Raw genomic sequence first — 54,452 nt, forward strand, 5'->3', positions numbered from 1 at the left:
TTTCGGTAGGTGAATGGTCGAAAATGGTGGTCAGACCAAGCAATGGCAGTGGTGGCCGGCAATGGTGCGGGTGAGAGGAGAAAGGGAAATGGGATGTGAATGGGGCATTCCAATGTCAGTTTCGGCCGACCAAGGGCTGAGTCAGGTTCGTCTCTGCCCGATGAACTCGTTGGTGGTGGTGGTTCGCCGGATCAGAGCTTTTTCTTCACGATGGCCGCGAGCTTCCAAGGACGATTCTGGAGGCTATGGGCGACGGTTTGAGGCAAGGTTGGTTGGGTTATGCTCGTGAGGGTCGAGAGAAGCTTTTCGGTAGGTCAGTGGTAGGAATAATCAGTGGCAGTGGTGGCCGGCGATGGTGCGCGTGAGAGGAGAGAGGGAAATGGGGTATGAATGAGTTTATTATGGACGTGTTTGGTGATTTTGAAAAATAGGGTGTCAATGGAAATCTGGGGAGTGCAAATAATCTCCACCTTAAAATATTATAATATTAGATTTTATTATTTTTATATTAAATTTTGTTATTAAATTTAATCCAATAAATATTATTTTTTATTAAAATTAATCTTAAGTATAAAAATATCTTAAAATTTAATAATAATATATTTAATAATGAAATTATTAATTATTAAAATAAACATGTGGGGCTAGTGTGGGCCTCACGTTAAATTTTTTTAAAAAATATATATATGATAGCGTTAACATCAAATAAGCTCTGCTAGCGGTTCCACTGTCACCGCTCTGCAGTTTGGCATGGCAGAGCATCGGACGTCAGCGTTCCGCTAAGCGGAAACGTTGTTTCCAATGCTCTGCCAAACATGCAGTAGGAGTTTTCACAAGGTGCTAATCAATTTTTATGATCACATAAATCATCACATAACTCCATATCAAAGGTTGGAAATCAATTTCAATTTATAACCAAATCCTAACACACTGAACTGATCTAATTCTATTCCCATGCTCATGGAAATGTAGATTATTTTTAATTAATTTAACACAATTTAATTTCATATATATTATTAGTGTGTTAATGTGTTAACACACTAATATTAATATTGTTGTTTATGATTAATAATTTTTTTACGTTTTAACCATCGAGAATAATGGATTTATTGATGAAGGCATGAGAGGCCGAACTAACATTAAGTGCACTATAATAATTTCAAACTTTGGTTACACGTTTGTTTGCCAAAGATAACAATAATATCGGGAATGTGAATGATTATTACAATGAATATGTTCGTTTGCATCATTAATTGAGAGTAATGATGGATTAAACCATTGATATGCAAAATATTTCGGGTCGACGAGGTTAAAAACTTCAAATATTTGACTAGGGAAACAATAAAAGGGTAGTCTTGTAATAAAGAAAAATATTCGTATAGCATGCTGGGGTTTTCATTCCACGCTTTTCCTTTCTTTATCGAAGAGAATAAATTAGTTTTGGTATAATTAATGCTTATTCCAATTCTTCAAGTAACCTTGACAACCCAAATACATTTTGTTTATATATATAGATAGATAGATAGATAGATAGATAGAGGATAAACATATAGAAGAGGTTGGCAACCAATAAGTTATTGTATGAAAGAAACAATGGAGAAGAGAGAGGAGGCTGAGTTGAGATTGTTTGATAGTGGTGAAGAACGCTCATCAGCCCTAGCTGACTATATTCTACAAATCTCTGAAATTTCGGTGATGGCGAGAGGTTCTTTCTCTCTTGTTCTCTCCGGCGACATACCAAAACGCTTGAGGTTCTAAGCTTTTTACATTTCTACTTGTATATCTCGTTATTTAGGACCCTATTCTATTCATTTCTTTGAACTTCTATTGAATCGAAAAATAGATCCGATTGCCCATTCTTGATAGAATAGATCCTCCTCATAATTCAAAGTACCAGACACATCAGTCCAGTTGAATAGGAATGTAATATAATACATATCTATATATATATTTGTAATTTTGGTGTAGGAAACTTACAACTCCTGCATACATGAAAATGTTGGAGCACAACTGGTCGAAATGGCATGTGTTTTGGGCAGAGGAGAATGTGGTTGCTAATAACAGACACCCAGATAGCCTCTATAGGCAAGCCAATGAAGCTTTCATTTCCAAGGTCTGAATTAATTTCATCATATTCTCCCCTCTTCAGTCATGAGTCATGAATAGTAGTGTTTTATTACGTAAAGAGTTTGACCTTTTTTTTTTTTTTTTTTTATATACATAATTAAACCCATATATATATATATATAATATTATTTTAAGGTTGTTGACACAGGGTATCCGACTTTCCAGAATTGTTTCCTTTTGATACATTTTCCAATAACGAATTTTTTTTTAAAAAAAAACGAATTTAAAAACTTTATCTAAATATTTCTTGCACCAAAAAGATGGGGAATATATTAGAACACGAAATCGGAATTTTAGTTGATTTAGAATTCTCTTCTTTTTGTCATTTTGTGAATATATATATATATATAGATATATTGGTGTTTAAATTTTTTTAAAACAAATCTAGAAAAATAATAAATGATCATTTCTCTATTGTTCTCTTAGTGGAAAAATAAATTCATACAAAATGAACATAAATTACATAATAAATCTAAGGAGGGGATCCCAATCCATATAAAGCAAAGTATTGAGTAATTTCTTATTGAATCGAAAGTCATGACAAGTGTTATTCTCAAAATTATTTTAAATTAATATATTTAAAAGTAATTTAATTTTATTATGACTCTTCCATCCTAATTTGTTTAGATAATTAGATATTAAATATAATTATTACATGAATAAAATCAATGATTAATATTTAATTTAAGTATTTAAAAATTATACATTTACTATAACTTTTTTCTATATAAAAATATCAGTAACTTCGAGACATGTTTATTTTCCACCATTCGAAGTGATTCTAATTTTTCTTTTCTTTTTTTAAATTATATATACTTTTTTTGTTTTTGTTTATGATTTTTTGTACTTTGAATTATCATAATGAATAATTTACATTTTAAAGGTTAGAATTTTTTTTATATTTTTTTTGTTCATTAATTTTCTTGGTTTCAGGTTCCAGTACTCCCAGAGCATGTTGTTCGGGTGCTCCAAGGCACACCCGGTGAGGAAGCAGCCAATAGATACGAGTTCTCCATCAGACAACAAGTTAGAAATCGAACGGTTGCGGCCTCTCCATCAAACGACTGTCCACGATTCGACCTCATCATCTTAACTCCAGAGTCGGCCGGCCACCTGAATCATCCAATGCTAGAGGAGGAGGAGTCATCCTCCCAATGGGTTGCATACGTGAAATCGCCTAACGAGAGAGTGGTTCTGACAATCCCAGTAATAAATTCAGCCGCGAATGTGGTTATAGTGGCCGATTATTCCTCTTTGCAGGCCATGAGAGGGAGAAATCCTCCTGCCCAGATGGTGAAACCAAAAGATGGGAAGCTTGTATGGTTTGTGGATAAAGGTGTTGATTCTTTGTGATATTGTGTTTGAAATCATCAAGTCAAATATGTAATTTAGGGTTATATATATATATGTAAATTTAGATTTGAAAGAATTATAATTTATTCAGAGAATTTGTACAGGACTTATATGCATGTCCATGAACTCTTCTAACTTCTAATTAGTTCTAACCCTAGTTTTATTACCTTACCCTGTAGTATTATTTTGGAACTTGTTATAAGTTTGTTATAGCAACTCAAAGTGGAGTACTAAATGGGGGTGTTATATCATTTTAATTACCAAAAAATAACCGAAAACTCTATATATCCATAACAATTTCTTTCATAACGGGTCATAACAGTATTATGTTATCTAATTATATTGAATTTCATCATTACGTTATCTAATTAAATTGACTTTTGTTATTACGTTGTCTCATTACATGTTATGGTTGATTATGACTGAATTTGTCAAGGATACCTAACGCTCCCGAAAAATAGCATCTGAAGCTCAAAAATCAAGGGGAGTGCAAAGTGCTAAATATAATGCTAAAATAGTACTCTCGATGGTGAGTAGGTCACTAAATTTAACACTTTTTGAAAAAAATGGAAGGCGAAGTATAAATGGAGGAAAAATTCATTAATTCATTAAGACTGAAGATGATGAGAAAAAAAGAAATTAACACGGCATTTTAATTTTAGTCCCTTTATTTCAATAAAATAAAATAACAAGTAGAGGCAAGTACCTTGATTTGGTGTGGGTCGATTGCGGGATCTTGGTCCTTTCCATGACATTTCTAGAGGCCCACTCGGAGACTGCAAGCCCAATTTCAATTGAGGCCCAATTGGTACTTTGATGGAAATGCCTTATACATGTCGAGCAATGCCACATACCTTCAACTTATGACCCTCATTTCACCATCAATTCTATGTGATATGTGTGACAGTTATTGATTAAAAATAAACATATAAAACCCCACAAAATATCCAACACCGCACATACATTGAGTGTAATGTTAGAAGTCCCACATTATAAAAAAATGTGTGGATATTCCACTTAATAAGGGCAAAGCCCATTCTTTACAACTAACATTACAAGGTTTTTTCCTAACTCAAGATTTTATTCATGCGCCAACAAACTTTGGGCCTAAAATACTCCCGCGTGATTTTTTAACAAGGGCACCCGAAACCCTCCCCGTTGACATCCATAATAGTATATATGTTGTTTGAATGGTTAATAGTGTTTGATTCAATTTTTACTGGTAACATATATGATGTGTAATTGTTGTTTGGTTGCCCATATATGCTATATCCCAACATATATTGCAGCGTATATTGATTGCCAAACTGGCCCATAGAGTGTTAGACATTACACACATCGAATTCGATAAGCTAAGTTGGTGTACAAATCAAGCGCGAATTTGTAAGAGGTGCCAAGAAATGTTAAAATCTCGCACAATCCTAGAAGGAATGACAGGTTACTGTGAATCGGATCCACCCCAAAAAAGCAAATATGGTCAAAAAGAGAAGCAAATACTACTGTTTGGGGGGGGGCTACAATCCAGAGTTTGACCTATCCAGTATGGCACGACTCGCGATGACATTATCTATACACACACTTTAATCCAACCCAGTGTTTTGGCATAAAGCATTGCATTGCGTTGCTTCGATTACGATATCACCACACCACACCACACCACATAAGAAAATTAGAAGCTGAAACGGTATGAAATTGCTTTCACTCTTGACACAACAATGTAATTGGCTGGATTTTTCGTCAAAACACATGACTTTTTTTCCAATTCTACCCTCAATCAAATTTACTACTTCATTTATAATTTTACAAAAATTAATTTATCAAAAATAATTAATATCAATGAAAAATATATAATTTTACTCGCCAAACATTTTTTTGTTCTACAACTCACCGCAAAAATTCAACACAGAACAAAAACAAACTTCCAAACTGACCAGGTACCAATTTAGTTGAACACTTGGAATGACTATAGTTCACTTGTTTTGATTCAAAAATAAAATTAATACAAATAGATTTTTTTAATTTTTTTTTTTTTGATTTCCCACAATAAGATTATAGATAGTACAAGGCTAGTAAAAGGACAAGTGAAACAAAGTAAGGTGGTACAGAAACAACAGCGCATCTTTCTCGTGCTTTCTCTTCTTTTCATGGCAAGCTTGGCTCTACCTGGACAACCCCCCTACACCTTTCACTGCAAAAGCAAATCAAGGACCCTCCCCCCCCCATTGCCATACGACACAGAGTGACCATATATATATAACAGAGAGAATGAAAAAGAGAGATCCCATGGGGCCTCTTTTATATATATATATATATATATAGAGAGAGAGAGAGAGAGAGAGAGAGAGAGAGCATATTTTCTTTCTTTGGAAAAAAAATATCACCAAAAAATATTCTGAAACTCTCGTAAACAATCTCCATATTTTCTAGACTGTACACTTCCTTATTCCAGTCACCCACCCACCACTCTGGATCTTCCTTGGGAAAAACGTTTTCCTAGTTCCCCATACCTATCTTTAAATTTTTCACAATTCACATGACCCAGTGCATTTCAAAACACCAAATAAGGATATTCTGATCCCCATATGCTTTCTTGGCTTTCCATGTACAATAATCTGCAACCCCTTCAACACCAGGGTTGGGGCGGAGCGCCGACCCCAAATCCTCAACACCACACCATGGCTGTTTTTCAAAATTCAGCCAGCAACCCACAAATTATTTGCTTCATCCGTTATTCTTGCTCCGCGAAGCTGCAAGCCCTGGTACTAGAACTCTAGAAGGGTGCACCTGAGGTTCTATTGAATTCCCTTCGAACACAATACAGATATGCTCGTCTCCAGTTCTCCTCGTTGCTACCTATCTTCTATAAAGATTCTCCCGATGAAGTCACGGAACCTCTTAGAATAGAGTTTGGGATCAACTGCCGAGATTGAAGCAGGGTCTGCTTGCAAGGATTTGTAAGCACGCTCCAACTTTTTGCTGATATCATAGTCTTGTAAAATGTCAATAATCCCGAAATAAAGAATTACTTCATAAATTTCACCACTGCGCGAAGGGGTCAGATCACTAAATCCACCAGGGGTGTACTGATCAAAGTCACTTCTCCGAGTCATCCGCTCTGCCCTTGCTGGCATGTTTGCTCCTAACCTGATCAAAGGCTTCCTGATAAAGAAATTGTTTCAGTCTCAGTCCATCATAGCAGTATTTCAGATATTTCAATATTTCCACATAATTTCATATGATCTAACTGTGTTTTAAAAACCGTTTTATTTCCTAAAGAAATTGGTAGAATGTTTCCTCAGATGACCTAAATGCTTATGGGCAAGGGAAGCCCTTTGATCTTTGCAAAGAATTGTACAACAATATAAACAGGAAACAGCAAAGAATTCTCTAAGATATGCCAGTTTCTATCTAAAAGAACAGGAAGGTACATGCTTTATATATGCCTCCCAACCAACCATTGGCCATTGAGCCACCCGAAAACCTGTAAATACAACTAGCTGCCAGTTCCAGCTATTCCAATAACTATGACAAAAGTGACTGGCAAAAGCTATGGCTAGTTTTAAATACTAGTAAAATTCAATCATATGCTCTTCACTTGCTCACACAACTAATATTCTGCATAATTAATAGTAAGTCACGCAGAAAATTATAAAACTCAGGTCTAACGATACCACATGGCAACTAGGACGCATCACCTATTGCAACCATCCCCACCGCCCTCCCAAGTATATGGCTGCAACCAAGTTTGCAACAACACAGAGCAATAATGCTGACCAAATGGAAGAAAAAAAAAAGGTAACACAAACTCACCGTCCAGATAAAATTCGATCCATGTCTTGCAGTTCCGCTTCAAGGAAGCGGTAGCCACGCATGAACTTCTCATTCTGAAAAGAATCTTTCTTCCCTGTATCGCACACAATACATGGTCAGCAATAAGGAAATTGTATCTACTTCAAACACAAAATGCAGCAAAACCATGGGGGCACGTTCAATTACCGGTACGCAAAAGGTAAGGCGACAAGCCCATTTTGTCATACTTGTTGTCATCACGAAAATGAAGACCAACTAGAAGACTGTAATCCATGATTTTCTCAGCTTCCAAAAACTCACAATCCCGTTCAATTTGCCTGGAGATTATTTGAATTACATTATGAAAGAAGTTAGAAACCAAGACAACAAAGCCGGTTAAGAAAACACCACAAAGAGCAAATGAATTCCCTGAACTTACTTCATAAGCTCCTGGAACCAATTCAGCTGCAGACGAAACACAAAATTGAGGTCCAAGTCTTTTAGTGTTGTTGTTTCATCAATCTCACCCTCAGGCTTATCAGTTGTGCGTCCATGAGAGGATCCTTTCAAGTCAAATCTCCTATGTATTTGGTACTCGGAGCAGAACAAATTACCCATCACTATAAATCGTGTCTGGTTCCCAATCAAAATATGCAGTTAGATATTGCAGCAAAAACAGAACACACCAGTTGAAGCACAACAATCACAATTCAATTCACAAGTTACAAAAGCATACCTTCTGGCCACCAATAGGTTTAACACAATGTACACCATAAAACTTTGTCACGAGGGAATTCTCATACCGACAAACATGCTGGTAGTAGCTAGAAAGCATCTTTATGAGCACCTGATCACAATTAGCTTAATATAAGAACCAATGCTGTCTCATTATTTGTATGTATCATTTGAATAACGATAGTAGATCTTCAAGCAACAAACACAAATGAAAATCCATACATTGCTAACTAGACCAGCTAAATATGATGATTATACAAATTTCAAAATCATCAATACAGAAGTCAATGCGGTAGTCAACTGACCTTGACTTCTGATTTCTTCACTGTTTTTATCATGATTCTATCATCCTGAGTTAGGTAAAAGAAGCTTCCACTCTTCCCCGGAGAAGAAAGTTCCCTAAGGGCATCATTTCCACATACGGCCAGCATGTAATCGGCAGGATCCACCTGGAAAAGCTCCCTCAATCGCCTATTATTTCCAGAAAAAATCCAGTTAACACCATATAGCTGATAACTACAACAAAATTGCATCAATCAGGAATCAACAATTGCAAACTAACTAATGAACGATAACATCCAATCAACAGAAGACCTTGAGGAAAAAAACAGGCACAAGTCCACCAATACCAAGCCTTAACGTCTTGATATTATGATCAGAAAAAAGACTCACATCTAGTACCTTAAACAATTTCAATTACCTAAACACCACAGGACAATAGTCCTTCCACCAAAACTCCCCTGATTGATGAGGTGGAGTTATCTTTGACCCATCTGAAGGGAACCTCGTCCAAAACTTCTCCTTTGGATCAAAATCACATTGCTTCAGGTCCCGTATGATGGAAGCATGTTTCCCGACAGAATACCTGAAGAATCACCAATGAAACCTCAAAGTGAACAATGGCAGAAAATAAAAGAAGAAATCGACACAATTATATGTTCACAAATATAGACCGACCCACCAATGACTACTCAAATTACCTGATACCCAATTGTAAATTAAGCATCAATACGTAATTCTTGTGCCCCTTCAATATTGTCTGTCCAGGCTTCTTCGCCTCGCCACTAAAGCAACATGGATTCCTCCTGAACTGCCTAATCTCATCGCGATCGAGGCCCAAACTCTCCCTGTAAATCATCGAAGCCTCCACATTATCGATAATATCACAAGTAATGTCACCAGCTTCCCCATCGGACTCCCAAATGCAAATCCTCGGAAAATTCCTCTCCGTCAAGCTACCCCTCGCCCCTTCCACTGAAGACCTCTTCCTTGTGGCCACCATCAAATTACTCACCAGACTGTTCTCGTACTCATTCAAATGCTCCTTCCCGTGCCCCGGAAATAATGTCTTCGTCAGCTGCTGCACCTTCACGTCCTTGTTCCAGGTCCCAACGTAGCAGCTGCCATCGGGCCAAGTGAAGACTCCATCTCCCTTAGGAACTCTGTTTTCCCACTGCCCATCATAGCGATTCCCATTTGACCAAATCAGGACTCCGCGACCTGAAATCACGCCGTTCTTCCATTCACCGACATACTCGTTCCCATTCTTCCACACATACCGGCCCTGCCCTTCTTGAAGATTTCTCTTCCAGGTTCCTTCGTAGAAATCGCCGTTGGCGTAGCGCTTCTGTCCATATCCGTGCTTGCGATCCGAACTCCAGTTCCCACGGTAGGTATCTCCATCAGATCCGATGAAGGTCCCAAATCCCTCCATCCGACCCGACTTAAACTCGCCCTCGTAGGTGGCACCGGACGGCCACGAGAACTTCCCTTTCCCCGAGGCCTTCCCCCTCCGCCAGTGGCCCTCGTACATGCACCCGTCCGTCCATAAATACTTTCCCGATCCGTGCGGGACGTTCCCGGAGAAGCTTCCAGTGTAGACATCGCCGTTCGGAAACGACTTCTCGACCACGGAGCCGGCAATCCCGGAGGCTATTGTGGTGGCAGGTAAAGAGATGGTGGTCGGAGTAACACGGCGAGTGTCCGCCTGAGATCGACTACGGTTAACGACTATTGGTGATGGTGGTGTGAGAACTGCTGGCACCAGTTGTTTTTCCGTCACGATACCCTGCTCTTCCTCCGATTGCTTTTGCTTGGTGTTTGAAACGACGTCGTTAGGCTCCACAAGCAGAACTGCTTCAGGCATTTTTCGCTCATAAACTCTCCCCCCCTCTCTCTTCTCTCGTTTTTCCTTCCTCTTGTTATTGCATTTCTAGGGATAAGTGATGACTGCTTGTGGATTGGATTCTAGGTATTACACAGCCTCAGAGAGATTGCAAACGACGCCGGAGAAAGGAGCATTTCCGGCGATAATTGTTTGTTCTCTCTCTATAAAGTTCTTCATGGGATAGACAGAAAGTTGGAGAGAAGCTCATCAGCTGACAAAAAAATGTAAAAATGTAAAAATTAATAAAAATAAAAAAGAAAGTGAAGAGAGAATGTAATGAGCCGGCTTTTGCCTAGGGAACGTTGCTCTACTATGCAAGATTGTAAATTTGTAATAAAGGGTCATAAATTTGCATAAACATATAGAGTATGTTTATTTGATTTCTTTAATAAAATTTGTTTTTTTAATCTATGTAACATATTTATTTGATTTATCACTTAAATTATATAAGTTTATGAATGAAAAAATTATGAATATATATCATTTTAAAAATTTTAATGACAACTCACGATTTGTCCATAAATTTGGGGTGGCAAAAAAAAAATCAATTTCGAATTTGACAACATCAAGTATTTTACAAAATATTTATTTATCTGAATCATAATATATATTAGATTTTAAACGTATTTAATTGATCAAATATAAATCAACGTAAAGCCGTACGGTTTATATGTGTATTTGTCTCACCATAAAAATTATATATTTTAATGTGATAAAAAACTCGAATCTATAAGTTGTTAAAGGATTTATCCCGGTGAACGCCTACTCGTTAGGTGTTTTTGTTGCCTCTCTACGAGGTAAATATGTTTGTGGCATCTTTTTCGAGGTGGTGCTTTGGCCTTTTACGAAGAGGGATCCGTGGTGGTTAGATTGATGTTTCAACGTTGATCTTCAAGTATGGCATGTATGTGCCATATGGTCCTTTCAAAAATAGTATAGTGTGCTTTTGGTATACCGTCAATATAAGCTAGAGTATACGCTGATTAGGTATTCGGTGAAATTATAAAATAGAGTATTTGATATCAAATTACCTATAACGACATTAGGCATATTTAACAAAATAGTCATAATTGATAAAACAAAATAATTTAATTTGCCAAACATAAAACTTCTAATTTGGCTACTTCCTTTCTTCATGAACTATGAACATATGTTAGAACTATCATATCGGTAGTTTGTGGACTAATAATCCAATATATAAGGGTGGTCAACTCTCTTAACTTACAATAATTGGTTTTTCAAGTATATCTTGGAGATCAGTTGGGTTGGGCCTCCCTGGCCTAACCCAGTGTGGATAAATCTATGAGGGTCCAATTTCAATAGGCCCAGAGCGGACAAACTGTTGTATATAGGTGTGAGCCCCCAATTTATAAGAAGATCCATCAGATAAATGTATAGTAAAGATCAAATAGTCCAATGTATAGTAAAGATCAAATAGCCCATGAGTTCTGAAAGAACAATGGCAACTGGAACCATATACAAAAACGATCATCCATGGTTGCTAACATATGCACATAAAACAGCTCTTTGTAAAACAGATTATCAAAAGTGACTACTTCCACAAGAATTTCATCAATAATGGGAGTAGTGGCCAAGGCAAGCAACCCTATGGATTGTTGAAAATGCCAGCTTTGGAAAGTTCTTCACCATCATCATACTTGGGAGAATCCTCATTAAGATTCGCAGATGAATCTTGCAATTGGGTCGAGCGTTAATTGAAAGAATGGGAGGAATCGACTGATGATGAAATATTCCTTGCACCTGCACTTGGTTGGAGCATCGAATGGATTAGAATGATTGTTGTGCATGTGCTTTGCTTATGACAGGTGAGAATCTTGACAAAAATATATTGAATTAAGGAACATTCTTGTAGAGATAGTTGACATGTAGGAGAGGAATTGACTCAATTTGGCATTTCAACTGTTGACCAAGAAATCAAAATTTTGGCACGTGAAGTGTTAGGCCAATTGAATAAAGAATTGCCCCATGATATTGTTTAAGATTTGGCTGAACGTGATTCCTGGTGTTGTGATGGCCTCGTTGTTGTTGTTGTCTGTTCGATTGTGGTTTGAGTAGTAGTTGGCTGTGTGTTTAGATGAATTGATTGTGATTGAGAGTTGTGGGTGTTCTGAGCGCCATGGCTGCCGATGATTTTTCTAGACCACCATGTGCTACCTTTGATAGTCGTGGATGGTTTTGAGCGCCATGGTATATGATGGTTGTTTTGGACTGTCGTGTGCTACCTTTGATAGTTGTGGATGATTTTGAGTGCCACGGTGTCTTATGGTTGTTCCGGACCGTGGTGTGCTACATTTGATAGTTGTGAATGGTTTTGAGCACTACGGCCTTCTATGGTTATTCCGGACTGTCGTGTGTCGCCTTTGATAAGTGTGGATGGTTTTGAGCGCCACAATCTCTGATGGTTGTTCCGGACAATCGTGTGTTGCCTCTGATAGTTGTGGATAGCTTTGAGCGACACGACCTCCTATGGTGGTTCTAGACTGTCGTGTGCTGTCATTAGAATGGATTATTGTGTCGGATAGATTGTTGTATTGGAAGGGTTGTGATGTGTATGATTGCATAAATATATTTACATGTTCATATACAATGCATTGATGGTATTGATTATGGCATGATCATATGTATTATTGTCAACCATATTTATTGTGGTTGTTTCGATTACTTGCTTTTTGTCCATGTAGATTTAATCTACTCTATATCTTGTTTGATGCTTTGGTATTCATTCGTTTCATTTTTTTTTAATTTTGCCCATTCGGGTACCTACCACATAGGTATTCGAGTTATTGTCAGGTACTTACCCCTATTGGGATTTATAGCTCACCTTTCCTTGTTTCCTTCACTTTCATGTGAGTTCGTTGTGGGCAACCAATTTTTTAGCGGCGTGATCATGGTGACATGAATACTAGGATCTTGCAAGGTTATGGAAGTGTTTGCTAGGTTCTTATCATTTCAGCCTTCGCAAATTTTGATTTTGAATATTTCTAGTTTTTATTTTATTAATAAATGCACTTGAAGGATTTTGAAAAATTTCTTGGGTAGCCGAGGCTAATTTAGTCATTTCACAGACCCCCTCTAGGACGGGTTGTTTCAAATATGGCATGGGTATTGTTTATAACAATAATTAATAGGTATGAATGATTTGGGTAGAACTTACATATTGTTGCTAGATCTACTCATAAGACTTCAAGAGTTTCCCTGAATGAAGATTCGGTACCCAACATCTATACTTGAACGAAAGTAAGAGAGAATAGATCTAAAATTTTTTAAGTTTTAAAGTGTGAAAGAACAGATCTAGAGAGAATAGAAGAAATCACTTCCAAGAACTTGGACAAATTGTTTCCAGATCCAAACATACATAAGATTCAAGAGCTTTCGAATGAAAATCTAACATTCCAAAATCTACATCTAAACAAGAGAACATATTTTGAGAAGAAAGAGAAGAGGAGAAAAAAAAGAAAGAGACGAAGAAACAAGAGAAAAAGAGATGAAGAAGAAGATAGAGATTCGTGGGAGAAAGAAGATAGAGGGTAAAAATATAATTGATCTTTATACGAATACTTAAATGTGAATAAAATTTTTTGGTGGATCTAGATGTCTAGAAATACATACTACATAATGGGAACGACTTGGAATTATACTATTTGGAAACGCACTATATGAAGCTATCATATCATAAAAAAAATATAAATCTTCTTTAGGTGCAATGTTTACAATGATGGAGGCTCGGGGAATTCAAACGGAGGATTCCCGGTGAAGAAAGTGCTGGGGGCCCAGAATGAGACCCCAAGTACCCCACAGAAAAGCCCATATTGAATAGAGTCTTTAGAGGAGCATAGAGCCCAGTTAGATTCTTCAATCACGGACATAAAGAAGTCCGCTTCCATCTCTCTTTGAAGAAGCCCACAATCCATAAATTCAATCACGCCCAACCTCAAAGAGGATAACCAGAGAGAGAATTGTTAGACAAAAGCCCCGTTGAAACGGAGTCAGGCGGGAACGTAAAACTCAAAGAGAAAAGTCGGAGATTCTGCGGAAATCGGAGGGAAATTGGAAGATGAGAGCGGTAGGAGGGCCTTTGCTGTGCATAGGCGATCTGCTGAGCGATCTTGGAGAAGAAGAAGAAGAAGCAGCCAATGATATTGCAGCACATGATCACCGTCAATCCTCGCCAATTCCTAGTTAGGAAGATGTCTGTCAATTCTCCTTGGACCTCACTGAACTGTTTCAGGTTCAATCAATCTTCTCTATTATCGAACTATTTGTTATCGTTAGTTTCTTCAGAATTCAATATGTACACGAATGAATGCATACTGTGTGCTTGACAGATTTCTGATCCAGGTTAACTAAAGGGATATTGATGACCTTCAATTGTGCTGACTTCATGTTCAGAGATAATGAACTCCATCTAGCAGAATTTATTGTTTCTTTTTTCTTAATTATGGTTATTATAATGTAAATAAATGTGAAATCCAGAGAAGGAAGGAGCATGGCCCTATAAATATAATCCATGCACTTCCACTTGCATTTGTAATGGTCATTGGACCCTTTCCTTAGTTCCCTATTTCGTTTGCTCCGATATGCTCACTGAGAGAAGTTTCCATTAGCTCTAAGAAATGTATAAGAATGCACTGGAGTGACTGGAAATGGAGCTAGCACTCTGCCTTAAGCTTTCCAAGGAAGTTTTAATAGTTGTTACTTGTTTGATATTAGTTTAGACTTGATCCCACTTCCCAGAGGATATATTGCATCAACCATATCTTGGTGTTAAATGTAAATGAAAAGTCGGAGTCACACATGTTACAATGATAAACAACTAATAGATATTGTGATGTTTCGGGGAACATATGATCGCTTGGACAAGGCACTTGCTGGTACAGACCACTCATGGACAGCTCTGACTCTAAAGGTTTAATTATCAGTATTGGCATATGATCTGCTTTGCATCTATCTTTTACTTTCAAATAGTTCACAGGGTTGTGTGCCAAGTGGAAAATTGTCCTAGGATTTAGCCTGAAATAGATTGGTATCGACCTCATTGTTCATTGTTTTTGGCTGTTTTAGTTGTGCAGTGCTCTGGAAACTGCAAATAAGTTGGTCCAGTCTACCAATGCAAATGTTAGTTTGCTGTCTGAGAAGTTTGGGGAGCTCGAGGGAATTCTCAAGAGGGGCGATTTAGCTGTATCTGCCGCCAAGGCTGTCCATCTCTCTCTAAACCAAAATGAATGACCGTCCATTGGCAGTCCCAAGTGTTAGATGACCAGATCTGGTATGTGGTTACTTAAGAGATTTTGATTCATCATTCAAAGAGCTGCTCATCATCTTCACAGCACCCATGAGTCAAAAAGTCACTTTTCATGCTTCTAGACCAGTTGTAATGGAAGAGAATATGATCATTGATTCTTCCTTTCGTTTGCAAAGGAAGCAAATATATGCTAGAGTCCAACCTTTATAAAAGGTTTCTAATGTTAGAATCCTTCTCGCGGGTAGCTTCCTGAGTGGAAAAGCAATTTTAGCAACTAGTTTTTGGTTTCGACCTATATACAATAATTACTGCTTCTTAATGAGTATTTAAAATCACTTAGTGCTTTTCTAGGATCTCAATTTGAAAGTCTCAATTAACTGTTACCCTCTGCTGATCATAGCAGAAATACTACTTGAGTACCAACAGATTCAATTGAGTGATAACTGGACTCATATCCACTTAGGATATAAACATACAAGAAATAAGAAAAAAAGTTAACTATAATTAATTTGGTACCTCCACTTAAAACAAAACAGTGCACAGTGAAAGTTAATTCCTCCCTCGACTTACTATAAACATAACATTTACATAGTCATGTTTGGTTTTCATTTTTTAACCACTAGTCAATTATTTAATATCAGGTTATCGTATACTTTCATTTTTGGTGAAATATCAAGCTTATGTGAAACGTGACAATGGTTATCAAGGAGTGTTTGGGGAATTGCATTTGATCTGATGGGTTTTTGAAAGTGCTTTGATCACCTGGAAATTCGAGGGAACTTTTGTTCTCTGATTCAAATGAACAGTTCCTGAAATGTAAATGTTTATCCATTTTTTTGTCGTTTCCTTCTCTTGTCTTTTTTTTAGGGTGATGAATGTGCCTGAGGTTGCTTGCTATTTCTGGCAGACTTGGTCTTAGACATGCACCTGATACTGAGGTTAAGCATGTCAATTAGTAAGAATAAGTAGTTCTCTTTGAGCTTGGTTTTGACAAGTTCTAATCTTGAAAGACCATATCAAGAGCTCTGCTCATCTCATGGTGTTTCTGGGCCTTACTGCTCGAAGCTAAAACCTGTTGTCTCCTCTGTGATAGGCATTAGGATGTTAGGTTACAAAAATATCCAAAACACTATCAACTGGAAAATCCAGAACAGGTCCACTTAATTAACTATTAAATGACAGCTATTTTATTGTACTCTTTTTCTGAATGCATAAGAATTTTTATTCAGGGCCCCAATGAGGTTAAGCCCAAAGGAAAGAGCTACTTTGTTAGTACTTGTGCGGGCTTGGGGAAAAAAACACAAAAGTATGCCATATACTAGAGTTCAAATTTTTCTTTGATCTACACTGTTGAGAATTTTGCATTGTGTATTTTTGTTCATTTTCTTTGTTCTGTAGATTAAATTAAATTTTGGTGACCGTAACTTAATCCAAACAAAGGAGGAATAAATTAATGAGGTGTACCCCAGCAGGTTACGAAGATCAATATCATATGTTGTGGCAGTTCTCTCTTTAATGCAGAACCTTTTTCCTGCATCTGGAGTCTAATCTCAAACGCTCTAAAGTTGCTCATTCTTAAAACAATAGTCACTGTCTTTAGAATTTAATAAACCTTCTGATGATGCTTTCAAGACCCAAAAGAGTTTAAATTAAAGCCTTCTCTTGTAAAAGACAATAGTGTGGTGCTCACAGTTATGATTTGTTTTGTCTGACAATTTTATGTACATATTTAACTTGATGAGGATGTGGTAATGCCTTAACTTATTTTTGCATACATGTATGAATTTTCTAAATTTTCCATTGTCTTATCTGGGTTCTAACAGGGACTGGACACTGGACAGGTTTATTTACTCAACCAGGATTGGATGGCCATCAACTAGTGAAGACAAAAAGACAATTGTGGATGAATTTATTACCGCGGCAATGCAAAAATACAAGTACCCTTGGTAATTGTCTTAACTTAGTTTTCTATTAGTCTTTCCCCCCCCTTGTTCACAAACTGCATCATTTTCAATAATAATTGTGAATAATTTTGGTATAGAATTAGGGATGTTTCAGTGTAATTACAAAGCTTAAGTCAAGTGATTCTGGCCTATATCTGACTAGAATTTCCTAAATGACATAAACATACTTCCAAGTATTACTTTCATTGTCACTGTAGTTTTTGTCTTAACATTCTTTGAGAGGAGGGCACAGGCAGCAAGTCAGGTAAATGCTTTAGCTGTCAAATCACCAGAAATACTATATAATTAGAAAGGAAAATGAAGACAACATATGTAACAAGAACCTTTGAAGATTATGGAAGGAAACATTGAAGGGAAGACATTGAGAAAAACAAAGCAGTAGGGTAGTGGAATGTCGTCTTCAACTTTTTTTTGCTACCACAGGGTACTTGCACTGATTTGCTGGTTGTTCATAAAGGACCCTTGTAATGAGTCATTCCAGCATTTTTTTTAACAAAGTCTGGAATTAGAATAACTTTTGAGCTGTCTCTAATAATCGATTTAATCAGTATTAGGTTGTAGTTATATCATATATAATGGCTAATATCTCTACTAGGTTGTCTAATTTGTATCTTCCGTGATTGAAATTTGGAGGTCGAATTGCTGGATGATCTTTTAAGTGGTCGGAGTTTCAGGTTGGGTCAGATATTGCTAGATCTTATATAAATTGATGGCATGATGAAAATGATGAGTAGTAGTCAGTAAGGAATCTTGTTGTCTTTGGGAAAGACGAAGAATCTCATTTCAAACTAGGTATATACCTATGGATTGAATATATGATATATCTAATGATCCCAGTTTTTTATTGTAGGAGTAGACAAATTAATGGGGTAGCCAAAGATGTTTCTTTAGACATTTCTTTACGTTGACAAAGATGTGCTATGAGTTCTAGTCACTTATGTATATATATATATGTATATATATATCACATAAAAACAATTTTAGAGACTAAAGAAATAGAATAACTGGTAAGCTCTATAGTTCTGACTTCTGATATTAGTTTCTGTTCTAAAATTGCTTTAACTAGCAAGTGGTAGCTAGGGTTTGCATCAGATATCACCTCATCACCTGCTCTAATCTAATAAAATTGAATGGCTTTGATGATCATAACCAGCCGTACACAAAGGACCCTTGTAATGACTCGTTCCTGCATTTTTTTTTATAGTCTGGAATTAGAATAACTTTTGAGCTGTCTCTAATAATCGATTTAATCACTATTAGGTTGTAGTTATATCATATATAAAGGCTAATATTTCTATTAGGTTGTCTAATTTGTATCTTCCTTGACTGAAATTTGGAGATCAAATTGCTGGATGATCTTTAAGTTGTCGGACCGTCGGAGGTTCAGGTTGGGTCAGATATTGCTAGATCACAAATTATTTTTAATGTAGGGAGTTTTGTTGTCTTTGGGACAGACAAAGAATCTCATTTCAAACTAGGTATATACCTATGGATTGAATATATCTATTGACTAGACAAATTAATTGGGTGGCCAAAGATGTTTCTTTAAACATTTCTTTATACAACAGAACCAATTACAGAGTGCTTTGACTAGGATTAAGATTTAAGTTTTAAGAATGTTTGATGCTGTTGCTTTCATCACCATTGATGGACAAAGATGTGCTATGAGTTCTTTAATAATCACATAGAAACAATTTTAGAGACTATGCAAGTCCAACAACAACACTATGAAAAACAAAGCAGTCAGGTAATCCACATTAATTCTGGACTTTCGATTTTACTGACTTGATCGTCGGAACTTCTTTGACCTCTCCTTTTGAGTTTTGTAGGACTGTTTCTGGCCCTCCGATACAAATCTTTGATTGTGGAAACGAGCTATGCAATGGAGCCATTTTGAATCTGAAGTTCGGTATGGTTTTCAATTTGTTTTACTTGTCTGATATTAGTTTATGTTCCAAGTACTCAAATTGGACCTAAAATTAGCAAGCGGTAGCTAGGGTTTGCGTCAGATATCACCTCATCGCCTGCTCTAATCTAATAAAATTCAGTGGCTTGATGATCATAATCAGCAGTACATAAGCCTCAAAAATAATATTATTTCAGCACTACTTTCCCCAGTTCAGACTATTAGTTTTTAATGGAGGGAATCTTGTTCTTTTCATGAGAAACAGAGTATCCCATCTCACAATAAGTATATACCTGTGAATATATCTATTGAGACCAGTTCTTTTTTTATTTTTCCAGGAAAAAATAAATAAATTATAGGGTGCTTAGAGCCTTTGACAAGGATTAACTATTTTTTTGAAGATGTTGCTTTCCTAACCATCCATATGTGATGATGCATATATACAAGTTATATGTATATATATATATAGGTGTTCCAGAATCAAAGTAATAGTTTTATGCTTAATTTTAAAATAATTGAGTTTTATCTTGTGCCTTGTGAATGCATCACCAGTGGTATTAAGAATGGAGATGGTGACTTAATTGATTGAGAATAGGCAATTTGGATAAATTTTTGATTCCTACTTCAATTTTCAAGTAGAGTTGTTTTTGTTTTAATTTTTATTTTATAGTTAGTAAGAGGTTATATTAGTGTGTCAGTTAACAAAACTATTATTGTGCTAGTAAATCTCTCGGGGGCCAAACTGTATGGACTCGGGAGGCTTTGAGTTCGATTATCATTGGAAGGAATACCCTTGTGATTACGTGTTGGGTTTCGATCCAACTTATTTTGTCACCAGGTGGGAATTATGTGCACGTAGATCTTACGGTTCGAGCTTAAACTCATATTATTGTATGTCAAAGTGACAAATTTATACTCTTGTTCTAGGTAAAAAAAGATTATTATCTAAATAATTATCATGCGATCACCTTAATTCACGCTAATGACTGGGCCCAACCTGGACTTGGGCTTGTATTAGAAATTCAGCCTCTAAACAATCATGAACTGGCCCACCAATCCTCGGTCCCCTATGGACCCATTACCTCTTTTCATTATTATTGTGTTATATATGTGTATAATAATTAATTATAATAACAGATAACTTAATTATAATGCACGTCATCTTGTTTGAAAGCAACTATATTAAACATTCTCATTTAAACCCTGCTAGTCTAATTAAAGTCATCCCCATGAATTAATTCTTCTTCTATAAAAAAGAGACATTTGAATAAAATATATTTGCTTCCCACCAGAAATTTGGTCCACGTCCTACAAAATATTAGGGTTTAATTGGATGCGCCCATGATGAGTTCATCACCTACTAGCCTAATTGTTAAAAAGAAAAAGAAACAAAAATCATAACCTAATTTTTTCTTTGACGAATAACTCACCCAAGAATAGGCCTATCTTGTGACCCACTCCTGCATAGTAAACTCCAAAGACAGCGGCATATCTCGGTATATGTCCCAATTTAATTGTGATTATAATTCTAAGTACGGATTCGAACCTGAGTATGTACGCCTAACTCACATATCTCAAGCACGAAATCATAATCTAATTAAGTGGTTTGATTCATGGATATCAAATTGAAGTTGATTCGTTTAACTTGACATTTGACACAAAACTAATAGTAGTAGGTTCTCTAAAATGGTTCCTAGTATCAATTTAGTCAACTTGATTCATTACAAATCTCTTTAGATTGAAACAACTTGTGTGTGCCATGGAATCTCAACCAACCTTATCCACACTTGAGACTACTTCCCCTGTTTGGGATCTCATCACAATATTTCATCTTAAAACTTTGTATGGTAAAAGAGCATTCACATCAGTATCTCAAAATCACTTGTATAAAGTGCTTGGATAATTTGCCTCAGTTGGGAGTACTTACGCTGCCGTCCAAATTAACAGGAACGGAGGGCGGGCGTTACCTGGAGACTTGGATGCCTGGATCTGAGGGACAGACATGTCTGAATCATCACTATGCCGGGCTGCCGGCTGATGCATTAACCAAAAAACAACTACTAATGCTCCTTTCAACAACTTATTCAAACTCATATATATATATATGTATATTTATATATGTGTATATGTATATTTATATATGTATGTATGTATTTTCGAGTCCTTCCTTCATTACTTACCAAAAAATGAAGTTTCTTTCCTTCATCATGTAGTAAAACTTCACTGTCGCTGTTGAAGTACCATTGGATCATTTGCTGCCGTCTTGATTATATGTGATCCTAGCCTTCTATTGGGTTGATTTCTCTTTATTAACCTTTTCTTTTTCTTCTGTTTTATAAGCTTCTACTCAATAACTGCTGAAACTGAAAGTTACAGGGCAAGAGAGAGGATGATCTCACTTTTACTAAATCCAATCCGGCTCCGGCATTTATGTCCAGTTCTTCTATCCATTAATATATATATATTACTAGTAGTAGTAATAAGTCTCCATCGCTAAAAAGTTGCAGCTCATTTTGAGATTTAATTTGACCAACAAATGTTTTTTATAGGAGTTTGTGGAGCCAGCAGTTGATGTAATCCCAAAGCTCTAAACAGTAAACACAAAACATTCCTGATGCAACCGAAAGCGAACTCTCAGTCACTTGGTGCCTGTGGAGCCGGCAAGCCGCTTATCAAATGCTGACCTCTTATTTCTTTTCCTTTTTTTGAAATTTAAAACTAAATATGGGACCTTGTGAGTTGTAATGGAATCGTTAATGCGACTATTAAAAAATGAGGGTTGGGGTGTAAACGATCGGTTATGGTTGATGTAGATGTAATTTTCTGGACGATCTACACGTCAATTGCTGAGACGATTGACGCAGCGGCAAACCTCCGTTAGAGGGCAGCCATTCGTGACTCGGAGACACTCCGACGCTCAAGTCAGTAACAAACTCACGGAGTTTTAATAATAACGTATGTAACGTTGGCTCAACCTCAACCTGCTTTATATAGGGGTTGATAGGGTGAGGAGGCGTTTGATATTATTGTCCCTAGAGTGTCATTATAAGATCAAATCTCCTCTTGAGATATTTCTTAGGATCGGAGAGTTATCCTCTACCAGTTTCATTCTTAGCACGACTTCTTGAAAGCTATGGTATGTAGTTTTTCTTAGCACGGCTTCTTGGAAGTTGTAGTATGTAGCTTTCCTCTTGAGATATTTTTTAGGAGCTGAGAGTTATCCTCTACCAGTTTTCATTTTTAGCACGACTTTTTGAAAGCTACGGTGTGTAACTTTTCTTAGCATGGCTTCTTGAAAGTTGTAGTATGTAGCTTTTTTGTCACTTGTCATGCTGACTTGACATGAGTCATTTTTCTCTTCCACAATTGAGGTTTTTTTTTAAAAAAAATTTTTTTGATATGAATTTAATCTACCAATTGGTTGGTTATCGATTCATTCTATAAAAAAAAATATGTAAATTTTTTTTTGAAACTAACCGACCAATCAATTTGATTATATTGATAATTTTTAACACTCACCGAATTGCATAACCCAGATGCCAAAAAATTCTAAAACTACATAGCCTTTTGTCCAAAACAAGTTGCCATAAACTGAGCTTTCGCTTTGATGATTTCTACGCTGATTAGTTAGTATGGAAGAGGTCACACTCACATTTAGTCATTGAAGTTTTGCAGTCATGCACCGCAACTATTGTTAATTCAATATTCCGCACCATTTTTGCAAAATATGCTGCAAATACAAGGGCATCGATGCAAAACGTAATAAAATATTTGAATCCAATCCTTTACTACCTAGACCGTCTCTTATATGACCTCTTTCTTCCCTTTGCAAATCACTCTGTTTCTATATATACCACTTCATCCTCTCGCACCCACAAACAACACTCATAGCTGCTCCAAATTTTAGCTATGGCGATGGCCATTGATGAAAACTATGAGCTTGAGATTTCTGGCTATAGCGGTTCCGCCGCCACCACCACCACCACCACCACCACCACCACAACCATCAAAACCAGTTCCACAGAAAACGACTACTATCTTGATTGTAACTGGAACAACTGGTCACCGGTCTTCGATTGGGGGAATTCATCCGGTGATTACCACAATGATTTTCGAGATCTAATTCATTATAACATGATCGACGATGGAGGATTTATGAATCTGGAAAGCCAAGAGACTTGCGACTCGGTTTCAACAAACACGATGTTTGTGGATGAAGAGACCAACGGCGAGGATACGAAGGGGTTGAGGCTGGTCCACCTATTGATGGCGGCGGCGGAGGCGCTTACCGGAGTTAACAAGAGTCGCGATCTCGCTCGTGTGATATTGGTTCGGCTCAAGGAGTTGGTTTCCCCGAATGATGGATCCAACATGGAGAGACTAGCGGCGTATTTTACCGACGCCCTCCAAGGTTTGTTAGAAGGCGTCGGGGGTTTACATGGCAAGCACTCTATATCCAATGGGCCCTACCACCATAATCATCACCGCGAACGTGATCGTGATCAGCATCATCCGACGGACATGCTTGCGGCGTTTCATCTTCTCCAAGACATGTCGCCATGTGTCAAATTCGGGCACTTCACTGCAAATCAGGCTATTCTAGAAGCTGTGGCCCAAGACAGATGGGTCCACATAGTGGACTATGATATCATGGAGGGGATCCAATGGGCCTCACTCATGCAAGCCTTGGTGTCCAGGAAGGACGGCCCACCAAGCCCACATCTTAGGATCACAGCAATAGCAAGAGGCGGGAATGGCCGTCGATCAATGGCGACGGTTCAAGAGACGGGTCGCCGATTGACTGCATTTGCGGCATCCATCGGCCTACCGTTTTCGTTCCACCAATGTAGGTTGGACTCCGACGACACATTCCGACCTTCCGCCTTGAAATTAGTTAAGGGAGAAGCTTTGGTGATCAATTGCATGCTACACCTCCCTCATTTCAATCATCGGACACCCGATTCGATTATTTCATTCTTATCGGGAGTGAAGACGATAAACCCGAGACTGCTGACCTTAGTTGAAGAGGTCACCGGGTCAACTGCGGATGGCGATTTCTTGGGCCGGTTCATGGACTCATTGCATCATTTCTCGGCCTTGTATGATTCTTTAGAGGCTGGATTTCCAATGCAAGCGCGAGCCAGAGCCCTTGTTGAAAGAGTATTCCTAGGGCCCAGGATAGCCAAGTCGGTTGCCAGGATATACCGGACCCATGGGGAGGACGAAGGTTGTTCTTGGTGGGAGCGGCTGGGAAGTGTTGGGTTTGATCCAGTAAACATAAGCTTTGCAAATCATTGTCAAGCGAAGCTATTGTTGGGGTTGTTCAACGATGGATACAAGGTGGAGGAGTTGGGTTGTAATAGGCTTGTTTTAGGGTGGAAATCCAGGCAGTTGCTCTCGGCTTCCATTTGGACTTCCTGCTCCGAGCCCGACTTTTAACATAGCTTTTGGCCCACTGGGCCTTATCTTGTAATGGCCCTAGATTAGATCAGATAAAGCTTGTAATAACGGATTTGTAAAGGAGACATGCATACTAGGACTAGGTTGTCACTCCATTATTGACAACATGTTTGAGGTTTCTCTAATGTAAACAATTGTATATTTGATTGGAAAATGAATCTAGTTTTGCTAATTTGACATGATGGTAATAAAATGTACAAATTTAAATAAGAAACTCATCATCCCAAACGATCTTGGGTTGACAATATCACATGATTCATCCTCATACTCCGGTTCTATGAACCGGAGATGGTAGAGATGGTGGTCAGGCAGCCCAGGCGCAGCTTCCATAGCCGAAGGTTACTTTACGGCCCAAAGGAAATCCTAATGGATTGCTTCTCATAGTGTCAAGTATGGGCTGGTAATTTCGATGTGGGCCTTCAGGCCCATGGATCTGAAGACGGTCGTGCTAGTCTGTATCGCTAACTGATAGGCTCTAAAATTTGACTGGAACTACTAATCAAATCAAATGTTGTATTCATATAAGTTATTAGTTTCAAAAAGGTTATTTGAGAGCCTCTTGTCTTTGTCTCGTAGTCTGTATGTATATATATGTGTCAGCTCTAGGACTTAAAAAAGAAAAGGTAATTATGTGAAGTCCAATAAGTAGATTCTTACGAGAGAATTACTGTATATGTATGTGAGAGACTGAGAGGGTTGTGTTATCTTAGAAACAAAGCTTAATGATTACGACCACTAGCTACACTGGTGAATGTCCTAATCTTCAGCTTCTAGAAAGTGTATCTGCTGCATCAGATAATTACTACTTGTGAATCTCTCATTCATTCGAAATAGATAAACTGCAAATTGATTACATTTAGCTTTCAAGTAGATTATCATATCAAACCTTAAACCTAGTGGGTTACTTCCAACGACGTTTTATATATTCAAACCATAATTAATACGTATCTTATGTATGATATATATATATATATATATTCTCTAAGGGTCTAAAATAAGGGTATATCTTGAGGATTTCAATATCTAATGTTGAATAGATCCAATGACTGAGACAAAAAAAACCTTAAGATACAGCTCACCTCACCTCACCACACCTTACGTATCTCATGCTCAACTCATCTGTTTCATGCACAGCAGAGATTCAACCTAAATCAAGTCATCTACTTCACCGGAAGCACACAACTCAGGCACGACGAAGCCACACCACTCCGGCACCTCTTACCATCAAGCCAGATTGCACAGTCGTCGTGACTACCTCACTCGATGGTCCCTCATAAAGTAATATTGTTGCACTTTTAACATTGTTAACCACGTTCAGTACACCTAACACGATGATTTTTGTCTACTAATTAATTGTTAATTAACCTATATGAATTAGTAGCATATTATATTTTCTTAATTTTGAAGATAGAAGTACAAGAAGTGGTTAGTCTTTGTAACAATAAAACGGTACTGAAAAAACTGGCATCAAATTAAAGCTTACCATCTATCTACTTTGTGTGCTACAATTTGGATGATAGTATAGTTGGTGACTCTCAATGACGTCAAATTCTGAAGGTCATGAGTTTGATTTTTACTATGAGAATAATGAATACTCTTGCGACTATGCTTTTATAGTTTAGGGACACGTGAAGTTTTTCAAAGTTTGTCACATAAGAATTTTTTGATAAGCGAGCTTTGACCCAATTTACTATATCATCAGATGGGAAACTTTTGTACACGTGGGTCTAACGTTTCGATTTAATATCTATATTGGATGTCCAAATGATAAGTTTGTTTGATGCTGTTGTCAGTTAAAAAAAACATTGTGTGTGCATGCATATTTTATAAAAAAAAAAAAACTTTTTAAATTTTACTTTCAAAAATGCTAAGTATATATCCCAATTTTTTTTGTTCAAGTTATCCCAAATGTTGAAATAGACATGTATGATTCATGTGAAATTATGGAACCCGCATGATGCATATGAAATCGGGTTCGTCCATCTCACTATTTGAGATTGCTAGGAAAAAACCACTAGGATCCATAAGACTGCTATTTTACTTTTATTTGTGATAATATTTTTTTGTGATACATTTTTTTCCCTCTGAAATCACATCCTTCTAAAAATTACACGGATTTCTTTTGGATTTGGCTGTAAATAAGGGAAGGTCCAGCTTAAAGAAGTCAAAACTATCATTCTTTAATTGCTTGAAATGGGTGATTCTAGGTTAATGTGATAAGGATCTCCTTGCAACCAAAGCCCAACCGACACCCACCTAATGGGCCGGCTGTAGCCAGAGCCTTCCGGAAGCCCAGGGGGCCCTAAGCCCATTGCCCTGAACCCAGAAAACCCTGGTTGCAAGGGGAGGCCCATACCTCCCCCTTATATTCTGTACTTCGCTCCCACATCTGGGCGATGTGGGACGCGCACGTAACATAATGTGACAACATTGAATATGATATTTGATGTCACAAATTTGCTTAAAGGGATGGTTCTTGGATCTGTTTTGATGGTGAAGTGTGTAGAAAATGAAATGGAAGAGACTACGAAGAACTTACAGTCATTAATGTCAAAGCAATTTATTATAAAAAAAATTCATTTAAAATGAGAGTAATTATGCATTCAAAAAGAGCAAAAAAAAATATCTAGAAAAAAATTGAGTAAATATGAAGGTACCTTTTATGTAATGTTTTTAATGATTAATCATCATTTACTGTGTCTACCACTCACTCACATCCACCACCCACCCTAGTTATCATTAGTATTGTAGAACTCATGTTGGTGTTGAGATAGTGTCCTAAAAACATAGGATGTGTAATGATAAGTTTGAAATTTATAGATAAATATTAATTATTACATTTACGTCTAAATGTTTTATATTATATTGTATTTATATGATTGTTCTATTAATGTGTAGGATGCTAAATATAGGGATCTTGAAGCAAGCTTGGGATTTGGGCTGCAGAAAACTATAGGTGGAGGTGGACTCTAAATTGGTTGCGGATATTCTTACTAGTTCATCTTCTCCTGCTAATGCTTTGATGCATCTTGTGAACCGTATTCGAGGGTTTCTAAGTAAGCTCGAGTGGCAGGTAGTGATCGGTCATGTGTATCGGAGGCTAAACAATGTGCTGATAATCTTGCTTCTCATGCTTTTAGCTTATCTATGGCCATTCATCATCTTACACCTCCTTCTTATTGTAATGATCTCATTCGGGATGATATTGTAGGGATTGCCTATCCTAGGATGGTTTTTGAATAAAGTTGATCGTCATTTGCATTAAAAAATGAGATCTTGAATACTCATATAAACTATATGTGTGAGTATAGAAAGATACTTCATCAAAGCTATTGCATCCGAAATTAACCAAATAGTCACAACCAGATTAATGAAGCTAGACACTTCATTAATCTAAGTTGTAGTGCACAGATATCTCCAACATGGGGAGTACTTTATCTTTACTGCTCGAGAGCACTTCCGAAGACTTAGATAGGAATGAACGGCCAGTAAAATACTATCACCAGAGTTGTTCAACCTATAGCTATGGGAGTGTGTTAATTCTCAAACTTGAGTAAGTCATTGGACTCATGCTTATAGTGTGTACATCTTGATTATCATTGAGTGAGACTCGCACTATATAGAGTCAATATACTCGATGAGTTGGACGCATGCCATTAGGGAGTGAGAACACACTTACAATATCTTCATTCATGTATTTTTGGAAACGACAGTGTAAGAACCTACCTCGAGAGGTTCAAATTAACCTATCTAGAAACCATGCCTAGTGATCCTTAAAGATCAGACATTGGTACATGAGTTAATCGATGTATTAATTTAATACACTCAATGGATAGATATAAAGGAACTGAGAGCATAAAGAAAACATATATCTTGGACTATTTGATAGTACACGAACTTTCACTCCAATTTATCGGATGTAGTATGGACGAGCTAATCGTACATATCTCATAGGTTAGAAACAAGTTTCTAAAGAAAGCATTGATGTGTTTTGATGGGAATTACGAGTCCAACGGTATAATTTTTGTCCCAAACAAAAATCAAATTTGATGTAAAAAAGACATAGAATGTTTCGTGTTTGTATTCAACGGTCAAGAATTTTCATATCTTTTTCACGTTCAATTTGATTTTTGTTTGAAAAAAAAATACTGTTAGACTCATAATCCCGATCAAAACACAATCATAATTTTTTTTTTTTTAAAAAACTTATAACAAGCTCAAATTGATTTACAGCGGGGTCCGCCATAAAAAATTTATAGCAAAGCCCCGCTATCCAGCTGATGGAAATTTAAAAGGATAGGAATCATATAACAAAAAGGGTATAATTGTTACGTCTTCCGTTTTTCAAAGTAAATCCTAAAGTGAAATTATTTTGTTAAGACATGCGAAAGTCTTGTAAAATTATAAATGGAAATCAAAAGTTTTGAAATTTCAATTTAGATTGTAGAAGTAATGTCTTGAAAATTGAAAGAAAATAAGTATGTAGAGCCAAACCCTAAAAATGGTCCAAAATCCTAAGTTGGTTTTTTTTGCCGTGGGTTTTCCTTGGTCCTAAAGGGAACCGTTGGTCCCTAAGGCTTGAATGGAAAATCCTAGGTGTCCAAAGTTGGCTCAAACGTATGGCCAAAAAAGGAAAGGACAAGCCCTCTAAAAAGAAAAGGAGGAAGGATATATTCCAAGGTAGGATTCCTACCTTATTTAGGGCTTATCATATCTTTTGTGGAGACTTTGTTTTCTTATTTATATATCCCACTCTTCTCCTAGTTCTTGTTAGTCATTGAGACATATTAGTGTGTGAAATTCGTGGCCAAAGGAGAGAGATCATACAAACAAAAAACCAAAATGAAAACCCTAATTTGGTGCTATTGGTGTGTGCCGAGTGATATAGCTTCATCAAGTTGAGGAAATATTTGTTTTGCTCGTGCAAGGAGATCTAGGGTTTAATATCAAGAAAAATTTCTGAGTAGTAGAGGAGTTGCTCGTGAGAAGATCAAGTCAACCATACAAGCTTGGACCTCGATAGCAAAGAGGTTGGTGAAAATTTCTATCCGGATGTGCCTAGAGTTTTTGCATGCTAGATATTTTTGTTTGAATTTTGAATTTATGCATATACTTTGAATGATCCAAGCATGCTTCCGCAAGTAGAACCAATATCAATAAGAAAATGAGAAAGATTTTGATATATCTGTTTAATTTGTATTATTACTTATTAGTTTTCTCCAATAGTCCTTTTTTTATGTGGTTTTAAGACTCACATTTATTGATAAAATCTTGAATAAGTTGAGATAGAGATTCTTCCACCCTTTTGTGATAAGTTTCTTAAATTTAACTTTTTTGATAAGGTATTTGAATTTTGAACACACAGCGTTTGACCTCCTACCCTAACGATTTTTTTTTTTAAAATTTTATGTATATAAACGTAATTACCAAATCCATAGTTTGGTGTAATATTCCGTAAAATGTCTTTGTTAGGGAAGCACATAAAAATTATTTTTACAAACCGAGTTTGGACTCAATTTACTCCGTAATCAAGTGAAATTTTTTTATACAAATGAACTTGACAACCTGAGTTTAGACACATTCACGAATTTATATAATAATGTTATGATGCCGAAAGGCAAAAAATAATGATTGTGGTTTCATGCACATAAAAAATTAGTAATAATATAATTTTATAAATTATTAAATAATATAATTTTTTTAAAAAAAAAGAGTTGGATAATCTCACTAAAATCACTTTTCATAACGTGTGTTTTTTTTTTTTTTGAGAAGACACTTTTCATAATGTTGAATGAATCTAATAGTCCATCGAAGCATGATTTCAATTATCAACGGTGATGAGAGCAGTGCATCAAATGATACCATAAGCAGCGAAATTTTTTTTCTATTATATGAGAAGTTTTTTTTTAAAAAAAAATATTAGGTGGCACGTGCCAGCCTGATAACGCGAAGAAGAGCCGAATTCAGATCCGACGACTATAGTCTATATATATATCTTCCCGTCCAGACCGGGACGTCCCGAGTAAAATCTAACGGCCACAAGACAAACCTTCAGTTCCACCGTCGGATCAACATCGTACGGCATACGTTGATTCTCTCTCCCTCTCCCTACTTCTAAGTTCTAACACCTTAAATTACACAATCAAAAGATTCAAAACCCGGTCCGTTTCTCCAGTTCTCGTTTCTCTCACTCTCTCTGAGTCTCTCTTTCTCTCTCTCTGTCCGTCTCTCTCTCGCATCAGTCTTTGATCTTTCTTTTTTTTGAACTTTTTGGAGTTTCCATTTCTTCTTTCTTGTGTGCTAACCTGCGCACTCTCTTGCTGCCTAGCTTGCGCGCCTGAGATGTCTCCGGCTATAACAACTACGGCCATACTTGTGAGAATCTCGAGGTACAGGAGGGCGTAGTGTTGGGTTTTTGAGCAAGATCAAGCGGGCTAAGATTCAGTCTCTGCGGGACCCAGACCTTCAAATGGACGGCCAGATGACGCAGTCCAAGCTTACTAGAACCAATTCGTCACTTCTCCGGTCGTCTCCCACTATCCGATCATCAATCCATAGCCTTTCCTCGGTCACCGAGGAGGACGCGGTGAGAGCGTACCACCAAGAACAACAAGAAGACGATGAGGAGAAGGAAATTAAGCCCCTTAAGCCCGGTTCAACTCCGAGAAGGATTGGGTCGACCAGGTTGACTCCGGTAGCGATCATAGTGTCACTCACTTTTTTCTCACTCTTCATTGTTTCATTCTTTTTCTTCTTCTATTTGAGAAGGGAAGAGATACCCTCATCCGAGAATCTGTTGTTGGCCTTGATTTTCATCGCAATAACACTCTTCTTTGCGAACAAGAACAAGAATTTGATAAATCAGAGCTTTTCAATCCTCAAGCAATTGTGGGAGGAAAACTCAAAGAAATTTCGGTCAACTTCGCGGACGAATTCAAAGACGGTCCAATGGTTCATTGGGGATTCAATCCCAAGGAAACCCAGTATGGAGAAGCAAATCATACGCGAAGGAGTAGAGTTTTACAGCAACGGAGATTTCTACGAAGGGGAATTTCACAAAGGGAAATGCAATGGGAGTGGAGTCTATAACTATTTCGCGAATGGGAGATACGAGGGCGATTGGGTTGATGGGAGATATGATGGGTATGGGATTGAGAGCTGGGCGAGAGGGAGTAGATATAGGGGTCAGCATAGGCAGGGATTGAGGCATGGATTTGGGGTTTATAGATTCTACACAGGGGATTCTTATTCAGGGGAATGGTTCAATGGGCAGAGTCATGGGGTTGGGGTGCAGACTTGTTCTGATGGGAGCTGCTGTGTGGGTGAATTCAAGTATGGTGTCAAGCATGGTCTTGGAGCTTATCATTTTCGGTGAGTTCTCGAAATTTTGGGTGTCTTTCTTTGCTATTTTTATGAAGTCGATGTTTATCATTTCCAGATAGGGTCTTCTGGCTCAATTTTCAGATTTTTGTTTCTGGGTTTGAGATTTTGATGCTTGTCTTTGTGAGTTTTGATTCATTTTAAAAATTTCCTGTGGAGGTCAGTACTGGATTAGCTCAAATTTGTCTTATTGAGCTTGATGGGACTACCTTTAGTGCAGTTACTGTTTTCTAAACCTTTTATGGCCAATGGAACATGGTTTAGCTATTTTCATTTTGAAAGACGAAATCCTTAGCTCTAGGTAATTGTAGCCTTGAGTTTCTAATACTTACTGTTCCATTAGAATGTGTGTAATGTATATTGACTATTGAGCTAATACTGATTGTTGTATCTTTCTTGAGTTTGGACAATTTTGTGCTTATATCTGCTTTCATCTTCCAGTACTGATGATACAAATTTATCATGTTTTCCAGGAACGGAGACAGATATGCAGGAGAGTATTTTGGAGACAAAATTCATGGATTCGGTGTTTATCACTTTGCGCATGGCCACTGCTACGAGGGGTCATGGCATGAAGGCCTTAAGCAGGGGTATGGCAAGTATACTTTCCGGAATGGCGACACCAGATGTGGTGAATGGGATGCTGGCACCCTTAAAAACCCTTTAGCCCCATTAACCGATGCTGTCCTTCGAGCAGTTCAGGTGCTAATTTACATTGATACCTTATGCAATGTTGTTTAAGTTCCCTGTTGACCTTGTTGCACAGTCCGATTGATCTCTTGTTTGATATGCAGGCTGCAAGGAAAGCAGCAGAGAATGCCATTAACCTTCGCAGAGTTGACGATCAGGTGAACAAGGCGGTTCTGGGTGCTAACCGAGCTGCTACTGCTGCTAGAGTTGCTGCTGTCAAAGCTGTTCAAAACCGGATGGACCGCAGATTTTGTGACACAAATGTCTAATGGGATTACTTTTGTTTTAAAGTTGTAAATTTTACTAATTTCCTCTTCCTGTGCTTGGAAAGATGACAAGCCGGTGAGCACAAGCTGATCGGAGGTTGAGAGACAGAGAGAGTTTTAGGGTTTCGTTCAATCGATATCACACCACTGTAACTTGTACATAAACCATGTATATTTGATGGAAAATCAATTTTTCAAGAGGAGTTCTCCCTGTAAATCGCATCTCCTTCTGGTAGATTGTTGGTTGGGGTTACTTGATGAGTAGGGCTTGATTCCAGGCTGTTCCATTGTAGCACCATCATCATCATCAACAGGAGGTCGAAAGGCCTTATCTCTAATGTTTGGTTCCTTATCAGAAATACCTGAATATGGTAATAAAGTTGGAAAGAAACATGACGGCTAATGACGAAGTCCACAAACTGAAAGTAACATTCTCCCTGCCGATTATATTATCCGATTGTCTTTTCATTTTCTTTCTTCCTTTTCCTTTCACCGGAAACAATATCTTTATGATCACATATTGGGTTTTGGCCTTACCTACCCTGTTGTAAGGTGATAAATTTTTATATGCAATAGGTCCAAGTTAAGCTCATATCGGATGTCCAAATGACAAACTTAAATGATATCATTTTCAGTTATCAAAAACAAAATGTCTTTTTTTTTTTGGATAGAAAGAGTAAACCAAATGTACTGTGATTACGAGAACCACGAATAACTCTGATGGCACTCATGTGTATAGTATCTTACAAAGGTCTTAAGTTCGAATCTTCTGATCCTGTTGCCCGTATTAAAAAAATGTACCGTGACTACTCTTTGGTTCCTTTTATTAGTAGTCCCAACACATGTCCCCAAATGGGGTAGTGCTGAAAGAATGAAATGAAATTCATATGCATGATCAAGTGGTCATGTTGTCTTATTATATGTGACCAACTTGAAAACACATAAAGATACAGGGGCAACACTCAAATTGATGTTAGGAAGCCATGTGACTAGTTTCAAATAGGATAATGTAGGGTTGATTCATACATATTATTGATATAAAACAATGTATATATGTATATGTATATAGTACAAGCACGTGGTGAAGGCCTGAGGCTAGTGGGTTTTTGGAACTTTTCATTAAAGCTATATTCAGTTATTCACAAATCTCTGTTCCATCTGGTTTTAAAACAAGTTCAAAACACCACCTTTTTTCTCAAAATATGATTTGTAGATTCTTTTTTACCTTCTTTGATCTCTAGGGTTCTTAGAATCCAACCACACATCACATGCTTTATTCACAAAATGACAGTATGTTGAGGAAGACTTGTTAAGAATTCAACAAGAAGTTGAATTCAATCTAAATGAAAGTATCAATGAACCGAATGAAGATAAATATGATTGATTGAGTTCACAGGATTGAACCTAATACAATCTCTAAAGTAGAAATCGCAAAATTGAATTTATCCTAGTCCAAGTCAGTCGGAGCAAGAATACCCTAAAAAGCTAAACAAATCTAGTGCAGAACACACATAATAATTCTTTCTAGCTCAAGCAAATCAAAGTAAAAAGTGTTCATAAGCCGATTCCAACAAGAATAAACCTTAGGTAGAACGTCGTTTCTTCGAATGACTTTCTTCATATCCTAAATTTAAAAAGACAACATTTTTTTTAATACTAACTTAAATTAAATAAATTATATTAAAGTATTTATCCTAAAATTAAGTTGACTCTTGGACTAATTTTGGTAAAAGACATGAATATCCCTAATCATTTGACTGGAACGCCCTCCACGCCGGCTGAGGTGTTTACCGCACTTCGCCACCCTGGGGTCGGTCTCGTCTCGCCTCGCCTCAACTTGGCTGTTCATCTCAACTTAACGGTTCTGCCTCGCCTCGGCATAGACATTGTTGGACCCACCTCGACAGAGGTGCCTTGCTCATTCACTACTCCCCATATTGATAATACGAGTCTCATCACAGTCCAACAAACAAACAAAGACAAAGTAGTGTCATAGTGAGATTTGTTATGGGTTTGTGTGATGTGATGGCCTTCTGGTGTTTCTTCTTTGTCTAATTCTTGAAGGGTTTTTGGTTTGTTTTAAAATCCCAATAATGTTAAGATTGCATCAGCCCTGACGAGAAATACAATGAGAGAGAAATCTAACCTTGTATTATTGTTTGTTTGTATGTATATGTGTATGTGTGTATATATACACATATATATAAAATTCTCTTATGTGGTCTTAATTTTTAGGATTCATTATTAAGGTTCAAAATATTTTTCAAAAATCTGAAAAAAATATATTTATGCTTTGATCAATCTTACGAACCTAATGATATTTTTTTGTTCGAAACACAAATCAAATGCAACCTGAAAAGTTGAAAAGTGTATGAAATGTCTTTTGTTTTATATCTAACGATCCAAAATTATCATATACTTTTCATGTTGAATTTGATTTTTGTTTCGAACAAAAAATATGTCGTTGTGTTCGTAAGATCTATCAAAATACAAATATATTTTTTCCAAATTTTAAAAAAAATGTTTTGATCCATAAAAGTTAGGATCTCATTTTAGAATCTCACTTTAGAACCTCATAAGAGAATTCTTATATATATATAAGATGCTAAAATGAGGTTCTAACTTTTAACATTCAAAACATTTTATTTTAAAAAGTTGGAAAAATATACTTGTATTTTGATCAGATTTATGAAATAAAATAAAAGACATTTCATACACATTTCAGGTTGTATTTCGAAAAAAAAATATCGTTAAATTCGTAAGACCGATCAAAATGTAAATATATTTTTTCTAAATTTTTAAAAATTATTTTGAACTTGAATCTTAAAAATTAAAATATCATTTTAAGGTCTCATTGCAGAATTTCTCTGTATATATATATATATATATATAATTGAAAGGTTGCTTCATTTAGTTACCTTGTTTGGGTGGTGGGGTTCAAGTTATGACCAGTGAGAGAGGTGTTTGAATCAAGTAGTTTTTTGGGGATTTTGTTTCATTCAATTTGGACGGCTCTGATTTGGTCAAAATAAATTTCTTGGGCAAAGCACCAACTACTACTTGTTGCTTTCAACACTAAAACCACTAGACCCTAAATAATTTCTCAATATGCTTTTGTTGTACATACAATCGAAAACTTTAATTTGGGTATTGGGGGTAACGAATATATATATTTTTTAAGTACTGTATTTAATTTTTTTTTATGATGAGGAAAACCCAGGATATTTGAATGGAAAATGACAAGTAGGCCATCGGTAGCCCAACATGTTTATTCCATTAATATAATCAATGGAATAGTTTTATTCAACTCTTTTATCACAGAATTTATTGTCCAAAATTTATTGTTTTAATATAGATTCCATTATTTTTTTAAAGCACAGTCTATAATTCATTGTTTTAGTTCTGAATTCATTATTTTTGAAATTCCATTGAAAAAAACGATGAAATTGAAATTCTATGGAAAAAAATAATGGAATTAAGATGCACCCAATAAAACTCATCGACAATGAATCTTATTGTTTATTGTTTATTGTATTTGAATCGACAAAAAACAATGTATTATTGTTTATTGTATTTGAATTGCCCACCTAGCACTATTGTATTTGAATTGCCCTCCACGTGCTTGATAAGTCGTAAAATATTGATGTAGCTAGTTGAACTTGGATTCCCCAGTTAGAAATATTCATTCTCTACCGACTCGACTACCCAGTTAAGCATTATCTTTCAATTGAGATACTCGCTTGAATTTGACTCAACGTAAATTTTCTGTAACTTAATATTATTTGTGTCTCAAGCAACCACCTCATATATTTTGACCTATACGACTTCTAATGATATAATGTTATGAAATCTCAAACAGAAAGCCCACCCAAAATCACTATTTTATTTATTTATTTATTAAGTTTTGAAGGGGTCTCAACAAGCAACCACCTCATTTTGACTTTTAAATGCGACATTGTTCTTGTTTAAAAAGACATTTTTCTTTTGGGTTTGGTGGGCATGTAAGTGTTCATCTAATACACAAGTCAAAAGTGACCGTAACATCTAAGTACAATTACCTCCACATTTCATATAAATTTGTGACCAAAGTCTTATTAATCTTGCTTTGTGTATCCTCTTTTATCTCTTAATTTAATCACACGTACGTCCCTTTCTTCTTTAGTGATTTTATATGAAAACCAAACACCGTGATGTCCAAGCTTTTACTTACCTAATCTAGTCTTCTTTTTTGACTTTAATTAGTGCAATATGTAGTAGTATACATGCGTAGGAGAGGAAAAGTGGTGGCCTCCTTAGATTGGCCCCAAATTAAACTTAAATCACATTTCTAGAAATAATTGTATAATTATTCAATCGAATGAATATATATGTAGGATTGAAGATAGAGTAGTAACCCTATACATTTAGGTTTGATCATATATGTGGTTGGACAAATTAATACCATAAATTAGTTTCTTTTTTTTGGCCTCTCCTATGAGTTAGGAATTTATATGTTGTTGGTCGAAGGTTTCAACCAATTAATTGTTGGGAATGACCTTCTCATCTTATAGTGAATAGCAGAAAATTAGAAGAACAAGAAACATGATAGACACAAGCTATGTCCACGAGAATCCCAGGTTTTTTATTATTGTCAGGAATAAGATACAATGAAAATTTTCAGATCTTTCTAAATAATAGACCTTAAGATAACAGGTACATGTCACAATACCAGTACTATGATCTCCCGATCAGTTGGGTCCATGATCAGGCTCCATACAACTTATCTTAAACTTTGATGTATGAATGGAAAGATTCAACGTATATATAATATATCACTTGTCGACATGAAAAAATAGCCTTGACCCATAAAGGAATTAAGACAATATATAAGTAAAATTCATGATTGAAAGGCTGATGGTGAACCGTATAAGTTGACCATTTGGTCCATCTGTTGAGAACATTTTGGTGTTTGGAAATTGGAATGTTTCAACAGTGTATATTTATGAGGTTGGCTTGCTAATAATATGTCAAAAACGTGTATAAATTAATAGGTTTGAATTTGAATGAACTAATAAGGAGTAATTATATACTTGAAATAGTCAAAGGCTTTAGTAGGAACCAGCTAGGAAGTAGCAGTAACCTAACACTCTCCGGGAAAAGAAAAACCCTAACACTACTGTTTATTGGAAGATCCTTTTTTTTTTTTTATGCGAATAAGTTTTAATTATTTGTAATGCATCATTTGGCTCCTCTTTTGCTCGTCGTGTCTTTCTTGCTAATTATGTTCTTGTAAAATCTCATCAGATGCAACTGGACTGTTAAATTTGACCAGAGTCCGACCGAACCCCATACCAAAACTAACCCGCTTGACGAAACCCAATCCGACCCGACATCGAATGAGGTCGGATGGAAGTATCTCTTTAGACCCGACCCATGTGCACCTCCAACATGTAGGTTTATGTACCAATAATAATAATAGTGAAGAAGTAGAGGAAGTAGCAGTAAGCCAGTAACCTAACACATGTCAATTAAGATACTTGTTTTTTATACATGGAAGAGCAGATCAATGTGAATATCTTGGAATCATAAAAGCACATACACTACGGTAGTTGTAATAGATACACATGTTGGTTAGGAAATTATGAGAGGGTAGACTTGTGCCCTAGCTTAGCTTAGCTCTACATACACACACACACACATAAATTATAATGAGATTAGGGGAATAATGAAAGTATTAATTTTTTGTAAAATAGAAGTCACAATCTATTTTACACAATCATGTAAAATCATGAGAGAGTGGACAAAATTTTGGGTTTTTTTAGTTTGAATTTAAAATTAAAATTAATAATAAATATGTATAATAAAGAAAATGAAATTTACAAAAAATATAAAATATAATATTACAAACTTTTTTAGATAATAATTTCAATTTATTTTATATAAAAATCTTGTAATTGATATTTGAAATTAAATTTAATATAACAAATACTTATACTTACAATAAATTATGCTTATAAATTTATAATTTTTACTTATAAATCTCTATAAGAAATTAAAAAAATTACAAACAAAATATTTTCCATAACTTATAAGTTAGCATTAGCTATAAATTTCCCAAAAATGTATGAGATTTTGTGTTTTATTGATGTGACTGTATAGGGATACGTGTTTTGTTGATGTGGTTGTATTGAAATTTTGTGTTTTGGTGTAGTTTTGTTGTGGACAACATGAAGGCATGGAGATATTGTTGGCCTCCATGTTGGCTGGAAAGGAATAATGTATAAAAATTTATGTTTTACTGATGTGGCTGTATTGAGAGACGTGTTTGACTTGACTTTTTATGTAATAGAGGTGAGACTCAATATTAATTTTTGTTGGGTCATTAGAAATACAATCATTGGAAGTGCTATTTCTTACCTTATACACTAACTTATTTTTCATAACTTATATGTTCCACCAAACGTAACCTTTATGTTTAGTTAATTGGGCCGATATTGGCCCATTCATAACAAATGAGACCATGTAATATGTCGTCCCGATAGCCAGTAGACCTAATCGTGGGCAAAGAGACACAAAAAGCCCAGCTCGCACAGCCCTTTTTGGAGAGGCCTTACCAAAATGATGGCCCAGCCCAGTCACAACTTAAGACCAGAAAATTGTTTCGGGCCATTTTATTTAACTTGACTGAATGTATTTTAGTTGGTCTGATGTGTTATTATTTAGGCCATTAAGCAGCAGCAGCAAGTCTTTGGATTGATTTGGGAGACATGATTTTGTCTGAAGGAATGTAATGTGAGGAGGAAGTGATTGGGAAGTTGAAATTGGCAGAAGTGCCTTTGAGGCAGAGGAGTGCAGCATCATATGCTCTGGCTGCTGCTTCAGGTGTTGAATATGAGCCTAACCAGATTCTTGTCTTTTGATTTGGTGCCCTAATCTCTGATACCCATGAACCCCAACTCCTCATCCTCACTCCCTTGTACTTCTTCTTCATCTTCTTCAATGTTGCTGGTGATGAATTTGTTGATGGGTCTGATTGGATTCTCTGCTCTGTCTTCACCATTGCAAGGGAAAGTGCACAGAAATGTGATTCTCTTTCTTGTAAATTTTCTTGGGAATGTGATGGAAAGTGTAAATGAATGAATGGGTTGTGGAGGAGTAGGTATTTATAGATGTAGGGTTTGGGCCAATTTGGTGTGCTATGGCTTTTGTATAAGTAATTGAACTATTCATATATACATGTATAGTGCAACATAGGATTCTGTTTATAAAGAAGAGGCAACTTCCAGGATCTGCAGGTGATGGTAGATTAAACAACACATTACAGCAGTCTTATTAACTCTAAACATTACAGTAATCAAGTTTTCTTAAGCACAAAAGAATTAAATTTAAAAAAAAGAAAGAAAGAATAACACACATATTACATCACACAGCTGGCGCTTCTCTGTCTTAAACCGCGTTACTTGCATCACATATGATACGCATATGATAATAATGTATGAGTTTGGCAGTGTGTTGCAACTGTACACAACTCACAACACCATAGTTTTTTGTGACACGTCAAACAGCTTTTGCGTTTCAACTCACCTCACAGCACCACAACTTTTTACCTCACAGCACTTCACCACACCTCACAGCACTCCCAAACGCTTATAATATATGTTGAATTGTCCTACGTAATCAAATTAGGTCAATTATTTTATTTTAGATTAATATACAATGTAAACTTTAAGTGATTTTATATTAATATTATTAGTCATCTAATATAACCCTCCCCATGCAGGAGATTATAGATTATTATAGATTATCATATATTAATATAAATTATGACGTGACGAATTTTTTTTAATAACTGAGAATAATGTTATATAAATTTCTTCTTTGATGTTTGACAAATATCTCAAGTCGGCCTTGACAACTTAACTGCACGGAAGTTTTCCATTTGACGACAAAGTAGTTGAATTAAAACTCTAACGCATGACCACAAGGATATGACTCACAATGAAAATCAAAATTATAACTTTTTGAATTCATACGGTTTGATAAATTCACACCAAAAGATAGTCAGTGTTTCAATTTACGCACTGTTATTTAAAATGTTTCAATTTGATCATCCGATGATAAAATTGTTTCAACTTGGTTTCTCGGACAGATTTTCTCATTTTGGGGTAGTCAAACTGCACATGTGGCACGTTTATTGTCCAAATATTGATTGTCACATGTGCAATTTGACTGCCCCAAAGTGAAAAAATCTGCCCGAAAAACAATTTTATCATTGAGTGACTAAATTGAAACATTTTAAACAACAGTGTACAAATTGAAACACTGATTATCTTTCGGTGTGTAAAAGTGGTATTAACCCCACCCAAAATGGTTGAAGTCACACACATCTGAAACAGTTCAATGGCTTACGCCGAATGACTGCCTCAGTAATTTTTTCAATTTTTTTTTGTATGAACTTTTTTCCTTCAATTTTTTTGGGGGAAGTGGAAGTTATATCTATCATCTATGAGATTCTCTACGGTACAGCAAAACCAAAATGAGAAAATAATGTCGCGCAAAATTTATTTTCGGAAATACAAAAACATTGGGCGCACCCTTTTCTAAGTTGGATGTTTGAATTTGACCCCATATACATATACTCATCACTCATCAGTTTCATATTTGCCTAGGCTAGTGGAAAACTAAAGGAAAGGGTGGTCATGAATCATCATTTATTCATGCCTTTTTTTTTGTCCTCTTCTTAAATTTCTTGAGCTAGGAGGACTACAATTGTAGCTACAATTTTCCCCAAAATCGTGTTAAATCATGATTCTTTTGTTTGAAAATGACGTATTAGAGTTTTCGAGTTAAGGATTAATGTTTAGGGTTTAGGGTTTAGAGTTTAAATTTTAGAATTTAGGGTTTGGGGTTTATGTATTTCAACTATTTTTATGCAATTTTACTTACTTGTCCAAAAAATTTAAGGTTTAGGGTTTAAAATTTAGGATTTTGAAGTTTATTTTTTTTTTCAAAATCTACTATATTCTTACATTATAAACACTAAAATACTAAAAAACATATTTTAATTCATGATAAATTCTACCTCTGTGTACGTGTAACGGAATTGACCGTTCGACTGGGTCCTATTTGGCACTTGTGGCAGAGTTCGTGCCTGACGCTATTTTACTATTTAAATTGTGAAAAACAATATACATAGGATTTGCGAAAATATACTTGAGAGAAAGAGAGGGAGAGAGAGGGGCGGCTGACTCTTGTAGATGCGTAAAAGGTAACTTGTACGTTTTTGGGTTGTTTAAAAATAAGAGGTTTGAGTTTGTTTAGTACTGTTTAATTAAATATGGGGACTACAATGAAATTTAGCTCAAATTTTGGGGAGTTGAGGCTAATAGGAAGCACAACGAGGGATAGAATTGCAATCCCCAACAATAATAATAATATCAGCATTCCGTACAAAGTCCTCACCTTCCTCTATCCTTCCCAATTGGGTTCGTTGATCTTCACACACATGCACATATATACACGCATATTATAACACACACATATACATACGTACATAGATACATATATATATAATTATGGGGTAACAAGGTATCTCATCTCTCAAGAATTGGCACGTTATTATGATATATCCATGAGGTGGGAGACAGTACGCTTTCCCATGTTTAAATTACAAATATTGCTTTGGTTCTTGTTTATTCTCTCTGTGCCAGAAATCAAGGAACAAAAAAAAGACGCACTTGTGAAGAAGGTCAGATGGGAAAGAAAGAAGACGAGAGATATGAAAAATACTGCAAAGCTGTAATCACGTAACCATCTTGATCGATGGTGACTACTGACTACTGACTATAGTTAAGTTCTGGATCAAATACCCTCTATTTTGACTGGATTTTGGCTGCTACCTTTTTCTCTTTTCTAAGTTTTTTACATGAAAAGTTTTTTTTAAAATTTTTTTTATATATGTGATTTTCTAATTGGAAGCTATTCTCTGTCATTTTATGCAAGACAAACAACGTATTCTTCAGCAGGGAAAAAAAATCATTCCTAATAAATTTGAGCTTCTAACTAACGGATATGGAGTACCATAATGGTAAGTATTAAATAAGAAAGATGATAATGAACATACATGGCTTCTTCCCTTCTTATAGAATTAACGCCATCTTAACTGCGACCGTACCCTGTTGTATCCTCCGTACCTTTATTGAAAGCAGTATGTGTTAATTCCTTTCTCTTATCAAATTTGTTGGTGTAAATTCGTAAGTATACAAATTGCTCAAATAATAAAGAATGAATATAGAGTATCGTTCCACAAGGATGTATTGACATATCAATTAAAGCTAAGTTATGCTAGATAGAAAATCGAAGAGTTGGTTTTTTTTTTTTTCAATTAACACTAAAGCAGGAAATTAAACAATTAACTAAGTGATAACGAGTGAAGTGAAGTAAGCAACAAGCAATCTAATTTGCAGGAAATTAATTCAAGAGTCAAACACTAGGGTGTCCAATGTCACCTCCACCTACCCAATTCTATTCCTTTGATTTGTTAATTCCAAATCCCCTATTCAATCGTTGACAACCGATTTCCCTTCCCTACTCAATACTCAATTCCTGGTTATATCGAAAGTATTTTCGATATTAACCTTTGTTATTCCTAACAATCATATTCAAATATCGAAAACCCATTAAGAATTGTGGACAATCATGTAGCGGTTGCATATGTCAATCTGTTGTGCACTTGTCCCACATCGCTTAGATGTGGGAGTGAATTGCGATTTATAAGGCGGACTAAAGCCTTCCTTACTTAGCCAACAGGTTTTATGCCTGTTGGTTACAGTTGGGTAGGGCCACCGACCCGGGGCTGGGCCTGAGCTGGGCTTGTTGGCTGGGCTAGGGAGTATTGGCCCATAACCTTATCATTTGGTATCGAAGCCACCCAACTGGGTGTTTGTGGGCTTGTATGCAGCACCTTCGTGCCTAGTAGGGCTGAACCAGGTTGGCGTAGCGTAAAGGGCTACCTGTGGATCCGGACCACGGGTCTGATGCCTACAGAGTGCAGCCGACGCCGGGGTCGGCTTGTAAGAGCGAGGCCTTCCTTACTTAGCCAACGGGTTTTATGCCTGTTGGTTACAGCTAGGTAGGGCCACGGGCCTGGGCCTGAGCTGGGCTTGTTGGTTGGGCTAGGGAGTATTGACCCATAACCTTAACATAATCACCTATATTTCTATAGTTCATGCATCATATGTTTTCTATGGTAAGAAACAACCCTAGGAATCTCCTTCCGATCTCATCCTAGGCATTCCATCATTCGGATGGTGATTAAGCATCCAAAAGTATTAAGAACAACCATAAGTAATCAACAATAAATAAGAATTTCAGAAACACAAATCAAATTTATAGAATCATCAAAAGTGGGGCTCCATTAGGATCCTAGCAAAAGGATTAGTTCCTCATATCATTCAAATACATGATAGAATCTAAAATAACAGTCATAGATATAAGAAATAAGAAGAGATACAAGAAAATCCATGTGTTCTTCTTGCTCCTATGTTGTCTTCCCAAAAACTATCAAAACCCTAGCCTCCAAGAAGTGTTGTAGAATCCCTAAAACCCTCGAAAACTACCCTAAAAACCTACCCTTTTATACCTCCCCAAACCCATATATCATTTATAATACGAACTTCTGTCATATTGGGTTGGTCCCACTTGAGTTTGGGATAGTTTCAGGAAGTCAAAAATCTAAAAATTACGACTTTGGGTAAGTTCCAATCAATCGAAAGTGATGTCCAATAGATCAAAATTCTTCACGGGTTCAAAATTGCAATTTTCTTTTAAGGAGTCGAATAGATCGGGATTGACCTCCGATTGATCACAATTCAACTCTGTCTTCAACTATTCTCATTTTGATCCTTTTAAGCTCCTTTCTTCCCGATTCATGCCTGTATACCTGAAATGCACAAATAAGAATAATTAGGTATAATCTATCCTTAATCGGCTCAAAACAACACAAAGATCAATGAAAAGGGTGCACAATTGTATGTATATATATAATTGGCACATCAGTATCGTATCTTGTTGTATTTCATACCTTTATTGAAAGTAGTATGTGATAATGTGTTTCCTCTTAACATACCTTTATTTTTTATTTTTTATAATTGAGAAAACACCATTCAACATGTCCTTCGAATAGTGGAGTAAACGTCGGGCCGCCAGAATAGCCTGGACCACGCTGACGACAGATAAGACTGGCCGAAGCCCATGTGGATAGGTGCTCGGGGACAAGCTCACGGAACCAAGATTCTATAAGGAAATTCCCATATTGTTGGTTCAAACTCCTGATCGTGATCACGGGCACTGTAGACCCTAAATCCTAAGAGATAACCAACTAGGATATCACAAAGTGGTTCCATCCGAACATGGTCAACCATAAAATGAATATATTGGCGTGGACTGAAATATTGCAAGAGATTCATGGGGCTTTAAACTAAAGTTTGCGATCAAGATTTTCGAAGGTTTTTGGAGCATCAAGAGGCAATATCCATGTGAAGAAGAGAGGAGAAACTTCCCAGGACTTGATGTGGGCATGAAGTTTCAACAACCACCACGTCCATATAATATGGCAATGGGCTTTTTGTTTGTAAGACGTGGGCTTTACCCATGTATATTACTCGGGATTTACCCAATCCATTTGGTATATAAATATTAGTACTATATTTGGTCTTAACATTCGAAGGTGACAAGTGGCGATTTTGAACTAATCAAAGCCGTTGATTTTGAAATTGTGGGTCAACGTATACGATTGTTCGAGCTCCAAGTTGAGCGCGTCTAAATTAAAAGAAATCCAAGGCGCGTGGGATAGACTCCTGGATCCCCTAACTTGTCCTAATTGGACCGTTCAGGTCTTCTGTGATTGGACAAGCGGCGTCACCAACAGTAAAACTGACAAACTGCCACGTTCAACATAAACACAGCCGCAACTTACGCGCCGGTAGTTTCCCTCCTATATAGTACATAAAACTTCTGGGAAACCTTTTCTTGACGATCGAGGACCCAGTCACGATTCTCTTCTAAACAATCTCGCCGCCGTCGCAGCCATTTTTAGTGTTCATTGATGGCTGTGAATTTTATCTTACTCGCTCGTGTGGTGGTATTGACGTTGATTCTGATTGTTCTAACCGGTAATCAGAATCAGGTACCGGTGGCTGAAGCAGTATGGTTAACGATTCCGGCTTCTGAAGCCAAGTGCGTGATGGAGGATATCCAGAACAACGTCGTCGTATTGGCCGATTACTATGTTATTAACGAAACTGCACCCCACGAAACCCCAGGCATCACTGTCCGGGTATGTCTTCACACCTCTCTTTGTTACATTACATGAATTATATCCAATTTACGTATCGAGAATCAGTGGTTTGGGCTCTTGGAGAGCCTTAGATCTTGTTCTTATGTGAAAATTCGATCAACTATTTTCGTACAGCTAGTTTTGTTTGTGAAATGTGATTGATATTCGATGATCATTGTAGGATGAACTCATTATGAGGATAGTTTACCTGGTTATTATGATTAATTGTAGGATGAATCGAGAATAATCGGCTTTGAGGAATCATATCTAGTTATTATGATTAATTGTGGTATGTGAAGCTGCTCTTCTATGATCGATTGTGTTCTTGCACTATCGTGGATGATTGGGAAGGAAAGGGGTTAAATTTGTATTTATCAAATTAGTTTATACCTACTGGTCTTGTTGTAGTGTTTCCGAACCCTAGTTGATTTTATTTGTATTGAAAGAGAGAAAATTGTATATGGACTTTCATGGGAAATAAAATATTAACCGCACAAAAAGTAGCGACTCGCAGTATCAGCCAGTTCTATGAAATTTCCAGTGACAACCATACAGATTACAGAGTATAATCAGAAGTTGCAGAGGTCTATATCAGAGGTTTTGCACCCAGTTAATCCGTATCACTGAACCTTTTCATTGTGTTGAAGATGCCTCAAATTTTGTCTTTGTGGGGGAAATTGGATTTCGAAATAGAACCACACATCATAGATAACTGATTTTACCTACTGCGATCGGCTCTAAGTCAGCTGTCTAGCATATCTCATGGAACCATAAATCTTTTTTTCCAGTTTTCGACACCAATGCTCTACGCTTATTCTTATTGGCGTCATACGAGAGGCAGCACCTGGCTTGCAAATATTCACATGGAATCTTGTTTATAAAATTGCTTGTTGTATCTGAGGCGACTAACTAAGCATTATGATATCACAACTATTTGATAACAGTCTCAACTTAATTTTGCTAAATTTTTTTGTTCCTTGCGTATGGTATAACATTTTACTGCACATATAGTTTGAATGTCAAGGATTTTGTCTGCTAGGTATATGAGTATGTCCCAATGATGGCTTTTGAAACAAGTATTTGACGAGTCAAGTTGCCATTTATTAGGTAACATCACCATTCGGGAACAATCTTCACCATAAGGAAAATGTAACTTTCGGACAATTTGCATTTACAACCACGGAGCCTGGCAACTACTTGGCATGCTTCTCGATGGATGGCAATCAAGGTGATGGAAGCTTAACTATGAGCCTTGATTGGAAAATTGGAATTGCTGCCAAGGACTGGGAATCTGTTGCAAGGAAAGATAAGATTGAGGTACCATCTGACGGTCTCTTCCCCTAAATGATAGAGGCTTCTATACATTGCTGCAAGGCCTGCAACCCATATTCTTGTGATTGTACTTATATAGTTATATCTATCCATTTATGTAGGGTGTTGAACTTCACCTGACAAGACTTGAAGCAATTGCGCAAGCCATCCATGTAAATACACAGAGTCTTATGAAACGGTATCTCTCTCTTCTCGCATCCTGATCTTTTAAGGAAGATTTCACACTCGCTCCTCCCTTTTTTTTGTAATTTTTTTGTTCCTTTTACTTCTTAATCCTCCTGCAAAATGGTTTTGCTATTATCTTTGGATCATATCATGTCTTGGTTATTGCCCTGCTCTTTTGCTTTTCGGCCATAATGCGTGCCATGGTATGGAAGATGAGAAGACCATATGTAGAGGGATGAAACCAATTTGGTTATTATCCTGCTATATATTGCTACTGGAGTAGAAGGCAATGTTTAGGATATTATGTGGGGAGTTAAAGCCTACATATATCCTACCTATTCCCGACCCCGCCCCTTGCGGGAGCCTTGTGCACGGGAGTTGTGTGCTTTTTACTTATATCTTATTTATTTGGGGAATTGGTTATTGCTCTTTTTGCATTGGGAGGTCTCTAGTAAATCAGAATATTGATGAATCGAAGACATATTTCTGTCATTTGGAATGAAGTGAATGATGGAGTTTTCATTCTCCCTAATATATGTACAGATACACACACACTCTCCAATGCACATATGAACTTATTAGTCTGTTCGTTATTTGCACATTTCATTCTCTTAGAGTTTGCGGAGAGAAAAATGGGAGCCTAAATGCGTAATAGTATTGAATAAGTGAAATTTATAAATCTATCTGGTTGATAAAAACAAAAACATACTAAGTATTGGAAAATATTTTTAAAATACATTTGAAATGCTGTGAGACCTTTAAGTAAACTAACTTTGTTGAAATAGATTCTCACTTACCATCTGCTAATTCTATGTTATCCATTGAGGCTATGAGGTTATGAAAGGAATGGATTTGTTGAGGGAAGACAAAGCAGGGCATATCAGGGATACTAGACCAGGTCACCTGAGTGGTCTCCTACAGCCCAATAGAGTTTACAACATTTACATACTGGCCGTCCATATATCACGACTCTAATGATTTTTGACCCCTCAACAATATCTTCCCATAGGACCTTCATCTTTGAGCTACTGCAGACGGAACTTCCCAATTTTATGGCTGGGAAAACCCTTCTTCGTTTGATGAACAGCCCTTGTGAAGAAAATTGCTTGTATTAAGTAGTCATGGTCCTTGTGGAACTTTGCGTCTTGAAAACAACTAAATTGGTATGATTTCTACAGTGATATTTACAAATTTTCTAAGCTATAATTGGTTCGTAAGCTACGCAGTATGGTTACGCCCAATTGTAATATTCTAGTTACCATTGTTATTTTGAATGTAGATAATTAAATAGCATTCTGTAGGTCCTCACAAGTTCATCGGTTATTTGTTTCAACAATATTTAGCCGCGACACAGTGTTGTTAAGAGTTGATGGTAACATTTGTTTCCGGATTTCTTCATGCAGGGAATGGGAGATGAGAGAAGTCAGTGAAAAGACTAATGCTAGAGTGGTATGGTTCAGTACCATGTCTCTTGGTGTCTGCATTCTGGTTTCGATTTTGCAGGTTTGGCACTTGAAGCGCTACTTTCAGAAAAAGAAGCTCATCTAAGTTTTACTTTCTATATTCTTCCTTTCCAGCGTAAAGCTGGCTGAAGGTTTAAAAGACTGAAAAGATTGCACACCCTTACAATTCTCACAATAGTTCTTTTATTGTTCTTGTTATCTATCTGGGTAGAGTGGTGGGAGGTAGTATTCAGATGATTTTGAAATCATCTGAATAGGAGAAAGAGGAAGACAGAGAAGTGAGACTGGAGGATTGGCTGTAAACACTACTGTGACTTGAAATACACTGATTGCCATCAAAAGTGTGGCTCTCCCAAATGCTGGAGAAAGGAAATAATTGTTGAACTAGTTCTTTCAATTGAAGTTTCTGGTCGAATTCCATTGGGAAATGATTTCTTATGGCAATGTTGTCCGTTTAGTATGTTTATTTTTTAGATTTTCGTTTTTTTTGTCTTCCATTTTTTGGAAAAGAAAATAAATCCTAAAATAAGGTTTGGTTGTTGATTTTAGAAAACATCATGGAGAACAGAAAGTAAAAAACAGTCCCCAATTTTCATGGAAAGGGTTTAATTATTATATTTTTGTTTTCCTTTTGAAAGGAAGAGATTCATTTTGTTTAGTTTCAGTTTTCAATTTCATTTTAATTTTTAACAAAAATGATAAAGATCCCGATGATAACCATCCCAGAAACATCCCAACAATGTGTGATGGATGTGGTTTTCAATGGTCCCTTGCTATGATGTCACCAAACCTAATAAATGCATGCCGCACACTATTGGGATGTTTCTGTAATAGTTATTACTAAGATCTCTAGCTTTGTTGAATTTTAAATATCATTTAATTACCAAATATCGTGGAATAATCAAAAGAAAATAAAATGAATGAAAGTGGAAATAAGAATAATTAAAGATGAACTGGCAATTTTCACAGCCAATTTAATTTAGGTCAAAAATTATAAATCCTTCCACATGGGTAGGGTTGGCAAAATGTTGTATTATTGGAATCATTCAATTTGTTCCACCCGAATTAAATTGTGTTTGGATATAAATTATATATTCGAAATTTGAGTCCGAACATAAAATTATTATTCTATTTAAACACATAAATTTTATTTAGTTTATTTGTTCAAATTTAAATCAATTCAGATTTAATCAATTAATTATGTCCGAAATTTAGGATCCGGACATAAAAACACGTCCTACCCCAAACCGACTCGGATCCGATTTTGTTTTCCACCCCTATAAATGGGGTCCGTCGTGACCTGTCAAAATCGTGATGGTATACGAAATATTGCCAATTTGCCATCTGTAGTAGAGGACATTGTGGCAATGGCGGGAGTGGCGGCAATGAGATTACCCTCAGCGACGCTTACGTTGCTCACAAATCGAAGTCAAAAGCAAAGGTCCCTCTTATGCATTACTTCGGCTTTCTCTTCTTCTTCTTCTACTTCTTCCCCATCCAAGGCAAGAAAGCTGATTCTCTACTCCAAGCCCGGTTGCTGTTTGTGCGATGGCCTCAAAGAGAAACTCCATGCCGCTTTCCTGCTCTCTGGTCCAGATTCTCTTCACGATGTTGATTTACAGGTAATTCCATTTCCGCTTCTTGTTTTGTCTGTCTTTTGTGTGATTGAATGTTGGGTTGTTGGGTTTTATCAGGTGAGGGATATTACCAGTAATCCAGAGTGGGAGAGGGCTTACCAGTATGAGATACCCGTTTTGGCCAGCGTACTCTCAGATGGCACCGAGGCAAGTGTTTCTGGGTTTTTCTGAATTTCGTGTTTTTGGGTTGCGTCTTTTCTTTGTGTTACCTAATTAGAGATGAACAATTGTTTCAATATCTTAGAGGTCTTATAATTGCCTTCAAACGCCCAGTGTTGAACATCAAATGGATATGAGAATTCTAGTAGGGTGCATCAACTCAGCAACTTTTGTTCTGGTTGGTTGTACTGAGGGTCTTGAATTGTCTTACCGAAAGCTAATTATTGTGCATCTTTAAGAGGGTTGAAAACAAATTTGAGGCGCTGCTGAAACATTAAGGTTAATTCTTCATGTGGGCACTGCAATGAGGGTCAGCTTTGATGGTATTTTCCAGTTGCAATATGCTTTGAGTTTTTATGTTTATTAGATTCATATTTGATTTTGGTCATTATAGGAGCACTAATGAGGCAATCCAATGCTAGTTTGGATCTTGGGTTTTCTTATCATTTTTTTTGGTCTGTCTGTAGGATATGATTGTAGCCTGTAGGTTGGGAATAGAAGTATGAAAGGATAAATAGCTGAAAATAAACATTTTTGTCTTTATTTATATATCATACTCTAGTGAACATAGAGACTTTTCAACTACACAAACATTTACTAGTAGTTTCCTCCTTGCCAGAGGTGGATCTAGCTAAGGCGAGCCCACCCTCAAATTTTGGAAAAAAATTACCATATATACTTCTAAATACCCAAATCTCAAATTAAATTCACTTATTTATATTTATTTAATAACCATATATATGTATGGTTAATTTAATAATTATTGATTGATACATGCACACTCATACAAGAGAACAAATATTGATTGCTACACACTCATACATGATAGAAGATTTCCACTCAATGAAAAATCATGTAGCACAATTTAAACGATTCTTTATTCCAGATCATTGTTCAATATATAGATTTTGATGTGTAATTTAATGACTATAAATATTTACTTAATGTAATAACTACATAGATATTTGCTCATCTCCGGTCACTTTTCAATAAATGTTCTAAAAACAATTTCGAGGGCGTTGCCCCCCGAACCCCCATCAACCTTCAACTCTCTTCTTATAAATTCCTACATCCCAACTAACCAAGCCCACCCTAAAATTCATTTTCTAGATCCGCCCCTACTCCTTGCACTCTACCTCTGGAATACCCATCCATAGGAGATGATTTGAAACATCTTCATTTTCATGGTAAGAGTGCCTGAATATTCAATAAATTTTATCCCCTTCATTGCTTCACTCCCCGATTATCATTTTTGTGTGTTTTGTTGGATTTTTTTGCTGCTAAGCCGTATGTGCAGCAAACAGCATTGTTTTCATGTGCTTTTTCTGTTACAAGTCAATGCACGAATAATTTAAGATGACTACCATTTTATTTTTTTTTGTTCTTCTTGCAATGAGTCTAGAACTAATTAATTTATTCATTCTATTGGGGCCAAATATGGTGTTTAAGAGTTGTTCTTCTTGCAATGAATCTGAACTAATTAAGTTTATTTGCTTCTTTTTTATTTTTGCAAATCCCCCACCCAATCTCCCAACAACCTAACAATTATGGCTCCTTGATGAAAGTCAACTACAATTCCTATAATAGAAGAGGCCATCAAATGTGTGGAAGCAGAGCCCATCTGGATCTCCACTGTTGCTTCACGATGTTAAATGGATATGTTATAAAGCTGCCTGACTCACTTAACTGGTTTTTCCACTTAGATGACTTTTACTTATTTGGTTTGCCTCTTGACATTACCTTTGCAAATTGGGCATACATTGCCACATACTTAGGATGATAGAAAGGAATTGGAAAATTCTAGCTCAATGCGAATGTTGCTGTTTTATTCTTCAATGAACAGTTGCCATCTTGTAAATAAGAATCAAATGAGTTGAGCTGCATGAGCAAATTTTGGTGGTTAAACATCATATTGGGATAAACGTGTGATTATTCAATCCCCACAATAGATCTATGATTAGGGTTTCTGTTCATATAAGCCATGATGTCGTGATGAAGCATCAAATGGAACTTCTTCTTTTTTTCTTGAGTAACAAAAGATCAAACAAAACCATGTTAGGAGCATTGTTGATGTTTTATTGAAAGTCGTTCTATCAGTTGAGGGAAGCTAATAGATATAAGGATTATTAATGTATTATTATCCTTTCAAATTTGGCTTGTACTTTTAGTAGTGAATTTACTCTACGCTTTCACCATGTTATATTTCATCCCACCACTGTACCACAATATCATATTTGGCTTCCCTTTCATCATTTCTTGGGGTGGACTTTTATCATATTTTAGCCCCATCCTTCATACGTTATGAGTTATGACATTGTGGCTGCTACTATTTCCTCATCTATATGTATCATATATCTAAGCTTCCCAGTACTACAAATAAGCATGTATGTTGACACTCAGACACTGATGTATATTGTATGATATTTCCCTCTGTATCATACATTATGGCTCTTTTTCTTGTCAAACTTCTGACTCTCTGCATGCATATGGCATCTATGAGTCATGAGAATACTTGTGGTGGCATGCCACTAGTCACATATGAAGTTATGAACTAGTCTTCAAAAACTTGGATAATGCTATTATTGGAAGTTAACTTTTGAATTCAATCTCTCACAAACATCAATCATTATTGCAGGAGACCCTGCCCAGATTATCACCTCGTCTTGGGGTGGAGCTCATCCAAAAGAAGATAGCATCTGTTTTGAAACAGTAAGAAGCATCTGCACGATTATGATCCGAACGTTCTGTTGATGGACTTAACTATCTAGAATGACTGCAGCAACTTTAATGTCAACAGAGAGTTTACATGGGCAAGCAGGGTTACCAATTCTTGTGTTTTTTCCGGCCTTGCAGAGCTTGAGAAAATTTAATAACGGGAAACACTATCCAGTGCCCTTAGAACATTAGATAAATGACATATGCACTTTGGGGTGTGCAAAAGTTCTATTGGAGTGTGTATTTTAAGTTTAAAAAATTAGTTGTGAGAGTGTTCATCACACATGGTCAATCGACTCGTTAAGAAACCTTTTAATAGTTCGTTGGCGTTGATGATAAACTATTGCCAAGAAATACACACGAGTACAATGAAGCATGAGCATCCCTAGAGCCTCAGGCAGACTGGATAAGGTAGGGAACCTAATACTGACGGTCATTTCTACAAATTATCAAAATACACGAGAAGCCTAACCTCAGTCCTCCACTTAAGTTCAGACACTGATTTGTATGCTCATCGTCTTAGTTGAGAAACAAATGTACAAGAGTTCATTCCTGCAGATAATTGT

At 36.5% G+C, this 54,452-nt stretch overlaps 8 protein-coding genes across 11 annotated transcripts; 6 read left to right on the top strand and 2 right to left on the bottom strand.

The window, feature by feature from the left end:
• The first annotated feature begins 1,613 nt into the window (after positions 1–1,613).
• On the top strand, positions 1,614–3,502 carry LOC119999350 (probable 6-phosphogluconolactonase 1). The gene is made up of 3 exons (XM_038846855.1): positions 1,614–1,751; positions 1,969–2,113; positions 3,061–3,502. The coding sequence occupies exons 1-3, from the start codon at positions 1,696–1,698 to the stop codon at positions 3,478–3,480; spliced, it is 621 nt and encodes a 206-aa protein (XP_038702783.1). The 5' UTR covers positions 1,614–1,695; the 3' UTR covers positions 3,481–3,502.
• Positions 3,503–5,857: 2,355 nt separating this feature from the next.
• Positions 5,858–10,460, bottom strand: LOC120000280 (phosphatidylinositol 4-phosphate 5-kinase 1-like). Its single transcript, XM_038848280.1, has 8 exons — positions 8,985–10,460; positions 8,705–8,869; positions 8,310–8,475; positions 8,006–8,116; positions 7,709–7,902; positions 7,477–7,607; positions 7,291–7,384; positions 5,858–6,639 (listed from the first exon to the last, which is right to left on the bottom strand). The coding sequence occupies exons 1-8, from the start codon at positions 10,148–10,150 to the stop codon at positions 6,330–6,332; spliced, it is 2,337 nt and encodes a 778-aa protein (XP_038704208.1). The 5' UTR covers positions 10,151–10,460; the 3' UTR covers positions 5,858–6,329.
• A 3,466-nt stretch (positions 10,461–13,926) lies between these two features.
• Positions 13,927–21,547, top strand: LOC120000281. 4 transcript variants are annotated; one of them, XM_038848285.1, is made up of 5 exons: positions 13,938–14,420; positions 15,254–15,458; positions 17,276–17,380; positions 19,228–19,307; positions 21,252–21,547. In XM_038848285.1, the coding sequence occupies exons 2-5, from the start codon at positions 15,415–15,417 to the stop codon at positions 21,515–21,517; spliced, it is 495 nt and encodes a 164-aa protein (XP_038704213.1). In that variant the 5' UTR covers positions 13,938–14,420; positions 15,254–15,414; the 3' UTR covers positions 21,518–21,547. The 4 variants fall into 4 exon arrangements, with proteins under 4 accessions (XP_038704209.1, XP_038704211.1, XP_038704213.1 ...); XM_038848284.1 differs by having other exon boundaries at positions 13,942–14,420; positions 17,258–17,380; XM_038848281.1 differs by lacking the exon at positions 15,254–15,458 and having other exon boundaries at positions 13,927–14,420; positions 17,258–17,380.
• A 1,579-nt stretch (positions 21,548–23,126) lies between these two features.
• LOC120000899 (protein NODULATION SIGNALING PATHWAY 2-like) lies at positions 23,127–24,895 on the top strand. Its single transcript, XM_038849068.1, has one exon. The coding sequence runs from the start codon at positions 23,214–23,216 to the stop codon at positions 24,741–24,743; it is 1,530 nt and encodes a 509-aa protein (XP_038704996.1). The 5' UTR covers positions 23,127–23,213; the 3' UTR covers positions 24,744–24,895.
• A 6,044-nt stretch (positions 24,896–30,939) lies between these two features.
• Positions 30,940–33,317, top strand: LOC119999728 (MORN repeat-containing protein 1-like). The gene is made up of 3 exons (XM_038847451.1): positions 30,940–32,135; positions 32,618–32,846; positions 32,939–33,317. The coding sequence occupies exons 1-3, from the start codon at positions 31,234–31,236 to the stop codon at positions 33,101–33,103; spliced, it is 1,296 nt and encodes a 431-aa protein (XP_038703379.1). The 5' UTR covers positions 30,940–31,233; the 3' UTR covers positions 33,104–33,317.
• Positions 33,318–39,542: 6,225 nt separating this feature from the next.
• On the bottom strand, positions 39,543–40,351 carry LOC120001015 (ethylene-responsive transcription factor ERF012-like). The gene has a single exon (XM_038849229.1). The coding sequence runs from the start codon at positions 40,137–40,139 to the stop codon at positions 39,807–39,809; it is 333 nt and encodes a 110-aa protein (XP_038705157.1). The 5' UTR covers positions 40,140–40,351; the 3' UTR covers positions 39,543–39,806.
• Positions 40,352–46,060: 5,709 nt separating this feature from the next.
• Positions 46,061–49,813, top strand: LOC119999574 (transmembrane emp24 domain-containing protein p24delta5-like). The gene is made up of 4 exons (XM_038847229.1): positions 46,061–46,415; positions 47,523–47,732; positions 47,849–47,925; positions 49,316–49,813. Exons 1-4 carry the CDS (start codon positions 46,185–46,187, stop codon positions 49,458–49,460), a joined length of 663 nt encoding a protein of 220 aa, XP_038703157.1. The 5' UTR covers positions 46,061–46,184; the 3' UTR covers positions 49,461–49,813.
• An 845-nt stretch (positions 49,814–50,658) lies between these two features.
• Positions 50,659–54,193, top strand: LOC120000715. Its single transcript, XM_038848833.1, has 3 exons — positions 50,659–50,997; positions 51,070–51,159; positions 53,807–54,193. The coding sequence occupies exons 1-3, from the start codon at positions 50,659–50,661 to the stop codon at positions 53,882–53,884; spliced, it is 507 nt and encodes a 168-aa protein (XP_038704761.1). The 3' UTR covers positions 53,885–54,193.
• The last annotated feature ends 259 nt before the right edge of the window (positions 54,194–54,452 follow it).

The sequence above is a fragment of the Tripterygium wilfordii genome, chromosome 6 (genome assembly GCF_013401445.1).
Source record: "Tripterygium wilfordii isolate XIE 37 chromosome 6, ASM1340144v1, whole genome shotgun sequence".
Lineage (NCBI taxonomy): Eukaryota > Viridiplantae > Streptophyta > Magnoliopsida > Celastrales > Celastraceae > Tripterygium > Tripterygium wilfordii.

What these genes read in the sequence shown, in the direction of transcription:
- LOC119999350 (XM_038846855.1), top strand. Translation starts at nt 1,696, where the DNA reads ATGGCGAGAGGTTCTTTCTCTCTTGTTCTCTCCGGCGACATACCAAAA. An exon ending in GACATACCAAAACGCTTGAG is followed by an intron (nt 1,752 to 1,968) that starts GTTCTAAGCTTT and finishes ATTTTGGTGTAG; the next exon opens with GAAACTTACAACTCCTGCAT. An exon ending in ATGAAGCTTTCATTTCCAAG is followed by an intron (nt 2,114 to 3,060) that starts GTCTGAATTAAT and finishes TCTTGGTTTCAG; the next exon opens with GTTCCAGTACTCCCAGAGCA.
- LOC120000899 (XM_038849068.1), top strand. Translation starts at nt 23,214, where the DNA reads ATGGCGATGGCCATTGATGAAAACTATGAGCTTGAGATTTCTGGCTAT.
- LOC120000715 (XM_038848833.1), top strand. Translation starts at nt 50,659, where the DNA reads ATGGGGTCCGTCGTGACCTGTCAAAATCGTGATGGTATACGAAATATT. An exon ending in TTCACGATGTTGATTTACAG is followed by an intron (nt 50,998 to 51,069) that starts GTAATTCCATTT and finishes GGGTTTTATCAG; the next exon opens with GTGAGGGATATTACCAGTAA. An exon ending in TACTCTCAGATGGCACCGAG is followed by an intron (nt 51,160 to 53,806) that starts GCAAGTGTTTCT and finishes TCATTATTGCAG; the next exon opens with GAGACCCTGCCCAGATTATC.
- LOC119999574 (XM_038847229.1), top strand. Translation starts at nt 46,185, where the DNA reads ATGGCTGTGAATTTTATCTTACTCGCTCGTGTGGTGGTATTGACGTTG. An exon ending in CAAGGAAAGATAAGATTGAG is followed by an intron (nt 47,733 to 47,848) that starts GTACCATCTGAC and finishes CCATTTATGTAG; the next exon opens with GGTGTTGAACTTCACCTGAC. An exon ending in ACACAGAGTCTTATGAAACG is followed by an intron (nt 47,926 to 49,315) that starts GTATCTCTCTCT and finishes TTCTTCATGCAG; the next exon opens with GGAATGGGAGATGAGAGAAG.
- LOC120000280 (XM_038848280.1), bottom strand. Translation starts at nt 10,150, where the DNA reads ATGCCTGAAGCAGTTCTGCTTGTGGAGCCTAACGACGTCGTTTCAAAC. An exon ending in AATTTACAATTGGGTATCAG is followed by an intron (nt 8,870 to 8,984) that starts GTAATTTGAGTA and finishes GTGATTCTTCAG; the next exon opens with GTATTCTGTCGGGAAACATG. An exon ending in TGAAGAAATCAGAAGTCAAG is followed by an intron (nt 8,117 to 8,309) that starts GTCAGTTGACTA and finishes AATTGTGATCAG; the next exon opens with GTGCTCATAAAGATGCTTTC.
- LOC119999728 (XM_038847451.1), top strand. Translation starts at nt 31,234, where the DNA reads ATGGACGGCCAGATGACGCAGTCCAAGCTTACTAGAACCAATTCGTCA. An exon ending in CTTGGAGCTTATCATTTTCG is followed by an intron (nt 32,136 to 32,617) that starts GTGAGTTCTCGA and finishes CATGTTTTCCAG; the next exon opens with GAACGGAGACAGATATGCAG. An exon ending in CTGTCCTTCGAGCAGTTCAG is followed by an intron (nt 32,847 to 32,938) that starts GTGCTAATTTAC and finishes TTTGATATGCAG; the next exon opens with GCTGCAAGGAAAGCAGCAGA.
- LOC120001015 (XM_038849229.1), bottom strand. Translation starts at nt 40,139, where the DNA reads ATGGTGAAGACAGAGCAGAGAATCCAATCAGACCCATCAACAAATTCA.
- LOC120000281 (XM_038848281.1), top strand. Translation starts at nt 14,326, where the DNA reads ATGATATTGCAGCACATGATCACCGTCAATCCTCGCCAATTCCTAGTT. An exon ending in CAAAAATACAAGTACCCTTG is followed by an intron (nt 17,381 to 19,227) that starts GTAATTGTCTTA and finishes TGAGTTTTGTAG; the next exon opens with GACTGTTTCTGGCCCTCCGA. An exon ending in CATTTTGAATCTGAAGTTCG is followed by an intron (nt 19,308 to 21,251) that starts GTATGGTTTTCA and finishes CCAAATTAACAG; the next exon opens with GAACGGAGGGCGGGCGTTAC.